Source organism: Panthera pardus, unplaced genomic scaffold (assembly GCF_024362965.1).
Source record: "Panthera pardus isolate Hobbes unplaced genomic scaffold, ASM2436296v1 HiC_scaffold_24, whole genome shotgun sequence".
Classification (NCBI taxonomy): domain Eukaryota; kingdom Metazoa; phylum Chordata; class Mammalia; order Carnivora; family Felidae; genus Panthera; species Panthera pardus.
This window is the reverse complement of record NW_026526810.1, coordinates 52544435-52615398: the sequence shown is the minus strand read 5'-3', so window position 1 is coordinate 52615398 and position 70964 is coordinate 52544435. Positions and strand designations below refer to the sequence as shown.

At 44.1% G+C, this 70964-nt stretch overlaps 4 protein-coding genes across 8 annotated transcripts in view; 1 reads left to right on the top strand and 3 right to left on the bottom strand.

Annotated features, from left to right (window-relative positions):
- Positions 1-1474, bottom strand: part of EPB42 (erythrocyte membrane protein band 4.2) — a 22830-nt gene extending 21356 nt beyond the window's left edge. Inside the window, exon 1 of one of the 3 annotated variants that reach the window (XM_053889139.1) lies at positions 1281-1474. In XM_053889139.1, the coding sequence (XP_053745114.1) occupies positions 1281-1290 (10 nt within the window). In that variant the 5' untranslated portion in view covers positions 1291-1474. Of the gene's footprint in view, positions 1-839; positions 1085-1280 lie in introns of those variants that run through there. The other 2 variants (XM_019442374.2, XM_053889138.1) reach the window with 2 other exon arrangements.
- Positions 1-7320, top strand: part of CCNDBP1 (cyclin D1 binding protein 1) — a 39486-nt gene extending 32166 nt beyond the window's left edge. Inside the window, exon 12 of the mRNA XM_019442382.2 lies at positions 7290-7320. Within this exon, the coding sequence (XP_019297927.2) occupies positions 7290-7305 (16 nt within the window). The 3' untranslated portion in view covers positions 7306-7320. The remainder of the gene's footprint in view (positions 1-7289) is intronic.
- Positions 7321-10758: 3438 nt separating this feature from the next.
- TGM5 (transglutaminase 5) lies at positions 10759-39981 on the bottom strand. Of its 3 annotated transcripts, XM_019442370.2 has the most exons (13): positions 39747-39981; positions 34001-34180; positions 33651-33896; positions 30222-30340; positions 27632-27760; positions 26838-27015; positions 17892-18030; positions 17147-17250; positions 16802-17041; positions 13834-14199; positions 13122-13282; positions 11464-11597; positions 10759-11271 (listed from the first exon to the last, which is right to left on the bottom strand). In XM_019442370.2, the coding sequence occupies exons 1-13, from the start codon at positions 39754-39756 to the stop codon at positions 11118-11120; spliced, it is 2160 nt and encodes a 719-aa protein (XP_019297915.2). In that variant the 5' UTR covers positions 39757-39981; the 3' UTR covers positions 10759-11117. The 3 variants fall into 3 exon arrangements, with proteins under 3 accessions (XP_019297915.2, XP_019297916.2, XP_019297917.2); XM_019442371.2 differs by lacking the exon at positions 33651-33896 and having other exon boundaries at positions 39747-39980; XM_019442372.2 differs by lacking the exon at positions 39747-39981 and having other exon boundaries at positions 33784-33896; positions 34001-34113.
- A 6231-nt stretch (positions 39982-46212) lies between these two features.
- On the bottom strand, positions 46213-68789 carry TGM7 (transglutaminase 7). Its single transcript, XM_053888720.1, has 13 exons — positions 68648-68789; positions 62647-62829; positions 61740-61985; positions 60994-61112; positions 59235-59363; positions 58969-59146; positions 56284-56422; positions 51849-51952; positions 51245-51487; positions 49430-49756; positions 48855-49015; positions 46699-46832; positions 46213-46468 (listed from the first exon to the last, which is right to left on the bottom strand). Exons 1-13 carry the CDS (start codon positions 68787-68789, stop codon positions 46213-46215), a joined length of 2361 nt encoding a protein of 786 aa, XP_053744695.1.
- Between the last annotated feature and the right edge of the window lie 2175 nt (positions 68790-70964).

The following is a 70964-nucleotide window of genomic DNA, read 5'->3' as shown; positions in this document are numbered from 1 at the left end:
GGAGTCATAAATGAACTGGGATTCAAATCCTTGGCTCAATTTACCTACTAACTGTGCCACCTAAAGCAAGTGATTTAACCACTCCGAGCCTCATTTTCCTCTTCCTTAGACTAAGGAATCATCCCTCTTTCAGGGTTGGGGGAATTAAATGAAGTAATACATATATAATACACTTAGCACAGTGTAAGACACATAGGAAGTCTCATTAAATGGGACTATTACTATTATTAAAAGAGCAATGCCTGCTCTCATTGTTGACCTCCTTTTCTGGTCCCAATCCAAAACCAATGAATAAAACCCAGAATTTTGTTCCTACTCCTTTCTTCTTCAAACACAAATAATTTTTAGAGCTGGTTTGGAAATCACTGAGCTGATTCTCTTGTTTACAAATGAGAAGAGTGAGGCCCAGACAGTAGAACCAACTCACCTGAGATCATACTTGGCTCTTTCACCTAAAGGCTCACCAAACCCATGGCACCATGCAGCCCAGAAAAACTCTCCAAGGAGGGGGCCTGAGAGTATTATAACAGTCTATCAGGCAGTTCTCATCTGACAATGAGCCATGTAAATATACTAATAGACATGCAGAGGCCCCTGAGCTTTCTGCATCCTGTAGTTCTACCTGTTCCCTTGCTTTATGTTGGCCTCTGCCCCTTGTATTTGGATTCCCTGACTCCTACCTCCCCTTCTCTGTCACTTAGCTTTTTTTTTCATGCTTTTATATTTATTTTGAGAGAGAGAGATAGAGAGCAAGCAGGAGAGGGGCAGAGAAAGAGGGAGCAGAATCCTAAGCAGGCTCTGCACCTTAGCGCAGAGCCCAATGCAGAGCTCAAACTTACGAACAGTGAGATCATGATCTGAGCCGAAACCAAGAGTCAGAACCTTAACCGACTGAGCCATCTTAGGCACCTCTCTCCCACTTAGCTTTGAGGCTGTGACACCCTCATGCTTTCCCAGGGTTATCTTCCATATGTATCACAACCTACAGAGGATAATCATGTTGTGATGCCATAAATCCAGGTTAAGGGTAAGAACATTAACCCATGTTAGCCACCATCATTGTCATCACAACTATGACCAACGATTTACCACCAATGAGCTACCATGTTGCCACCCATAGCCATACCACTGCCACCACCACCACAGCACCCACAACTACCACCCACTGTAGCCCCCCCCCATCACCTCTACCACCATCCTACTTATTGTAATAAAAACACATTATGATGGAGGAGCTACTGAGAGTCAAGTAAGCCCCATGGATAGATGGCTTGGCTCACCCTGTTCCATGGCTGCAGGCTGATCTTATCCACTCGACCACAGGAAATGCCTGTCTTGAACTGTTGCTCAGTGCTTCCTCTCTGAATCTGTCCCGAGAGAAAATGATGGAGGTATTTTCATTGGTTTAAGAATCTATAAATAGTATAGTTTTCTTCCACTCCTCCTGTGAGGCCCCCACATATTTCTTTTCTCTTGCTCCCTCCCCACTAGTATCTCTTGGACCAGCTGCTGGGAGTTACCCTTTTTCATTTTATCTCTTGTGCCAGACTGGAGCAGTGGGTGGAATGGAGGAAGATCAGCCAGCTAGAGAAGCCAAGAGGAAACTTCTAAGCCTGTCATTTCAGTGGTTTCAAGAGACCCTCAGAGATATTACCTGGACAACAAGAGAAGATTATGGAAGAGATGACTCTAAACAGAAGGCTCACATTCAACTCCAAATTTCAGGCCCTAAACATATCATGGGCTTCAAGTTGCTAGATGTTTGTGGCTATTTTGGTAATAGAGAGAACCTGTATGTCTGGAGATCATCTGTGTGAAGGAGATAAGGAGGTAGAATTTGTTGGTGAAAAACAAATATCCTAAAAGTAGAAGTCAGAGCCCCAGCTCTTCCAAGCCTACCAGATCTGGGACTCTAGCAGAGAAGATGGAAAACTATCTTGGGACTCAAGACCTATATCTTTTTCTATTTCTACTTGTTTGGTCACTGAGGAGACAAGACACAGGAGAGGACCTCCTCTTTGGCCCTCTTTGGTCTTCTAAAGCCCAGCTTTTGCTGGGGCTTCTCCAAGACTGTTAGCACGCTCAGGGGCAAGAATACTGGCCTGCATGCATATGGGATATCTATAGAAGGATATAAAAGAAACTACAAAGAGCATTGGTTGCCCGTGGGGAGGAGAGCTGGACAATGGAATAGGAAGGTGATTTTTCTCCTGTTTACAATTTTATACTTTTAAAACTTTGAACCATTGCCCATTTGAGGAATCTTATTATGTTAAAAAAAATGAAGCTTCTGCCTTCTTATTCCTCCAAAAAAAATGATTCTTCACAAGAAATGAAGAGGTAAATTTTTTATTATTTGAAGATGAAGTGGTTTTTACCTGGAAACCATGAATCTACTAAAAAATTATTATAAAAGATAATTTAGTATGCTAATCTTAAGTTTAATGCAGTCCCCATAAAAATTTTAACAAGTTTTTTCTCTGAAACTGGAAAAGCTGATTCTAAGGTTCAAAAGGAAGTTTCTAAAAGATATAAAATATAATCTAAAAAGATCTAAAGATATAAAGATGTTTTATATTACAACATCTAAGATGTGTTTTAATATCTAGTAGGCCTGGTCATGCTACATTTCTAACTCCTTATATAGTAGAACCAGGATTCCTAGATACTACAACATAGTATGACATCACTTCACTTGAGAAAGCACATCATCCAAAATGTATGCATTAAGTATGAGCTAAATGTGGCACTTTGAATCATTGGGAAGATAAGGATTCACTAGTAACTTGTTTGGGTACAGAAAGCTTGCAAAATAAAGTTGGTTTCCTACCTTGCACCATATACCAAAATGAATTCCAGATGAATCAAAACTCTAAATGTGAAAAATTAATTCCTAAAAGTACTGAAAGGAAAGATAAGACACTTACTTTTAAGTCAGCCTGGGGAATGCCTTTTAAAATATAACACAAACCCCAGAAGCCATAAAGAAAAAATAGATAAATTTCATTCCTTATAATTTTGTTAGTTGGAAAAACTCATAAAGTTAGGAGAGCCTGGGTGGCTCATTTGTTTGAACATCTGCTCAGATCATGATCTCACGGTTTGTGAGTTCGAGCCCTGCGTCAGGCTCCACACTGATAGTGCAGAGTCTGCTTGGAATTCTGTTTCCCTCTCTCTCTGTTCCTCCTCCCTTCACTCTCTTTCTATCAAAATAAATAAACTTAAAAAATTAATATAAACGAAGTTAGAATATATGAACAATGACCTGGGAGAACTGGGAGAATGTTAGAACAATGAACTGGGAGAAATGTTTGAAACTTGTACCACAAAGTGTTACTTTCCTTAATGTAAAAGGTATCTGCAAATCAATAAGTCAAGAACAACAAACCAATAGAAAAATGGGTGAAGGATATGATGGACCATTCACAAAAAAGGAAATTCAAATGTCTCTCTTAAATACATAAAAATATGTCCACCCTTATTTAATATAAATGCAAAATAAAACTACCCTGGGATATCATTTCTTTCACCTATCAGATTGGCAAAGATAAAATAGTTTGACAACTTTCTGAGTTAGTGATGGTGTGGGAAAGTGTTATTCTCTTATAATCCTAGTAAGAATGTAAATTGATTCAGCTTTATAGAGGGAAATTAAGTAATATCTACCGAAACCTTAAGTGTCTATATTTTTGAGTCAGCTATTTCACTTCTACATATTCTAATGCAAATAACCAAACATGTAAAATGAAATTTATAGAAATATATTGATTGTACTGGTAGTTACAATAGCAAGATATCAGAAACTATATAAACATCCATAAATAAGGTACTAGATAGATAAATTATATTCAATAGACAACCATGCAAATGTGAAAAAGAATGAACTGGCTCTACATGAATTAATATGGAACCATCTCCAAGTTATACCATTAAATGCAAAAAGCAAGGTGTGAATAGTATACTAGCTTTGCATAAATGGTGTGGGGGGAGAATATATATGAATTTGTTTGTGTTTATGTAGAATATTTCTGGAAAGCTATTGCTTTGGTGTAGGGCAATTCAGTGCCTGGGTGTAAGGCTTTCTGTATACCCTTTAGTGTAAGAAATAAGCCCACTGACCCAGTCAAAGGAGGGAGAGGAGACTCGGAGCACAGTGAAGGGAGGCTTTAATCAACATTCTTGCAAGAGGGGTGTCTGATGGACAGGCACACTAGGGGTGGTTACAGCAGGCAATTTATCTCCTACCATGCAAGTCCCTCCCCTGATTCCTCATTGGCTGAGTACAACAGAGGTTACAGCCTTACCAGGAAGTCGCCTATGCCCATGTAAGGCAAAAAGTAGTTTAATGGGAGCAAAGGTACGTTTCTTGAGGTGATGCAGAGACCTCAGTTATTTGGCGCATGCTCATTGCAAAGCCCGTGAAAAATAAGCTCCTGAAATGGAGAGAGTAAGGAGAACCAGGAAGTCAGGTATCTAAGGGTTTGGGACTCCAGTGTGTGTGTGTGTGTGTGTGTGTGTGTGTGTGCGCGCGCGCCAGCCGAAGAGTGATACATATTTCCAATAGGTTGTAAACCTATTGTTAACTAGACAGCACAGCTTTTATTTGGTATTTCTGAATATGAATCATCTCACTTCTCATATTTAGTATCTTTATACCACAACAATGTATTGTAATTATTTGAAAAATAACAAAAACTTGCAAGAGAAAGAAAAGGCTGTTTTCTTTCCAAAAGACAGACTGAAAGACTGTTTTCACCACAGTGAGTCCTCTGGCTCTGGGAGGGCAATGGGGGAGTCATGGGCTGGTATCCCTTTTTGGATTTGTTTCACTTTTGGTACTAATAGAGATAATCTCTCCTGATACAATTCCCAGGGAACTCCACAAACACCCACTTTCTGGCAGTATTTCAGTTGGGGCATTTTGGGGGAGCCTGTGACATATTGCTATGTTTTGGTTGAGCTGGGGAAAGGAGAATGGGAGATGCGAGGAAGATGGAGGCATGAGTGACCAGAAAGTTCAGTCCTGCTTCCCACTACATCCACACCTTTCAACTTCCCAGCCTCTGGCAGAAAAACAAAGTGGCCAGTGTATACCCAAGAAGGATTCATTTATTCATTCATGATACAAACGTTTATTGAACACTATTGTTCATCAGGAACTGTAACAGAAACTGGTAATAAATACAGTAATAAATTAGATAGATGTGTTCTTACCAACAAGGAGCTTATATTCCAGCAGAAGGAAACAGTATTAAGTGCTTATACTGTTAATTATTTGCTTGCCATTGTGATAACTGCTATAATGGAAAAGTTTCAAGTTCTATGACCTAGGTGTGGAGGTCCAAGGAGGTTTCCCTGACAAAGCAAATTTAAGCCGGGAAACAGGAAAGATAGCTAGGCAATGGGGCAAGGGGTGGGACGGTATAGGAGGAAAGAGAACAGCATATGCAAAAGCCCTAAGAGAAGGAACAATCAAAGGAAGGTCAAGGGACTGGATGGAGCAAAGCCTGTGATGAGAAGTAAGGCAAGGGCTGAATTTTGCAGAGTTGAGTTAAGGATTTTGAATTTTATCCTCAGAGTTCTGGGAAGTTAACAAATGGGACTTTAAGCAATGGAGTAACAATCACATTAGCATTTCTTAAAATACCACTCTGGGGCTCCTAGGTGGCTCAGTCAGTTAAGCTTCCTGACTTCAGCTCAAGTCATTATCTCACAGTTCACAATTTCAAGCCCCTGCTTAAGATTCTGTCTCCCTCTCTTTCTGCCCCTCCCCTGCTTGCACTGTCTCTCTCTCTCTCTCAAAAATAAATAAAAGTATTTTTAAAATGGATTTAAAAAATAAAATACCACGCTGGCTGGGGGCCAAAGTGGAAAAGAGAGGACCAGTAAGAGTCTGCCATAATGATTTAAGTGAGAGATGATGGTGGCCTGGTCAGGGGAGTGATGGTGAACATAGAGGTGGACTGATTTGACAGAAATGCAGGACATGAAATTGGTAAGACACACTAATGGTTGGGTTACGGGGGGCAAGGAAGAAAAGATATTCAACAGGACTCCTACTTTCAAATAAATTAATGATGCTGGTACATTGCTTTACAAAGCATTTTTACATACATTATCTCATATGATCTGAAACTTCAATTGTGTAAACTAAGGAAGAGATCATTATTCCTGTTTTATTGGTGAGGAAACAGGTCCAGGGAGTAAACATATTTATTTTAATTAGTGAATTAATGAGTAAATCGATTAACATACTGCCTCCTTCCAGAAAGAATTTAAGATGACTAACAGTGAAACATGATGTTTCAGAAAAGCATATATTGTGGTGCCTGACTGGCTCAGTTGGTAGAACATGTGACTCTTGATCTTAGAGTCGTGAGTTCAAGCCCCACATTGGCATGAAACTTACTTAAAAAAAAAAAAAAAGAACTTAGGGGCACTTGCCTGTCTCAACTGGTGGAGCATCTGACTCTCAATCTCAGGGTCATGAGTTTAAGCCCCCATGTTGGCCATGTAGCCTACTTAAAAAAAAGAACATATATTGGGGTACCTGGGTGGCTCAGTCAGTTATACATCTCTGACTTTTAAAACACTTTTTTAAAAAGTCTTTATTTATTTACTTTGAGAGACAGAAAGAGTACAAGCTGGGAAGGGGCAGAGAGAGAGGAAGAATCCCAAGCAGGTTCTGTGCTGACAGCATGTAGGCTGCTTAGGATTCTTTCTCTCCATCTCTCTCTGCCCCTCCCCTGCTCTCTCCCTCTCTCTTTCTCTCGAATAAATAAATAAACCTTAAAAGAAGAGCATATATTAAAATGATGCAAAAGATGAATAGAGATGGACATAAAATAGCAAAAATGAGACTAAAAATGCACATTACAATCTATCTGTAAACATGGTGTCCACACACTAGAAGTTTATCTCTGAGCCTCCCAGGATCTGATTTCCCAAGATTTCACAGTTTGTGGTAAAGACTGGACTCAAACATAGGTCAGGTCCAGCTCAGGTCCCATACATACATTCGACTTCATTATTAGCCTATAATCCAAACTACCACTAGGAAGTTCTCTCTATTCAGGCTTCTTTTAATACCTCTCAAGGATTTCTGCTTCTAGATAGAGCAAACTAGTTTGATACTATAGCCCCTGTTGATAATAACCAGAAAAACTGAATAAAATATTTCACATATCTGCCTGAAGGCATCAAGGCATCAAGGATTTGAGGGATCAAGATCTCATGGAGAAGAGAAGCACAGAGAGGTAAGCCTGACAGAGTGTCACTTTTCCCTTTAGGACATTTGCTGAGTGACAATTGGTGGATGACAGCCTGAGAATCTGAGCAGATCTTCTGGCAATCTCGCAGGGATAGAGGATATAAATTGGAGTTCCAGGGCCACCAGGATGAAGGGCTTCAATAAATACCCCAGGTTTTCAATCAGGACCCCTGAAGGGCTCTACTCCAGGAGTAAAGGTAATAGGAAATAGACCAACACTTACAAAGACTGAAACCCAGTTCTGCTTGTTTGTTTTTAGGCACTCATTTAATGGAGATTTTTATTCCTGCTGACATTGTTATGGATGCTATTATTGTTTATCTAATAAAGTTGTAAATGTTGAAACAGTATAGGATGGTTAAAATTTTTTTTTATTGTGGTAGAAAACGCATACCATAAAATTTATCATCTTAATCATTTTTAAGTATACAATTCAGTATTGTTAAGTATGTTTACATTGTTGTGAAAGAGATCTCCAAAACCTTTTCATCTTGCAGAATTGAAACTTGAACTCCCTCATACTCCCTCCCCTCAGGCTCTGGTAAGTATCATTCTACTTTCTATATCATTAATTTGACTAATTTAGATACTTCATGTAAGTGGAATCATACAGTATTTATCCCTTTATGACTGGCTTATTTCACTTAACATAATGTCCTCAAGGTTCATCCATGTTGTAGCATGTGACAGGATTCCATTCCCTTTTAGGGCTGAATATTCCATTGTATGTATATACCAAATTTTGATTATCCATTCATCCTATGATGGACATTTGGGTTGCTTCTTCCTCCTGGCTATTGTGAATAGTGCTGTGGATATGGGTGTGCAAGTACCTCTTTGAGACCCTGCATTCAATTCTTTTGAAAATATACCCAAAATGGGATTGCTGGATCATATGGTAGTTCTATTTTAAACTTTTTGAGTAACTGCCATACTGTTTTCCAAAGTGGTTGCATCATTTTACAATCCTACCAAAAACTTCTCAATTCCCACCAATACTTGTTATTTTCTGTTTGTTTTTTTTTTTTAAATAGCCATCCTAATGGATGTAATGTAATATCTCAATGTAGAGGGTTTTTTTGAAAAATAAAAAGTTGACACACATTAGTTTCGGGTGTGCAACATAGGGATTAGACAAGTCTTCACATTATGCTATGCTCACCACAAGTGTAGTTACCCATCTGTCACTATATGACGCTATTACAGTACCATTGACTATATTCCCTATGCTGTGCCTTTTATTCCCATGACTTATTCATTCCATAACTGGAAGCCTGTACCTCCCACTCCCCTTCACCCATTTTACCCACTTCTCCACTCCCTTCCCTCTGGCAACCATTAGTCTGTTTTCTGTGGGTCTGTCTCTTTTGTCTGTTTGTTCTTAGATTCCACATATAAGTGAAATCACATAGAATTTATCTTTCTCTATATTACTTATTTCACTAAACAAACAAACATAGGGGTTCATATGTTTTTGAACTAGTGTTTTCATTTTCTTTGATTAAATAACCAGTAGTAGACTGGGTTGTGTGGTATTTCTACTTATAATATCTCAGTGTAGTTTTGATTTGCATTTTTCTCATGATTAGTGATATTGAGCATCTTTTTATGTGCTTTTTTTGGCCATTTGTATAGTGTCTGTGGAAAGACATCTATTCAAATCCTTTGCCTTGTTTGCCTTGTTACTGCTCTATCCTTGCGCCTAGAATATTCAACACATAGGTACTCAATAAATGTTAAATGAATAGTTGAAAGACAACCTTGACATTCAAGGAAGGCCTTAGCTCAAAGGAATGCTCTGATGGGAGTTGTAAGCCTCTATGACAGGCCAGGATGGAGAACTATTTGTCCTTTAAGTGCTTCTGAAATCACATGAAGTCTGCTCAGCTCCGCAAAATAGAATCAACTTTAAGCACTGACATTTCAGGCAAAGACCATGATCCAAGACTTAAAGGAAACAGATGCCTGCAGGTGATCGCTGTCCAAACTCCTTAGACTGCCTGCCTGAAGCTCTTCATCCCTTGGCTCTAGACTCATTTTTTCCTGCTACTTGCCACCTCTCACCCTTATCTCTAGCTATCAGAATGACTTGCAGTTCCTGACTGCTTTACTCCATTCCAACCCCTTTGACTCCTTGTCTGTTAGATTTTAGCTTAAATGCCACCCCCCTCCAGGAAGCCTTCATTAATTCACAATCCCAAGATTGGACAAGTTGCCTCTGCTTATGCACCCATAACACCTTGCACTCACTCCAATGGTGGTTATCACCACTCTGTGTTAGAACCTCCTGTCCATTTTTCATTTTCCACATGCTTAGACTTGAGCTCCTTGAGGGCAGACCCTGGTCCTTCTTGTGTCCCTAGTGCCTAGCTCAGGACCTGGCCCCTATAGAAACTCTGAATATTTGTCGAGTGGAAGAGTTAATGAATGTACTGTTAAAATCAAGATTCCTGAAAGAGTCTGAGGGTGTGGTAGTTGAAAAGTACTTCAGAGGTCACTGTCTCTGTAAGATGTTCCCATCCACAATGTTTTCCTGAAACCATTTTTCATAATTGTTAGGCAACAACTACAGAATGAAATAATTATATGTTACTTCCAGGTCCCTGCTGTTAGGGTTCTCCTGGTTCTCTGCCTACTCTTTAATAGGGCCATCAACCTACTATGCAATTCTCACCACACCCTCTTCTCTCCCTCTGGTCAGTTACACTTACCATTTTGTTTATATATAATAGAAGTATTTATTTAATGTGTGTGCATTTAATATATGCCCAAAACAGCTGTCTTAGTCATGTAGCAGTGCCTGGAGGGCAGGTGCATCATGCCTTTCTCCATCCCAAATTTGGCACGGTGCCATGAGAAAGCAGGTGCATCTGAGAGGAGATAATTATTGGAGTGGCTTTGTGTTCACAAGGAGGATACATACGAGCTATAGCCATTATAAGGGTCTGAGAGTACTTCATTTCCTACCAAAAATCTACTTCACTGCATCATCAGCTGGCGTTTTCTCTGGAACCACAGTCATTCCAGGTCCATCCAGCACCACAATGCACTGGCAGATTTTGAGCCAAGAGGCTGGAACTTTTAGGATTGAGGGACATCTTGGATGTGACATGGAAAGGGATTCAAAGGAAGGCCAAATGAGAGATCTCATTTTCCCCCAAGATACAAAGAGGTAGTATGTAGAAACATTTACAGGGGTTGGTTTTCCTAACTAGATCATGATGGACACACTATCTGTAAGTACCTTACTTACCTGTTGACATGTTTGTTTTCTGTAGCCCCACCAGAACCAATAGAATGTAAGCTCCATGGGGGCAGAACCTTTGCTTTGTTTACTGTCTTCTCTCCTATACTCAGAACAGCAGCTGGCACATACTAGGCACTCAGAAATTCACCCTTGAATGGGCTCAGGTGTTAAAACAATAGGACACTCCCAGCATCCGGAGAATAGGTAGGGGTTGCTGGAGGGAAAGTGATGACTACATGGGTGCAAAGGACTGAAATTTATTGGGACTAGGACATTAGCCACTGCAGTGACAAAATGACAGTGAGCTGTTCAGTCAGTCTTCTGAGGGGGCAGTAAGTCATGGTCAAGTCCAACCACTGCCCTCAGACATTTGGGTGTTATCTCACAACTCTGGATTGGACACCATAGACTCTCTGGTCTCTGATAAGACTCCTTGGGAGCTGTGCAAATGGTCCAGGGGACTATCCATTGCTGACATCTCCTCTGTTGCTTACTTCGGAACCCCTACAAAGCTCCTGTTGTGGAGTGGCACAGCTTGCATTTGAACTTGCTCCTTCTCCTGAAGCTTAAAATCTGTGCATTCACTCATTGTTCCAAAATTTATAACCTCAAGTCTACATAGACATTCTTGTAACCCTTGATGTCCTTAAACTTGTTGCTCCTCAGATTAGCTTGGATCTGCCTTTGGCCAGTCTTGAAGGGGACAGTCTCCAGGGTGATGCTGGCCCTGTGTTGAGGTTTGAGGACTCCAATGCTGTAGCATAGAAAACAGAATGTTAGAAAATCATACCCAATATGATAACTCCAAAGCTCTTTCCACTCAGCAACCAGGGCTTTTCTTTCATCGTGTTTTCAGAGACTGGCCTTGGCACCTGTCACCAGAAAGAAGGATAGTGATAACCCCAAGACAAGATGGAAGTGAAGGCTGAATACCCCCAGAACTCACAGAACTCTCTGCTGTTTCTTGAAGAGACCACTTCCTTCCACAGTCAGCACACAATCTGCAACATGCTCTGAGAGGGGGTTTGAAAACAGCACCTGTATGGAGAGTGGCTGATTCACAATGGCAGCTCCTAAAACCTAAACAGAGAAATCCAGGGAAGAGGAAGGGAACAGAAAATTAATCTCATTCCCCAATTCACTAAACCCTTGATTGGGCCCACTTCAACAGGAAGATGACTTGTATCTTCAGTGTCTGTTAATGCTTTCTATTATAGTTGCTGGAAATTTTTCCTTGTAGAGTTCTACTATATGTAAGACTAGGACTTTAAAATCTTTCTTACTGTTTCCTTTCTTTTCCATAATCCCCAATTTATTATGACTGAAATATCATCATACTGGGGAGTTTCTGTGCTGATGGCATTTTATAGGTCACTTTTTCTGTTATGAATTCAAGAATGTTAGCTGTGCAATTGTGTAAGCAATTGCTCCTTAGTTGTATTTCCTGAAGAGCTGGACTTCTGTGACCCAGGTTTTTCCAACTATGGGTTAAAACCAACTCGATGGATTGTTGTTAATGTTTTTAAAGAATGAAATAGAAGAAAATATTAGTGTATATCACACAAGATATTGTTATGTAAAACTTCGTTTCATTTATACATGCATAGATGTTTGTACAAAATATTTTACATCCCTCAACCCAGCATATGGAAAAGTCTGATAAATTGGAGTCTCTAGTGATGTTTCCTCTGCTCCAAGGATTTCATCCAAGTGTAAACTAATCAATCTCAAGGATTCTCATGCATAATTTGAGTGGATAGAATCTTCTTTGGCACTTTTTTATTGCACTTCCACTCCATCCCTTTTCTTCTTCTTAACATAACTGGCTCATTTCTTTTCACACCAGTGTGTGAGTGAAAAGCAATGGGACATTCAAGGCTGTAGACAGATGGAAGCAAACCTGGAAACCCTCCCTAAAACAGACTCCCGTGGCTGGGCTTGCCAGACACACCCCACCATGGGGCCCCACAGGCTCATTTGGCAGGGTCTAGGAGGCTGCTTGGCCTTGGGGAGATAGCACTGGAAGAGATCCATGAAGTCTTCCCACTCAGAGGACCACAGAATGTCACAGCAGGCAGTGTCCTCAGAGGCCAGCTAGTCTAATCCTCTCATTTGACAGTTCAAGAAGCAGAGACCCAGGGCCTTGTCTAAGAATGCACAGCCAGGAAATGGCAAATCACACTTAAGCTGATCTCAGTCAGTGCTTTCCTCCCCACTCAGGTTTCTCCCATCTGAGCTCATAGTTCCTTATGTTGACCCTGGGGAAAGCCATCAGTAGAAGGTGGCACAAGGGAGGCATCTCTCCTTGTCCTTTCCATGAAACCTGCTCAAGGTCCATCCATAAGGCTTTTAATGGTGCAAAAGGATGGACATACTGTCCAATGTTTTCAGATGAAAACATGTTGTGATGCCTCATGTTCTGAGGCATTGGACATCCTGTCCAATGTTTTCAGATGAAAACATGTTCTGAGCCTCATGGTCTGATAGGGAGGTATTTGGGGACACCAGAAGAGTCAGAGGCAAGAGTCAGAGCCTGCTCTCCTGAACAGACTCTCAGAGGGCTCCCACCCCAGCCAGATCTCCAGGGGCCCCCAGGCCACTTACATTAATCATGATGCCTGGATAAGCTAAGGTGATGATCTTGTCCACCAGAATCTTTTCCGGACTGTTCTTCTCTTCGCCCAGGGCACTGATGCGGATCAGCTTGTCTGTTGACAGGTACTGGCTATACTGGGAATAGGGAATTCTGCAGGAATGGGTCTTTGCTAGGGAGAAAACAAAAAGATAAGATGAGTGTAGCTGGGAAAATCAGCTAGGCCTTGGATGGATCTGGGGACCTTTCTTTGGGAAAGTGGCTTAATACAAACATGTATTAAGCCCCAGTGAAGCAGGCACTAGGTTTTCAGGTGAGAGGCTGAGGTTAAGAAAGGCAAAATGGTTTCCCCAAGGTCATTCTACTGGTAAATGGATAAGCTGAGGTTCTAACCAAAGTCTGGAGGCCTCCAAAGCTCAGGCTTCCCCTATTAAACCAGGCTCCTTTCCTTGAGGTAGTAAAGGGAAGGGATTGGGTGGAAGAGAAAGGAGAGAAGAAAAAGAAGAAGAGGAGAAGGGAGGGAGGAAAAGAGGGAGAGAGGGGGAGAGAGAGGAAAGGAGGGAAGGAGGGGAGAAGGAATCTGTGCCAAAGGGGACATTAGGAAGACTGGTGTCACAGGGGTGTGTCCCCAGAATCCTTGTTGGCTGGCTTGTCCCCACTGGCATTTCCATAACCCACTCTGTATACACAGACCATCCCTGTGCCCATACCCAGAGCCCATACCTTCTTCAGGAGAAAGTGTGATGAAGGCTGTGTCCTGCCAGAAAGGGGGCAGGGGGCTGCCATCATGCAGCAGGGACTGGGCACTCAGGTTCACTTTGAGGTCCTTGAACTGGAGTGACATGTTGAGGGCCAGCAGGACAAACCTTATGTCCTGGCCCATGTTGGGCGGGTCGAGCAGCTGGAATTTCAAGGAGACCTGGACTATATCACTGGGCCGAAGGGAAGGCATATGCAGGCTCCGAGGGCTGTCCCCGTTCAGTGGCACAGGTGGGGAATGTTGTGAGTCTGCTTTGTGGGGGCCTTCAGACCTTCTAGCCTTCAGCTTCTGAAGAGCTCTCATAAACACCAGCCTCTCCTGGGGGGAACCTGGAAGGACAGAGATGGCACCGGCTGTGGACCAGTCTGACCCAGGGTTGCAAGCCTTGGCTGAACACCGCAGGTGTGTTAAAACCCTCATTTCCAACAATGAACACTGCCTACCTTGCATCAAGAGCTTTCTAAGTGTCAGCTTTGCTGAGCATTTCACACCATTCATCCTCACCTCAACCATGAGAGGGATGTATTGTTATTATTTATTATTATTATTTTTTAGCAGTGCCCATGTGAAAGTGGTGTCCCCAGTAGAGATAAGATGGCCCTTTAGACCTTCTCTTCAGTTCCATGAAAGGCCTAGAACTGTATTTTCTTAAATCACTAGCACTGTTTTATTTATTTGCTTGTTTACTTACTTACATTTTGACCCCTTTTACCCATTTCTCCCATCCCACCCCCCTTCATCTGGTAACCACCAATCTGTATTCTGTACCTATGAACTTGGTTTCTTTTCCGTGTTTTTTTTTTTTTAGACTCCACACATAAGAGAGAAAATCATACAGTATTTGTCTTTGTCTGACTCATTTCAGTTAGCATAATGCCCTCAAGGTCCATCCGTATTGTGGCAAATGGCAAGATATCTTTTTTTCTTTTTGTGATTGAATAATATTCCATTGTATACATATACTACATTTTGTTTAGCCATTCATCCATCAGTGGACACTTGGGCTGTTTCCATAGCTTGACTATTGTAAATAATGCTACAGTGAACATGAGGGTGCATATATTTTTTCAAGTTGGTGTTTTCATTTTCTTCAGACAAATACCCAATAGTGTGATTGCTGGGTCATATGGTAGTTCTATTTTTAATTTTTTGAGAAACCTCCATACTGTTTCCCACAGTGGCTGTACCAGTTTGCATTCCCACATTCTAAGCCTCGTTCCAGGCAGAAAAGGATCTCAAAGCATCTGCTTTAGCAAGAGTGGGCCCAGGGAGATGTGAATCAGATTTAGCTCACCTGTGGTTGGCTCTACAGGCTGAGTGGGAGAAGACCAAATACTGCCTGACTAATCAGCACCCTCAGGCCCAAAGGAATATAGCTCCAAACCCCCAAGCTCACATTGGAACCCCATGGACCTCTAGTGAATGCTGTCACTGCCCACCTACATCCCCTTGGAGCTTGCTAGTTCAATGCCCATGTGCCCTACTTTCAAATTCTAGCACTTTACACTCTTTGTCTGAGGCTCTGTTTGCCACCAGAGCTGCTTTAGCCCGTGCATGGAACAGGCCAAAAGTGCTAGGGACTTTACACAGCAAGGAGCAGGCTTCAACCCTTGACTAGCCCCTTGCCTCTTGGATGGGATAAATCTGTGGTGCTGTTCTACACTTTACTCTGAATCCCTGATAGGGTTGCCAGATTTAGCAAATAAAAATACAGGGCCATTTAAATCGAGTTTCAGATTAACAACAAAGAATTTGGGACATGGTTAGACTAAAGCATTATTTGTCCTGTATTTTCCCTGGCAACCCCACTCGCAGAGCTCCCCAGCAGCAACTGAGCTCCAGCTGCTTGTGCTGCTAACCAGCTTGACGAGGTGCCCTGTGTTGGCTTCCTCCCTTCCCCTATCTCCCTTGCTCACTCTCCTTCCTTCCAGGAGTTCCTGGATGGCCTCACAGATAAACCACTTGTCCTTGAATCCTTGCCTCAGGATCTGTTCTGGCACCCAGAACAAGATAGCCCCAGAGTGGATGGAGGGGAAGGGGGTGATGAACAGCATGCTGAGCTGTGTTCATTGCTTGCCTCTCATTGTGTAACCCCTTCCTATGCTCAGACTCTGGAACTTCTCTGTGGGTCCCAAAGGCCCACATAGACAAACCATAGATACCTACTGGCCAGCCCTCCTAGCACCTGCTCAGCTAACTGCCGCTCCCCCACTTTCCTGATTCACTCTTGCTTAGCTTTTCTTCCTCACTTAGCTTCTGGCCTTCATGGACTGTGTATTTTTGATTGGCCTCCCAGGGGGTTGGACCTAGTGCTTGGTCTTCTCAAATTTTGGGAATTAGTTCACACCTGACTACCTTAACTGTCTATTTGTCCCTGCTGACTAGAGTAAGAAGCCCCTGCCAGGTCTCCCACCTCTCAGAACCGTCCTCTGCAGCAGGTGGGGGTGGGAGTAAACATGTGGGCTTGGTGTTGGTTGGTGGTCTGGACTGTCCTCCAAACACTCACTAAAAGTTAATTAATCAATATGTTACATGAAATTAATTAAATTAACTAATATGGTAGGGTTTATAGATCCCCTGCCATCTTCAGAAGGAGGGTAACTTTCCAAGAAGGCAGCCATGAGGGATTCGCATCCCACACTGGTGGGATGCCTGTTACTGGCCCTACAGGTCCATGTGACCATCTTGTGGAGGCTGCTCACTGGCCTGTGGGATGTGGGGTGGCGGTGAGCACAAGGAAGTGAGGCAATGGGAACATCTCAACTGAGATCTTAAAACTGAAGGGCTGAGGAGACAAGGGGACCTGGGTTATATCCCTCAGATGCCTTCTGGTTCCCCAGAGGGCCACCCCAGCTGGCTGGGAGGTTCCCTGGGGTGGGGGGGAAGGAGCCCACAGGACTTGGACTCTGGCAGGGATTGACTCAGTCATACCTTCTATGTATTTGTAGTTCTCTGTGACGTCATCTCGCTCATCACTTTGAATGCTCTTGGTGCTGATAAAATTGCCAACAGTATTTGTGTCCCGGTGAATTTTCTGCTCCTTCCCTCCGTAGACAAGCCAGGACATGCAGTCAGCATTGACCATGGAAAAGGCAAAGGCTGTGTCATAGTTCAGATCCACCTCTCCCTCTTTGATGGCTCTGACAGAGGCAGGGCCACAGCAGTAGAGGCCTGAAGGAGAACAGAAGAGCCACGATGGGTCATTGCTGCAGGGTCAGGCAGGGGTAAGAGCGGTTTCTGGGGAGTGGGTTCCACCTTTCTTCTGGACAGCCTCACCATTGCTCGTCTCCTGAGGGGTGGCATCCAGCACCTGCCAGCCTCCATATCCGGGAGGGAGGTCCTTTCGGGCCATCCAACACTCATTCCACACATGAAAATTCCTGAAGGAGAAGCCAGAGGAGTCAGTGTCAAATGAAGGCAAGAGAGAGCTTGTAGTGCTTGTGTTCTTTCCAGAGCAAGGCAGGGGCTGATGGGTACATGGACCGCTAAATAGAAAGATTTAATGCACCCTAAGCCTTCAAACTCTATGGGTGAGTAGTGGCAGCTTTTCCTCCCGTGAGCCTTGACTTGCCCAGAAAAGAGCTTTCTTCTGTGAATAGAGAGTATTAACTCTATATTAACTGGAATTAACTGAAGTTAAATATCCCTCACTCTCTCTCTCCCAAAGGTCCTCATGGCCTTTCTTGTGTGTGCTGCTGAGTCACAGGGGCAGACATGGGTGTGTCTGGAGGTGGGGCTTCAGGCCCTCCTGTAGTCAGAGCTATAGGCTGAGTATTAAATGAAGGAGATGGCAAAGAGGGAAATCTCACCCAGGGCAGAAAGCTGTTGTGATGTGAGGATTCTAAACTCAGAATCGTTTTTGTGTTCAGCTATGTCTCAGCCTTCGAGGTGGGGATACAGGGCCCTGGGACTGGTAAAAGTGAGGCGGGTCTGGGAGAATAGCAGGCTTGTGGGCACAGTCCTGCCCCACTATCTGCTGGTGGAGTTTGCCTTGGAAAGAGACAGAGAGGTGGTCTCTCACCAGACACTGTCCTTCTTCTTATTCTCCAAGATCCTGCCTGTGCTGTCATAATACTCATCTATGATCAGGTTTCCATCTGTGTCGTGGCCAGAGTCAAAGTTGGTGATCACACGGGTGGGGATCCCCAGGCACCTCATTACTGCAGAAAGAGCAAAAAAAAAAAAAAAAACCAACCAAACAAACAAACAAAAACAAAACTCCTGTGGGCTGTGGATTCAGGAATTCTATGGATTCCTGGATGTAGGGCCCTGGGCCCAGGGAAACCATTCTTTGGCACCTGCAGGACTAGTCAGGGGAGCTGTCTGGAGCACTGGGTTGATGATATTGCCAACCTCTCTCCCCACCTTCCTGAACTCCTCTCCGGGGCTCATGGAAGAGACACTGTGCAGACGCTGGGCTTCTGGTTGCTCAGAGAAGCACTGCCAGGGCCGACAGAAACTCCAGCAAGTTGTGAGTCCCTGACTTTGCAAGCAGGACTGGGTAGGCACGACTCCTTTGGCAAGACTACTCAGTGGCCTAACTTGGTCTTGCTCATCTCTTGGCTGTGAATCTCCATCTTCAAACCAAATGCTAGAATTTCAGCTCAGACCATCAGATACTTAGACAAAGTGTCTGTGGCTTGGATTCCTCCTTTTCTATGGGTGTATTGTCTTGGAAGCTTATAAAGGAAAGTGTCACAAAGGAAGGCAGAAAAGGAAGGAAACTGTGTAACAAAAGCTTAGAAAAGTGAGGGTTTGTACCCAGTAGAGAAATTCTAGAAAGGAGGTACTACATTGTTTTTATTCCTGAGAGGGCATCTTTCCCTCTGCCAGCCAACTTCTGTGCTTTGTCCCTTGCCATATTTCCCCCATTCTGCACTCTTTAAGTATAGCAATATCCCCCAGCCCATCCTACTGCCGATGTCCTGGGGACCCTGTCCCTTCAAGTCCAGCATTGGCAGCCCACCCCATTTAATAATAATGATAATGATGGTGATGATGATGATGATAATAATAATAAAATTCAATAATATCAGCCAGGCATATTGCTATATTATCCTCAGGACAACTCTACACAGAAGCTACCATTATTATCCTCATTTTAAAGATTAAGAATCAGGGGCACCTGGGTGGCTCAGTTGGTTGGGCGGCCGGCTTTGGCTCAGGTCATGATCTCGCAGTCTGTGAGTTTGAGCCCCATGTCAGGGCCTGAGCTGACAGTTCAGAGCCTGGAACCTACTTCGGATTCTGTGTAACCCCCCCTCTGCCCCTCCCCCATTTGTGCTCTGTCTTGCTGTCTCTCAAAAATAAATGTTAAAAAAATTAAAAAAAAAAAGAATCAGAGGCTAAGAGGGTCACCTGGGTGGCTCAGTTGGTTAAGGATCTGGCTCTCGGTTTCTGCTCAAGTCATGATCTCACAAACCGTGAGATCAAGCCCCTCCTTGGGGGCAGTTTCTCTGCCTGCTCAATCTTAAGATTGAGCCTGCTGAAGATTCTCTCTCTCCCTCTCTCTATGCCCCTCCCCACCTCACAGGTGTGCATGCTCTCTCTCTCTCTCTCAAAACAAATAAATAAACTTTAAAAAAATCAGAGGCTAAGAAAAGTTGGCAACCTTGACTAACGTCAAATGGCTAGGAAGTGGCAGACCTATCACTCAAATCCCGATTTCACTGCTGGGCTCGTACTCAATTCTGAGCCCACCTCCCAGTATTGTGCACACAGTTCAGCATTCTAGTATTTTTCCCTTATTAGACATTTCATGCATTTTCCTATGTTAACAATTATTTGCACAAAGCCTCTCCAGGTCAGGGTGTAGAGACATCTCTGGATATAGCTCGGAAAGAGGGGGAGAGGATCCCAAAAGGGAACCTGGAGCTCTCCTTGGCACAGCTCTGTGCAAGGCCAAGGAATGAGGGCAGGGAGTGAGCAGAGCTGACAAGTGAGTTGTAGGTGGAGGTAACACAGGACCGCCTCAGAGGAGAGGGTGAGGTTGGAAAAGCTGCCACTAAAGGAACATGGGACAGGAATAAGGCAAGAGCACTCAGGTGACTCAGGAGCATTGCGTGAGCACATTGTGCTAAGATTACAGTCAGGAGGGTGGGTGACACTTCTGATAATAAGAGAAGGTGCCAAGGAGGGATGGGCAGGGAAAGCAGGAAACAAGCCTCCATTCTTCACACCAAGTGATGAATTCACAAATAGCCACATGAACTGTCAGTGGTGGTATCAGCTTGTGCTCAACAAGGCTGGATGAACCTTTTCCACCTGAAGACGTGGCATTGTGCCCATGGCACTCTGAAGTTCTTTACGTGACTTAGCACATGACTTGTGATGGTTTGTTTATGAGTCTGCCTTCCTGAGAGGGATTGTGTGATATTCGTCGTTACCATTATATGACCATTAACAACACAGAACCAGGCCTGTTTTGCAGAAACTTGATGGTGCATCATTGCTAGATGGCTGAATGAGTGTCTCACAAATCTTCTGCCTGTTCTCATGATTTCTGACTTTGCACAGCACTTTCATAATGACTGCGCCCTATGCTTTAGGTATCAAGCTTGACTGTCAGTAGAGCATAAGCTTTGAGTGGTGATGGATTTGCATTGATCTGTTCTCACACTTTTGTCATCATGGAGGACAACAGCCTGTCACCATAAAGCCATGGTGAGGCTAGAATGGTTGCTCACATGGGGAGTGAGTGAGGCCTTGCTTCCATACCACACTAAGAGAGCTAACAGCACTCAGATTTGCATGAAGCCATACACTATATTTTTCCCAGGGTCTTGCTCCCTCTGTCCTCCATGCTCTGTCCTCCCACCAATAGCTCATCTTGTCTTGTGGATTCACCTCTTACTTCTGTGCCCACAACTCCTGAACTTGAATCTTGAGCCTCTGTGGAGACCTCGCTGCTTCTAGACACATGCCCAACTGAGCTTGTCTTTCAGTCTTCTCCATCTTCTTTGCCGGTTGATGACATCATTATTATCATCATCATCATAGTGCCAGCCATGGTGCCAAGCATTGCATGGGCATGATCTCATTTATTCATCTCCCAAACCCTGTGGTTATCCCGACTTTAAAGAGGAGAAACCTTAAGTGTAGTGAGGTTGAGGTCACATGGCAGAAAGAGGAGAGCCAGGGCAGGATTTAAGCCCCTCATTCTCTGATCTCAAAACATCCCCATGCTTCTAGCTACAAGCCACACCACTGCAACTTCACTAGGCATCACAGCACCAACTCATTCTCAATGCACCTTCCTCTGTCAAGTTTTCACTGACTACTTCATGCCACACTAACTTCCCTTCTCATGCTCTCACTTAATCCAGTCACCTGTGCTGCATATTTTATCACTGGATGGAGCTCTCTGTGATCTCCTGTATTTGTTTTATCTTGTCAGCCGGATTACAAATCCCCCTAGACTAGGATTAATATCAGATGCTTTTCTTGATATTTCTTTGTTTCCAACACAGTGCTGGGTACAAAGTAGATGCTCATTAAATCTGTGTTGACATGTATTGTCTTTAACCTGTGAATAAGGTTTCTGCAGACTACCAGTCCTAATGACTCACAGTTTGACATGAGACTCAGGTGACTCACTAATAATTTTGGGGGAACTGAGTACTACATAAAAGGGAGGTGTGTGTGTTTGTGTGTGTGTATACACATGCACGCAACCCTCACACAGTCATGCTTAGGTAAAGGTGGACCAGATATCAGAATCTGGAAAGGCCTGCAGAGTTCCCAAGGTATATGACACCACACCACACTCCCAGCATGAATTACTATGTCTTTTCACTCAGCCATTCAGCACTCATCCAGTGCTCATGTCAAGCCCCTGTGATTAACCAGGCAATGGGTTAGATGCATACACAAAAATGAAAGACATTCCTGTCCTCAAGGAGTGCAGCTTCACTTTTGACTGGTGATGGACATCATCCTGATGGTGTATTAAACATGGAGTCTGTTTCAAGACTAGCTGTGAAATCTTCTCACCAGTTCGTTTTCCTCCCCTGTCTCCCACCAGCTCCCCATGTGGAAATGTGGCTCCAATTTTAAAAGAGAAATCAGTGGAAAGTTAGAGTTAAATCTGTTGAAATTCGCTTGATCAGCTTTGCTGCCACACTTCTATGGCTTAAACTGAAGAATACAGTCAAACTTCAGCTAATAGAGTTGAAGTGTTTCCATTTAAATATGATGATTTTTAGCATCTTTTAATTTCTCCCCGGAAGCATCAAGCTTCCAAATGGTAAAAGTATCTTTTCCTCCCATGCTTCTAATTGTTCCTTAAACCAAGATGGTTATATTGTATTGGTTTTTCAGATACGCCTTCACAAGTTCATATTAGAACTGTTCTTGTTTGTCTGCAATGACAATGAATCCTAAAACTGCTTTAAAAAAATAATGTCCACTAAAAAAATTACCAGGCATGCAAAGAAGCAGAAAAATATGACTCATAACCAGGACAAATGTCAATCAATATACTAGATCTAGAAATAACAGAGAGATTGAATTAGCTGACAAGGACCTTAAAATAGCTATGTTAAATATTATAAATATGCTCAAGAGGAGGTAAAGGAAAACATGACCATAAGAAGAGAAATGGAAGATAGAAAGAAGATCCAGTGGAACTTCTAAAGATGAAAAATATAACATATAAATATTGGACAAAATATTGCACTATAACAATATACTTTTTTTTTTTTTTTTGGTAAGAACACATTCAGAGACAATGTTACATATTAAATACATCAAAATGTTTCCCTATCATGGAGGAAGGTGAATAGGAATGGGTTGCAAGACAAAAGTGAGGAAAAACTAATTGATTAGTTAATTAATTTTTTAAAAAGGGGCCTGAACCAGACCTATTATGATAAATATCATGAAATGAGAAATATGATTAATTAACCCTAAACACTCCAAGGAACGAAAGAAGGAAATAAAGTAAAAAAGTGAGACAGATGATGGGGAACTGAATTTTGGGGGATGACTAGAAACACCTTGTGAGCAAGATCCAGTCAGACCTCTGGAGCCCAAGAAGCTGAGATTAAAACAGTATCAGGCTAATTATAATAACTAATATTTATGTAAAATTAACCATGTGCCAGGCATTTTTCTAGGTACTGGCCAAATATTAACCCACAACCTGGTAAGAGAACATTCCACACAAGCCTTGATGTCTCATTAATCAATGGGGAACAATAGTAGATTTGTGTTTGAGCGAAAGGTTGAGGCAACAAAATGCACCAGGACTGGGGCTGAGATTCCTTCTTTGAGAGCTAAGCGCTCAGTGAAAACAGTGAGGACAAGAGTTGTATTCAAATGAAGATAATGAGGTACTTTATAGAGGCCACTACACAACTGAGTGAGAAGAAATCTTAGGTGACATGTAGCCCAGGGGTGTTCAAAAAGTTTTAAGCAGAGGACCCTACATACAAGGTAAAGCGTTAAGTGGGGATCCAATATACAAAATGTACTCATGGGGTAGTTTTGGGTGAAGAGAGGAGGGCCTAGCTCTAAGCAACACAACCTCCTCATCTCCCACACCATTTCCCACCATCCTTCCCCCCATGTCTCCTGGGCCACCTCTCTACTTTATAGAGCAGGGATTATGCCCCATAGACCTGTTCACAGTCAATGTTCATGTCTTCCAAGTCACTGCTGACCCTATCCCTACCCATGCAGCTGTGGGCAGGAACAGACCAGGCATATTCCCAGGATGACTGCCTTCAAAAAAAAAAAAAAGGCAAAAAACCAACTTAATTGAGATATAATTCACATACCATAACCCTTGTAAAGTGTACAATTCAGGAGTTCTGGTCCAAGATGGCAATGTAGGAAGACCCTGAACTCATCTCCTCCACAGACACACCAAATCTACACCTATTTATAGAGCAATTCCTCTTGAAGAAGAACTGAGGGCTGACTGAAAGCTTCTGCACAACAAAAAATAGACCGCACAGAGAGTGGCAAGAGAGAGGGGGACTTGGTGACCAAGGGAATCCCCACTCTGACTCTGTAAACTGCAGTGGGAAGGGATAGTACTGAGGGACTGTGAAAAGATTAGTCTGCCCTGGAGCACAGAAAAAAAAGCCACAGTATAAAAGAGCAACTGGAATATAAAAGAACCAGCCCTAGAACCTTGACAAATGGCAGGGGAGCTGCTGGAACTCTCTCCAGGTCCCTTGTAGCAGAGAGTGGATGGCCAGAACAGGAAAAGCCTGATGACTGAGAGCTGTGGGTGGCCAGCCCTAAGTACAGAAAAGGTAGACCAGAGATTTGTCTGAAATTCCCCAAATAACGGCCAATTAATTGAATGTCAAAGAAAAATCCTGTTCAAAATTTGATGCATGCACGTTTTCCTTTTGGTGATTTTTCATTAGGAACTTGACATCAATATGTTGGCATTTAAAAAGGCAATTCTGCGAGGCAGAGCTGCGGGGGTGGGGGGGGGAATGCATTTCTGAGTCAGACAAGAGTCACTTGTTCACTGTAAGCCTCAGTTTTCTCATCTGTAAAATAATGGTAATGATATCTACTTTGCAGGCAGTTGTGAGGATAGAAAGAGTAAAAGTGCCCGGCATATGCCTGAAGTGCAGAGGATGCTGGGTAAGTAGCAGTTGCTAGCAATATGTATGTATTAGTATCTCCTAGTGGTTACAGCATACCAGACCTGGATGTGAGACTGGCTCTACTGCTCCATTTCCCCATCTGCAAAGTGGAGATGATGATGATGATAGAACCTACCCCATATAGTCATTTGAGGGTATCAAATGAGGTGATCCTAGCTGATGTTTACTGAACATTCACTGTAGCCAGGCACTATTAATTCTTAGCACATTCCACATACCTCAGTCCTTCAATAACCCTATTCAGTAGGTACTGTTACTTTCTCCCATCGTAAGTCTGAGGCACTAGTCTGACTTGCCCAAGGCTACTCAGCCATTTGATGGTAGTGTTGGTATTTGAAAGCAGTCTACTTCCAGAGTCCATATGCCTCACTATTATTCTAGGTTGTCAAGATTTTAACACAGCGCTTGGCACAAAAGAAGTCCCCAATGCACAGTGCCTGGCACAAAAGAAGTCTGCAATGCACATCAGCTATAGTGATTGTGAAATAAAAACAATATTACTAATAAATGTGCTTTGGTAGCTCTGTTGGGCTAAGGAATTTGATAAATCCTTAACTTTTAGCGGAGGATAGAGGTTGGGTCTTACCTATTTTTGTATCTAAGAATACTTAAAGCACAGTGCCTAGCTTAGAATAAGGACTCAATAAGTGGCTGGATAAATAAATGAGTTTTCAAACAGATATACTTATTAATATACATCATGGTGGCCCTTTGGGGGAAAGCTGCTGTTGCCTGAGCTATAGTTGGATCAAGCCACATTTGACCCACTTTGCTCAGCCCTTTGCTTCCCAGGTCACAAAGGGGCCATGATTCTCATAAACATTTTAATTGGTCTGCTCTCATTACACAATCTTCATTCACTGGCTCCACCCCTCTCATTGCCCAGTTCCAGACAACCACACCCAAAACCCTGGTCCTCTCCCTCTCTACATGCACACTTGGCCCATTAGTCTTTAGGCTTTTCCGCACAAAGGAAGGTTCCCTCTCCAACATGCACAAGACTGATCTGTTCTCTGCCTACCAGTCCTGTGCCTGCTCCCTGGATGACTCAGACATCCCAGGTCACCCATATCTCTGTGGCTCTGGGTATCAAAGCTGTTGAATTCCTAGTTTCTTGTCCCTGGGCAATCAGAGCCTCCAACTCAAGATGGGGCCCTGCACTTGAAAAGGAGGAAGAGCTCCTCACCAACCTATTTGAAGTCATCCTCTGTGGGTATTGACAGAAACCTCCTTGTGCCCTTGGACAGAGCTCTGGTGCTCTCTCCTCGGCAGCTCAACAGCCAGGCTGTCTCTAGGCTTCCTCCAAGAGCCCAGAGATGGGCTCAGCACATACAAGCACATAGACTGCACCAGGCTTTGTCATACAGGGAATTTCTACATGAAAGGCCTGAGTCTGCAATAAACATGAAGCTGTGCCAGATCTGGTCTCCCTGGAATGGACTAGAGACTCCTGTGAGTGAAAGCTGCTACTGGCCTCTTTCCCTAACTAAGAAGAATAAGAACTTCCTGACTGTGACCCAAGTCAGGTATACAGATATGCATGCCTGGAGGCTGAGAGCAGCCTAGGTATGGGGGTCAGGGTGAGGGTGAGAGCCAATAGCAAGCTGGACCCTGGGTAAAGCAGAAGGCCTCCTCCTGCTGTCTCTATATGTGACTCATTTCTAGGTGTCACTTGCCTCAAGATTCACAGCCACCCCTTTCTTCTGCTTGCTCCTCCTGCTATCTGCAAATCAACTTCCATTTGCCTTCTTTTTCCCATACATATTTTTTTAGCTTTCCTTCTAGTGTAGCATCCACTTCCTATCAGAAAAAAGCTGATCTCCTGTTTTCTTCCATCCCCTACCTCTCTGACCTGAGTCAGGCCTCCAGGCCTACTGAGCATGAGACAACTCCAAATTCAAGGTCATTTTATGTCGACTGCCATCTTTCCTTGGCCCCATGGCCCATACCACCACTCCGATATACATTTCCCTCCCATGTCAAGACCACGCTCTGTGCTCAGAAAGGGCACTAATCAGTTTGTAAGTTTTCTAAATACTTGGCCTTTCATCTCATTCCTATCTTGGACCAAACAATTTCCAGCCAGGCTCCTAGGTTGTCCAAACTCAGAGGAAGAGAAAGGACAGGAAAGTGTTTAATTTCTGCCTCAGAACCATCCTCTGAAATAACTCCAGATACATGAAGCCGGGGTCAGTGAGAAGACATTTTTACAGAGGGGCTTCCTTCCAAACATTCCTCTAGTGGGAACTGTGCAAGACTGGGACAAGAATGGTTCAGAGGTCTAAGACATGAGCCAGTACATTACTTGTTCTCTCCATGTGGCCCTTTCCACTCCCTACCTGTGCACATGATGGCAGCAAAGACCCAGCACTGCCCGTAGCGCACTGGCTGGCAGCCTGTGGCATGCCACTGTTTCAGGATGGCCACACTGCCGGTCCACTCTGCAGGGTTGATGCCATCTAAATAACTCTCACTCCAGTTTCCATTAAGCACCCCATTGTCATCGTTGCTGTTGATCTGAAGAGAAACCATATATAGAACCATTAGAAGCATTCTTTTGCTCAGCAAGATGCGATGTGTGGGCTGCTTTGCAAGGTCTGTGGGCCTGAGACACAAAGGACTCTTCGAACTGGTTTTACCTGGGAATTTCCAGACCTGCTAGGGAAGTGGTGAGGGTAGGAAACTGGCCATTCTGACTTGTCTCTACTGTTAATTAGTTGATCATTCTATTTCTACTACCCCCTGCAAAGCTAGAGGTTGGCTCCAAGAGCTCTTAAAAATAACTCAGAGCAAAGGAAATTTCGAAAAAACAAAAACAAACAAAAAAAAAAAAACCAAAAAAACAAGATCAGTTCCTAAACCGAAGTTATACTCAGCCTTTCCTGAAACATTAATTTGGAATTAATGAAGGTAATGACCCACACCCAGCTATTTCGGAATTCAGCTGAGAAAACCTGTTACCCATATTTTTTCATTAGCCTCATCCAAACTGGCTTTGCCAGAGGGTCCCTGCTCTCGACTCTTCACCCCACCCCCATTGCAGGAGACAACTGTCAGGGGGCATCCCCCAACACACACAGCTTCCTCCCTCCCTAGACATACCCCGGGTGGGCAGAGCCAGACCCAATCTCACCATGGCACACACCACTCTGCTGATGTAGACGGGGCTTCCCCGCAGGGCACAGTCTGTAGCTGGATCAATCTGGAAGTTCAGACTCTTGTCTAGTAGCTCCAGGCAGATGTCTATGATATTCTCTTCAAACTATAAGGGAGATGCAGAGAAGCAAGGCTCCCATGATTGGCACATGTAGATATGACAAGAAATTCATGACCCATCCCACCCAACTCTCCAATGGAGTGGTTTGCGGAATACGATCCCATTTGTAAGGTAACTGTGTCCAGTAGCACGGACATAAACTGCCTCCTAAGCAGGTGCAGGATCTCTGAGCTCTGGTGTCACAACTCACCCAGTTTGTATGTCCTACAAATCAAATCGCTGGGGTTCTTTCCAATGAGTCTGACTGGCTAAAAAGTCAGTTTCTCCCTCTTCTCCTCTCACTCCTGGAGCCTATGGGATGTTCTTGCTAAAACCACGTTGCCTCATCTTCTACCTGCACTTGCTACCCCAACTCACCATTGGCAGCTACTGTTGAGGTACTGGCACGAACTAGCCATGGTACCTGTGACTCAGTCATGCTCTGGAATGACTAATAGTGTGTGAGTTATGGAAGCTTCCCACCCAAAGCAGGCTGACTTGTCCTTCGGGCTTGGTGTGAATGACATTTTATCTGAGGCCTTCCCTGAGCCTGAGCCTGGTTTAACGTCAGTTATAATGATGGAGCCAAGCTCTGTCTTGCTTGCCTGAGCATATACTCTGTCTGTCTCCAGCTGTCCTTGTAACTGTATGCCCCAGACCTGGCATAGTGCCCAGCACATAGTAAGGACTCCATGCATCTTGGTTGAATGAGAGTAAATGAATGCATTTATCCCCATGTAATATTCCCACTGGACAATAAACAGGATTTAGGAACTTTCTCTGACCTATCTTCCCCAGGGGAGAGTTTAATCAGTTCACTTTTCTGCTCTAAAATGTTCAGAGGCCTCTAGACCTTCAGAATCAAAACTCTAACCTCCCCTAACAGCCACATAAGACCCTCCCTGATATGGCCCCTTGTACCTCTCCAGCCTCATGTCTCAATTCCTCCTGCTTCATCATTTTGCTCCAGCATTACCAGATTCCTTGTAACCCTTGCAGCAGACCAAACTGTTTCTCACCTTTGTGTTTTTGCTCATGCTTCCCCACCTTTCCTCACTTGGCTAACTCAGTTCAAGCATCTCCTTTTCTAGGAAGCTTCCCCGATGACTCCATTCCCAACCAAGTGCTCCTCCTCCGGGCTCTCAGAACATCCTGTGCCCATCTCAGTCTTTGCATATCCCACTGCATGGTAAGTAACCTGCTTATGTGACCGAGTCCCCACTATACTATGAGCTCAGGGACAGCATTCAATTCATTTTCATATCCCTAACATCTTGTACTCTGCCTGATATTCAGCAGGCATTCAATGTAAGTTCACTGAATAAGAGACAGGAAGAAAGGGAAGGAGCCAGGGCTCAAAAAAAAGCAATTTCTCACTTTTGTTGCTCACAGATGATGGTAGGTTCCTGTCTACAGGGCCTCTCTGGATCCTCATTTGCCCGTGCTGAGTGAGGGGTTGGGGAGGTCAGTTGGCACCAGTTGAGGCTGCCACGTCTCGTCTTGAAAATAGCCACCTCAGGAGGCCTAGGCTGTGCCTGAGGCCACATGTGTTGGAGTTCTATTTGGGCAAGTCCAGGAGAGGGACTCATATCAAACAGACACAAGGCTCCACAAAGGCTCCTAAGATTTCCAAGCCAACAGCCATCCAGCAGCCAAGACTAGTCTTCTTCCTCCAACAGTGTTGTGGTGCCGGATCCCAGTCTTAAGAACCCTCTTCCCTGGCCTGGCCCTGGACTTCCTGGAGCACCTGTTGTAGGCTGAGCTTTATGTGGGAGGCAGGCCTTGCAATAAGGCAGGAGTTGCAACACATTCCGATTAATATGATGCCATTTTTACAAATACAATCACGTTTTAGAATATGCAGAAGAAACAAAACATGGAGGAACATACACCACTCTGGTGATGGTGCTTAGCATGCCCTTTGTGTTCTAAGTACCCATTTTTAATTTTTTTAATGTTTATTTATTTTTGAGACAGAGAGAGATGCAATAGTAACCGGGAAGGAAGTACATCACTGCTCATTAACATTGCTTTTGGCAGAGATGTTCAGGGACAAGTTTCCTCAGTGTGACGGAACTGATTCTAGGGTCTGTGGTCTAGATAATGAAGATGAAGTGAGAGAGGCAAATGGGGCCCAACTGGAAACAGTTTAACAAACAACAACCAGGCACTGCCATGGCCATCCTCATTATTGTCCCTTTGTCCTCATCATCATGGTCAATAGAACTCCCTGGTGGGTGCCTTTAGCTGTCCTTCCCCCTTAGATCCTGATGTTCAAATCAGACATGATCAGCAAAGAATATCCTCCGACTCATTTAGCTCCCTGGAGTGTCATCTCACACTTTGATGTTACCATTTGTCCATTCTGGGTGAGCCCTGCATGAGAAGAACCCTCCCACCTTGCTCCTGCTCCCCACTTCCCACAAGCCCAGGGCCTGGATGGGCTATGAATAGGGCTGAGACTCACCTGTCCATAGTTCCAGGGACACGGGCGGATCCAATTCTTGTTCCCTTGGTAAATGAAGCCGTAATCATTCACGACATACTCCTGCCTCTGGGGCTCACTGTCCAAGTAGACAGAATCCCCTAGGAATCAAAGTGGCAGGACACAAAGCAAAAAAGTTATCATTCCCTTCCTACCTCATTCCCATCCCCAGAAGGCAAAGTCCTATGGAAACTGAGCTCTGGGGATGGCACTGGGTGTCACCAAAATGCAGAAGAGGAGGTTTCTTGGAGAGACCCACCTTCTACAATCCCTCAGCACCAGTAGCAGGTTCAATACGAACATGAGGTTGAATAGTGAAAATTTACCTTCAGTGGAATTTCTTGGTTTTCAAAGCACATTTACATCCTTATCTAATTAAGGGTAGAGGGAACAGGCTCAGAGTGATAAGTAACTTGTCCAAATCACATGTAAACACAGAGTGAAGTTTGAACAGAGTCCATATGTCACCATATTCCATGATTTTTCTGCTACATTCAACTAAACCTGACTGGAAAAGAGCAAACCAGAATTTAGGGGTTGGCATTAACCTTCTCATGCCTTTTATAGAAATTTAACCTAAGGACAGCATTTAGGAAGTACACACAGATTTGGATGCTAAGCTGTTTATTTGAGTACTGTCTGTAACACTGAAAAGCTGGAAACAACCTAAGTGCCTGGTTCTGGGAGCTTGTTAAATAGCCATGTCCACCACAGAATTCTGTACATACACGATTAATGTAAGATTACAAAATTGTACATATAGGCATCGAAATCTACACGTGATATGTTAAGTTTTAAATGGGTTACATAATAATGTTACAGCATGAATTGACATTTGTTTAAAACATATTTATACCAAGGATTTTGAAGACTATTCTAAAAGATGTTGATAGTAATTTTTTTTTTCTTTTTGCCTGTTGGTATTCTCTAGATTTTTTGGAATGAGCACATATTGCTTTCACGATATAAAAAAAAATTTTTTTAAGTTGAGAATGAACAAATAAATGCCATGGGAGTAAGTGTCCTCTTTGCAGTGTCCTAGAACAATCTGGAAGGCCCACCTAACTTGTAGGTAAAAGTACTCTCCTCAATTCCTCAGAGGCAGCCTCAGACTCAGCCTGCATGGACTCTGGTAGAGTCAGACTCCTAGAGAAGATCCATTTTAATGAGGTCTTGCACCAGTGTGACCAGATCTGCAGGTTCATGATTGAGACCACACATATTCTCCTCACAGCAGGGGCTAGCAGTGGCCAGCACTGCAGGGTGGGGGTCCCTAGCCAATATCTTGGACATGGTGATGGGGTAGCCACTGAACCTGTCTTCAGGGCCTACCAACCCCTAGCCCCATATTGAGTCTTCTGGGACCTAGATGGGGCACAGCTTTAAAAAAAAAAAAAAAAAAAAAAAAAAAAAAAAAAAAAAAAGGCCCTACAGTGATTACTTTCCTCCTCACAGTTCAGGAGAGGCCTAAGTACAAGTCTGAAACCCACAGTCTTGGAGGCCAGGACACGTGTGTGTGTGTGTGTGTGTATACAAGAGAGAGAGATAGAGACAGATAGACAACTGTCCTCCTTGACCCAGTGGTGGAGCGTTTTCATATGGCTAATGGGTAAGAGCTCTGGGCCACTCAATGACAGGGCAGTAGGAGGTGGTTAGAGATGCTAGATCCCAGCCAGGTTCTGGTATGACTCACCTAGCCCCCTTAGAATAAGGTTGGAGGAGCAGGTAGAATGAGAGGGAGGAAGGAGAGAGGATATCCTCCAACTAGAATAGGACTGTTGAGTCTGGCCTCTGCTCCAAAGCCTACCAGACACATTCTCAACTCTCAACTCTTCCTGCCCTTCTTCCCATTCTCTCCTCCTGACTTGTCCTTCATTCTGCCCATACCATGTCTGTATGTCTGTATAACTACTCTGCCCTCAGGTGGATTTAGATTACAGAGATCGTAGGACAGGTGGTACTGGGATATTCCATATATCTTTGTCTAGGACAAACACTGGAAACAGCCAAGATACCCATATATAGGAGACTAGTTAAAAACATTTGGTAGTCCAAACAATGGAGTAATTGTAGCCATTAAAAAGAACATATTGATAGGAAAATATATTCAAAGTTGAATTGTTGAATAAAAAAAGCAAGTTAAATCATGCTATCTACTATATAATCCCACTTGTGGTACAACTGTATAATCACACACATACGTATATATGCATAAATACATATTTGATTAAGCATGGAACAGTTTTGTAAGACTACACGAGAAAATGCTAACAGAATTTTCCTCTGGAAGATGGAACTTGGAGTTTGGGATAAGGTTTTACTTTTCACTTTATACTTTCCTTCCTCCCTCCCTTCCTCTTTCTTTCATTTTTTCTTTCTCTCCTTCGTTCCTTCCTTCATTCCTTCGTTCCTTCCTTTCCTTCATTCTTTTTCTTTCTTTCTTCTTTCTTTCCTTTACTTCATTCCACAAATATTCAATGCAATACACTTCTTATTCTTAGAATGAAAAGACACAAGTTAATTTAAAAATGTGTGGTAAAGGTAGATGTTAATAGTGGTCAAAGTTAATTATATTAGTCTTCTTTTCAAAAGTTTATTTTATTGGGGTGCCTGGGTGGCTCAGTTGGTTAAGCGTCCAACTTTGGTTCAGGTCATGATCTCATGGTTCATGAGTTCAAGCCCCATGTCGGGCTTTGCACTGACAGCTTTCTGCCCTTCCCCTGCTTGTACTCTATCTCTCTCTCAAAAATAAATAAACATTTTTTTTTTTTACTTGAGAGAGAGAGAGAGAGAGAGAGAATGAGCAGGGGAGGAGCAGAAAGAGGAGAGAGAGAGAATCCCAAATGGGCTCTGCACTGATAACACGGGGCTCAAACTCACAAACCGTAAGATAATGACCTAAGCCGAAACCAAGAGTCAGACACTTAACCAACTGAGCCACCCAGGTGTCCCAATAGCTTTCTTTCTTTCTTTTTTTGATGTTACTTATTTTTGAGAAAGACAGAGACAGAGCACGAATGGGGAAAGGGCAGAGAGAGAGACACAGAATCTGAAGCAGATTCCAGGCTCCGAGCTGTCAGTACAGAGCCCAAAACAGGGCTTGAACCCATGAACCATGAGATCATGACCTGAGCCGAAGTCAGACACTTAACTGACTGAGCCACTCAGGTGCCCCTCAATAGTTTCTTTTTAAGTAAAGATGACTTTGCTCATGTTTTAAAAATTCTAAATAAGTAAATAGCAAGTTCTTCCTGCCTTGTTTCTCGTGCTTGGGAGTAGATGCTGAGTGCATACAACTGGGAGGTTTCTGGTAGTCAGGGAACAGGGGTCTAGAAATCCTTGAGCCTGGCTCTCTGTGGCACTGACAAAGGGGCAGAGACAAGGGACCCACACACAGACACCCCACCTTACCTGGGCACCAGGGATTGAAGAGCAGGATGAACTCCCCAAGCTGGTAGGCTGTGACAGACTTCTGGAAACAGTCAATATGAACTTTCAAGAGATACCGACCCACGGCTGCCGTGGGAGGGGCACACAGGCTCACCTCCAGGGAGCTGGCCCCATTGGTCTCCAGAGAGGCAATCCATGGGCTGGGACCATGATGACCTGCCAGGCTGAACAGGGCTCGAGTCCCATTGGACAAGTCTGGTAGGGGTCCTGAGAGGGAAGCAGAACTCAGGCTCTCTGCAGTAAACTCTCAACCCTCCAGAATCTTCCTACACACACACACACACACACACACAGCCCTCAGGGGTCCTCACCAGTCTCAGCCACAAAGATGATATTGTCCAGGCCTGGCTGGAAGCCCCGCTTCCTGAAGTACAGAGTGATGTTGAAGGCCTGGCCCCGGCGAACCAGGAGTCGGTCAGAGCTGATCTCCTCTGTGTGGTGCCGCACATTGTTCCAGGAGCTCTGGAGGTCTGTAAGGGCCACCTCCAGCCCTGCAACAGGGCAGCCAGGGGCATATGAAAGAGCAGGGCTGTAGAGTCTGGTCCAATCTTGCCCACCACTATTTAGTTGTACAAACTTGAGAAAGAAACTTAGCCTCTCTGAGCCTCAGTTTCCAAGTTAGTAAAACAGAATCCATAATACCAGTGTTACAGCATTGGTATGAGGATTAAATGAGGCTTCATGCCTGCAACTGCCTCTTTGTTACTTCCTTATTCCTTCCCTTTCTTGCTTTTATAACCCTCTATCCCCTTCCCCTTTTATGCCCTCCAGAGGTACATGGATTTCTGCCTCTGTCCAACCTCTTTCATAGTCCTGGCCAAGTTTGATTGCTCCCTTCAGCCTAGCATGTCCCCAGATTCACCCCAGCATCCAGTTTTTAGACTCAAGTTAACAATGTCACTTGCCCCTGTGCCAGCCTCCAGGTCTGGTAGTTAACTATTATGCTTTCAGCAATTTGCTGGCTCCCTGACCACCACTAATGTCACATGCCTAATGCCCTGGGAGCTGGGATGCTGAGGATAGTCAAAGAAAGTCCCACTCCCAGCCTTCTGGAGCCTCTGATAAAACACAGATTGATCTCACTACTCTCCAAGTGTGTCTCCCCAAGAAGGGCTCCATTTCTGACTTCTCCATGTTTGGCCATGGTCCTACAGTGGTCTCCAGGCACCTGGGCTCACAACCTTTAAGTCACACTTGGCTCACCCATCTCTTTCTTCGTCTTTTTCCATTCGTATGTGGACACATCCCTTCATTCCATGAAAACATCTCTGGTGTCCACTTGACCCTTTCCACATTTGCATAATTCTGACCTCCTCACTTTACCCTAGTGACCATAACCACTTCCATTAGGTGTCCTGCTTCCTACACCATCCTCTCCTAACACATCACCAGATTATCTTTCCTCAAGACAATTTAATCATGCCATCCTTTTGCTTTAAAAGTTCTGAGATACCCTACAGCCTACCATACAAAAGGCACACTCCTTGACCTGACACTTATGACCCTCCACACCTGGCCTTCACTTACTTGCGTTCTTGCTTCTCAACACTCCAAGCATAGGCCCTCTCCTCCAACCAATCTGTTCCCAAGCAAATGGTAGCCCTACCTGTCCATGTATTTTGATCCTGCTGTAACCCCAACTTAGAGTGCCCTCTCATTCCGTCTGTCCTAACAAAATCTAACCAAATTCTACCTGTCCTCCAAGGCCTGTTGAAGACCCACCTCTTTCATGAAGCCTGCCTGAGCTGACCCACCCTTCTTTCCATCTCCCACTGGCCTAGAGTACTTAACTGCATCACTTATAGTGAAACTTAATTGCTTCATTGAGTTAATATCATGCTCAATTGTTCATTTTTTATCAACAAACTTTTACTGGGAGCCAGTAATTTCAGGATCAGCAAGAAATATTCAGATATTTTTGTAGTTACTTTTTCATTTGTTTGCCTTCTACCACAATATGTAAGCCCATGAGGATACAGGCCTAGCTGTTTTGTCTCAGCTGTATTCTAGATTATAAGAAATACAAAACAAAACATTTGACAAAATCCAACATCTTCTCATAATAAAAAACACCCAACAAGTAAATTACCTCTAAGAAAGGAAGTAAACTAGCTGAAACTGATAAAGAGTATCTATGAAAAATCCACAATAATGAAATACTAGATACTTTTCTCCCTAGGATTAGGAACAAGACTAGGGTATCTTCTCTCTTCAGCATTGTACTAGAGATTCTAGCCAGTACACATTGGAAATAAGTAAAATTGTCTTTATTAATGTATGACATGATCTTGAATATAGCAAATCCTAACAAATCTGCACACAAAATTAGAACTAGCAGATAAATTCATCAAGGTTGTAGAATACAATATGTATATACAAAAATTAATTATATTTCTATACACTTGCAATGAATGAAGTTTTAACCCTGCCTTACACCATATACAATAATAAACTCTAAATTAATCTAAAACTTAAATGTAAGAGCTAAAACCATAAAACATTTAGAAGAAAACATAGGGGTAAATTTTCATTATCTTGGACTTGGAAATGGTTTCTTAGATAAGACAATAGAAGCACAAACAACAAAATAAAAAACCCTATAAGTTGGACTTCATCAAAATTAAAAATTTTTTGCTTCAAGGATATCATCAATAAAGTGAAAAGACAACTACAAAATGAGAGAAAGTATTTATAAATCATATATCTGATAAGGGATTTGTATCAAGAATATATAAAGAATGTGTACAACCCAATGATTAAAAAAATAACACAAATAAAAAATGGGCAATTGATATGAATAGACATTTCTCCAAAAAAATATGCAAAGGCCAATAAGCAAATGAAAAAATGTTAAACATCATTAATCATTAGGGAAATGCAAATGAAATACCACTTCACATGCACTAGAATGGCTCTAATAAGAAAGACGGAAAATAACCAGTGTTGGGGAGGATGTGGAGAAATTGGAACGCTTATACATTGCTGATAGGATTGTAAAATGGTATGGCCACTTTGGAAAACAGTATGGCAGTTCCTCAAAATGTCAAAAATAGAGTTACCATATGATCCAGCAATTCCACTCCTAGGTATGGACCTGAGAATTTGAAAACATTTGTTCACACAAAACCTGTACATGAATGTTGATAGCAGCACTATTCATAATGGCCAAAAGATGGAAACAACCATCTGGTTATTGACCACCATCTGGATATTGGATGAACGAATGTGGTATATCTGTAAAGTGGAATGTTATTCAGCCACATAAAGGAATGCTGAATACAGTATAATATAGATGAAACTTGAAAATATTATGCTTAGTGTAAGGAGCCAGATACAAAAGGTTACATATTATATGATTCACTTTAAGTTTATTTACTTATTTTGAGAGAGAGAGGAAGAGAGGGAGAGACAGAATCCCAAACAGGTTCTGTGCTGTCAGCACAGAGCCTGATGCAGGGCTCAAACTTAAGGACTGTGAGATCATGACCTGATCAAGAGTCAGATGCTTAACCTATGGAGCCACCCAGTTGCCCTATATAATCCAATTTATATGAAATATTCAGAATGGGTAAACCCATAGAGACAGATGGTAGATTAGGGTTTACCAGGGGCTGGAAGTAGGAGAAAATGGGGTATGACTGCTACAGGGTATGGGGTTCTTTTTTTTTTTTAATCATTTAAACATTTATTTATTTTTTGAGCAACAGAAACAGAGCACAAGCAGGGGAGGGGCAGAGAGAGCGGGAGTCACAGATTCTGAAGCAGCCTCCAGGCTCTGAGCTGTCAGCCCAATGCAGGGCTCGAACCCATGAACCGCGAGATCATGACCTGAGCAGAAGTCAGATGCTCAACCGACTGAGCCACCCAGGTACCCTGGGTATGGGGTTTCTTATGAAAGAAATATAAGCATAATGATCAGCACATTGTAGGTACCAAAAGATGTTTGCTAGTTTGAATAGAGTTCTCTATCTTTTCCATAATCACTCTGCACTTATTTCAAATTCAACCAACACCTCACTGAAGGCTTGTCTGCTATGTGCTGGGCACCATCCTAGACACTCTATCTCATTGAGTCCTCACCACAATGTTGGAGGGATGAAATGTCATGTCATTCACACTTGGAGATGGGAAACAAGGTTCAGGCATATTAAATGTCTTTTCTAAGGCTGAACCTAGGGTTACTGGCCTAAGTCCCGTGTTCTTTCCATTACTCAACAGTTGCTGCCATTGCTGGTCTTCAGAAAGGAACCAGCCTACTAATAGCTGGGAGAGCACCTGGCTTTCCCCTGGTAGTAGAAAAAGAAGCTCATCCCTTTTGGAGACCAGCTGACTACACAGATCATTTACTGGCTCCAATTCAGGTTGGGCTGATGACTTAGACTCCTCACTAGGTATGGCAACATCTGCCTGACAGCCAGCACTGGGGCCAAATCTCATCCTCTGGATACATCATGGGTCAAGTTAACTTCTGCATATAATGCTGGGATTATTCTTCACCCCACACACCAGACTTTCAAATAGGAAGTACATTTACTATTGGGCATATTTGTTCTCCTTGATGTGAGGGGATGAAGGGGAGTAAAATGATCAGAGAAATAGAAAGGAAATTATAGGTAGAATCTTCAAAGTAATTGATCTCAGTATCAATCCTAGAGAGACACTCCCACATGAGTACAGAGGCATACATAAGAATGTGCCCTGCAGCATTGCTTATATAACTGGAAAATGGGAAACAACCTAAATGCCCATCAAAATGGGATGGATAAATAAATTACTTACACCCGTACTATGGAGTACTTTGCAAAGTGGAAATTTTTGAGGTGGATTTAAAGGTACTAATTGGCATGGGTAGAGCTCCAACCACATACTGTTGAGTGAAAAAAAAAATCAAGTTGTAGAAAAATATGTACAATGTGATTATACCATGATATTTATGATACTTATACCAAAAAAGCTAGTCATATATATATATAATTTTACATATGTACTGATCTTATACACACACACACACACACACACACACACACACATGCACACACAAATATAAATATGTAGACAAAAGACCATGATTTCTCTTAGATATGACCACAGTGGCCTCTCTGGAGATGAGGCTGGGGTTGGTGGTGGTGGTCAAGGGACTGTAACTTTATCTGTAATTATTGTCTTATTTTACTTCAACTGCATATTCATATATTTCTTGTGTAGATAAAAATCATTTTTCAATTTTTAAATATTTATTTATTTTTGAGAGAGAGTGAGCAGGGCAGGGCAGAAAGAGAGAGAGAGAGAGAGAGAGAGAGAGGAAGAGAGAGAATCCCAAGCAGGCTCCATGCTGTCAGCACAGGGCCCTACTCTCAGGGCTGTATCTCACAAATCGTGAGATCATGACTTGAGCCAAAATCAGGAGTCAGATGGTTAAGCAACTGAGCCACCCAAGCACCCCCAAAATTATAAAAATTTAAACAAAAAGAGTAAGTGAAGGTGAAGCTGTTAAATATGTAGAAATTTGAGCTCATTTTTAGAAATGGTTTCAACTAACGAACTAATCGTCAAAGCAGCTTTCTAGAGAGGAAATATAGACAGAACATATTAGCTGAAATGAGGAACAGACTTTCTGAAGTGGGGAAAAAGAGAAGGTTTGAAGATGCAGAGAATTTCAGAGCCAGAAGAAAACTTCAAGTTCATCCTGTCCACCCCGCCCCCTCACGTTTCAGGCAAGGGGGCTGGGAACTAGAGAAGTGACTTGCTAAATGTTAAGGCATCAGCAAGTGGCAGAGGACAGGCTCCCTGACCCACTAATCCCTGGCCCTGCCCCGTCCCACTGGGCTATGGAAGCAGGCGTGCTGGTACACAGCTGTTTGGCTATGTTTACCAGCCGGCCTCCAGCTCGTTTCGTGGGTCTCTGACTATCAACAAATTCTGAAATTTTTGGGTTCTTTCAGCCTGAGTTCTTTATTTACTCCTTTCTTCCTCTGAATCCATTCTCCCCTTGACTTCCTACAGTCTCTCTGTCTTCCTTCTTCCTTAGCTCCTGCAGCCCCAGGGAGCCTCCCCTACCTTGCTCCATGGCCGCTGTCTCTGGTTCCTGGGCCACTCTTCACAGAACAGCTGGGTGGCTTGGAGCTTCAGGAAACTGGTCCTGGTACGTTTGTTCCCCCTTCCATCTTTAAGACTCCAAGAGACACCGAAGGCAGGGTGGCTGCTGCACTGCCACCTGCTTACTGGGCAGATCACAACTGGTTTTCTCACTTGCCCTCAGGTTTTTCTTGGCAGTGTTGCTCAGCTGGGAAGAAGTGTGGAAGCCAATGAACTCTCAGGGCCTTATGCCATGTGAGCATTTGATAGCTCTTGGGCAATGAAGCATTCCATGGCAGGTGTTGTACTATAGTGGGGGAGCCAGGTGGGAGAGGTGAGCTGATGGCCTCTCTGGGGATGCAAGGGGCTGTGCCCCTACAGGAAAGAATACCAGGGTCCCAAGACTATAGCTCACAGCTGGGAGAGCCTCTCAAGCCTAGAACTCTGGCTTGCTTTTATCCTGAAGGGCCACTTTCTAGATGTCAAATGCAAAGAGAACCCACTCTGGATCACCCTTGGTATGATTTTTTTGGTATTAGTTTTTGGGGCAGAGCTATTGTGTTGGGTGAGACTGGCCAGGTGAAGGCGAATCTCAAATAAAAGGAGTAGAGGAAATAAACTTGGGAAGATGCATGGAGGAGTTCTGGAAATAAGTAAGAAGGTAGGAATGCCAGTGGATGTCCTTGGTTCTATTAAGAACAAACAGTACAAGTCCTGGGAGTGAGCATGCAGGGAGAAAAGCACAGATGGGAGGAGACAGATAGAAGGAGGGGAAAGGGCCCTTAGCAGGGAGTGGGCAGGACACCCTAAAAGCCCTGCCCCCGCCCCCACCCTGCCTTTCCCTCCTGTGGGAACTTCCACTGCATTCCCTGCTTTCTGGGTCCCTTAACCTCCCTCTTCAGGAACCTCACTCACCACCATCTGCCCTCCTTCCTGTATTTTCTACTTTCCTTGTTCCCAGTCTGCTCTTACAGTATTAGTATCCATTCACATATACAATTCACTATTTCACACACACACACACACACCTTCATTCCAGAATGGCATCACTCCCCTCTCCCCTTCCTCCAGCATTTCTGGTCCATCATCCAGTCACTCTGGGAGAAACCTGGGTGCCATCTCGTATTTCTCTGTCTTCCTGACCTCCCTTAGCCCATCAGCCACTGAGTGCTGCCAGTCCAACTCTTGATTATCTCCTAAAATTAGCCTATTCTCCTTGGACCCTTGGCCCTGCCTTCACTGAAGCACCCTGTGCCTGGACAACAACTCCTAACCAGTCTCCCACCCGTCCTTTTTCCAAATGAGCCATCACAGTGATGTTTCTGAAGTGCCAATTCAGCCAGGTTGCTCCTGGCTTACAATCCAGCAGTAGGTCGAGTCCAAACTTCTCAACATTGCCCACAAATCTCTTCAGGATCTTTCCTTCCTGCCTGGAGTCCATTCAGGCCAAATATCTGCCGTTCTCAGATGCAGATCTGCTTTCCTGCACCTGTTACTGCACCTGCCAGTCTCTCTCTTTCTGAAATGTCCTTCTCTCAGTTCTCACCTTTCTCAGATCCAGGCTCAAGTGCTGCCCCTCCAGGAGGTCTTCCTAACACCCCCTCTCCACCACGCCAGGCATACCAGGCATTTAGGGGCACCCCCTTTTCATTCCCTATTAGCCTACTCATACTCCACGTTATAAATACTTAGCCTATTTCCCCACCAATCCCCCAGGAAGGCATGGCCTATATCTTATTAATCTATCCCCAGTGCTTACTAATGATAATGGCTAATAGTGAAACTACCGGAAGAACTAGTGACATCTTTTCAGTTCCAGTGCATCATCCCACTTAATCTTCATGCCATTCCCCTGAGTTAGGTACTATGATTGTTCCTATATTACAGGTGAGGAAATCGAGCCTTAAAGATATTAAATAGTTTTCCTAAGATCACTAAGAACTAGTGGAACTAGATTTCGCACACAAAAGTCAGACTCCAAAGTCGTGCATAAATGCTTAATGCAGTATCTGAAGCATGGCCAGTTTTCCAGTTCATATTTGTTGACTGTGCAATTGAATGAATTAAAAGATGATCCATACACGAACAAATGGATAAGTGCCTGAACCCACTGCCACATTAGTGGAAATGGGTTACCTTGGGGAGAAGGAGGAGGCATAGGCAGGAGAGCTTAATTGTGAGGAGAAACAGGAAGGTGAGTGCAGTGAGGGCGGGTGGGTCTGGAGAGGTGAAGGAGCCAAAGAGGAAGGTGCCCAGTGGCCATCCGACAACAGCAGCCTATTTCATGGCACTGGGCTAAGGAGCTGGCTTATAGGTTTAGCTTTTCATTTGATTCCTACAAATCATTAGTCAGAAGGTGTGTGTTGTGTGTGTGCTGGGGGAGGGAGGCAACTCTGGTCAGAGCGGCTTGTCTAGGGTAAGGGAGGCAGAGGAGAGCCAGGGAAGCTCAGCAGAGTTGATGGGCACCTTCCTGTTTGGAGGGAAGCAGGGCTGTGACCTGCAGGGGAAGGGCACAGAGCAGATCCTGGGACACTCAAATAGGGAGGTGTGGGCTCACCTGCCATCCCCCTGAACCAGCTCTACCAGGATGGGGGTGGGGTACCTCCAGACCTTTCTAAGACTCAGAGAGACTAGGATGCTAACGTTTGGCCCTGCCATGAATTCCCAGTATGCCCTCAGCCACATTCCAGTTTCCTTGTCTGTAAAATCAGGGTCCATGGGCTCCATGGGAGATTCCCTCCAGACAGTAGCAAAGGGAAGCATGAATTGGCAGATCCAGGTGGGTTCCTCTGCCTCCTCCATTTTCTTTTCTTTTTAATGTTTATTTATTTATTTTTGAGAGAGAAAGAGAGAGAGCAAGAGTGAGAGACGCTAAGGGAAAGACACGAGAGAGAATCTGAAGCAGGCTCTGCACTGTCAGTGCAGAGTCCGATTCGGGGCTCGAACTCACAAACCGTGATATCATGACCTGAGCTGAAACCAAGAGTCGGACGCTTAACTGCCTGAGCCACCCAGGCACCCCTGCCTCCTTCCTTTTCTATGATCAGAAATGGAGACAGTCACTCAGAAGAGGTGACTAAACCAATCAGGGACCTCTGCACATGAATGTACTTCACAACTTACAAAGCCCTTTAGAACACACTTTCTCATTTGATCCTCACAGTAACCCTCTGGGGGCTGGCACTGCTACTATTGTCTTGCACCTGAGGGACCTAGAAGTTGGCCCCGGAGCTCTGTGCTTTATATCACACAGTGACACTGAGCAGCATATGGGGAATTGCTGGGGACATGAACATGGCGGGGAATTGTTGGGGAAGACCAGCAGTCAGGAGACCTGGGAGCTGGTCTGCTTTGTGCCCCCTGCTGCACAGCCAGGACATTTCTTTCAGAGTTTGTCTGTGGGCACCACTGCCTGGGAGGCCAGCGCACCGGGTTTTATGAGACAAGGGGAGGGCGAGGACAGTGAAGGAGGGTTGGCCAGGACCTAATCTGAAGGCGCTCTGCAACAGGGGGCATGAGCCCCAGCATCCTGGGTCCTGAGGGCCTTTGGAGCTGGAAGGGACTTTGAGATTGTCTAGCTTGTCCAGCTGAGGTAGAGAAACGAAGCCAGACAGGCTTGCCTACATGAAAGAAAAAGAAAACACTACAGAGTACACTTTTTACAGCCAATTTTTGTGTAAGGAGAGTGGAAAATTTGAAAGGTCAACTGGGAAGGTAGAAATGGCTAATGCCCTTATGGAAGGCCCTTGAAGGCCCAGTAGGAAGCCTGTCCACTCTTTCCCTCCAGCGACACAAGTGACACTGCCAGGCCCCCAGGCTGACCTGACAGGAGGGGCACTGACTAAACAAAGGAGGCCCAGGCACTTGCAGGTGGAGCAAGGTTTCAGATTTCCACAGGAGCCAGCTCAGTTTCTCCGGCAGGTGGGCAAGGAGCCACCTGGAACACAGCAGTGACAAAGCAGTGACAGAGCCCCACAGAAATGCCCAACGGCACTCAGTGGGGACGAGAGCAGCCAGCACACAGGGTGGAGGGTGGGTGTGCAGGCTCCTGCCCTTCCTTCACAAAGCAGCCTGTGAAAGCAAAATAAATTTTAAAAAACAGAGAAAGGAGAAAGATGAGAGGGAAGGGGAGGGGGGAGAGGGGAGAGGAGGAGGAGGAGGAGGAGGAGGAGGAGGAGGAGGAGGAGGAGGAGGAGGAGGAGGAGGAGAGGGTGGTGAGATAAGCCAAGTGAACCTGCAGAGCCACTGAGCAGGTGAGCAGTGGCAAGGATAAAGGGCCCACGTCTGAAAACCTGCAAGAGCATGCTCTCCTTTTCTGTGTTTCTGGAATTTCCAAAATTTCCATGATGCAAATATGCCAATTTATAATGATAACTATATTTTAATTTTTTTAATTGAGATATAATTGGCATATACTATTGTGTAAGCTTAAGGTGTACAACCTGTTGATCTGATACATTTATATGTTGTAATGTTACTACCGTAGTGTTACTGATACCTCCATCATGACACAGTTATTTCTTTTTTGCAGTGAGAACATTTAAGACCTGCTCTCTTGGTAAATTTGAAGTATAAAATACACTATTGTTAACTATAATCACAATGATGTGCATTAGATCTCCAGAATTTATTTATCTATCAAGTGGAAGTTTCTTCTCTTTGACTAACATCTCCCCAATTCCCTCACCCCCAGCCCCCACTTACCACCAATCTACTCTCTGTTTCTAGGAGTTCAGCTTTTTTAGACTCCACAGATAAGTGATATCATAAAGTACTTGTTGTCCCTGACTTATCTCTCACTTAGCATAACGCCCTCAAAGTCCATCCATGGTATAGCAAAGGGCAGGATTTCCTTTCTTTTTCATGGTTGAATAATATTTCTCTCTCTCTCTCTCTCTCTCTCTCTCTCTCTCTCTCTCTCTCTCTCTCTCAATCTCTGTGTGTGTGTGTGTGTGTGTGTGTGTGTGTGTGTGTGAACATCTTTGTCCACTCATCCACTGACAGACACTGGGGTTGTTTCCTTATCTTGGCTATTGTCAATAATGCAGCAACAAACACGGGAATGAAGGTTTCTTCTCAGGATAGTGATTTTATTTCCTTTGGATAAATACCCAGATGTGGGATTGCTGGGACATATGGTAGCTCTATATTTAACTTTTTGAGGAACCTCCATACTGTTTTCCACAGTGCCTGCACCAGTTTGCGTTCCCACCAACATGCACAAGGATTCCCTCTTCTCTATATCCTCACCAACACTTATTATCTCTTACCTTTTAATGATAGTCAGGTAATGATAACTTTATTTTTTGAAGTTTATTTATTTAATTGGAGGGAGGAGGGGCAGAGAGAGATGTAGAGAGAGAATCCCAAGTAGGTGCCACGCTGTCAGCCCGACATGGGGCTTGAAGTCACAAACTATGAGATCATGACCTGAACTGAAATCAAGAGTCAGACGCTTTATCAACTGAGCCAGCCAGGCGCCCCTAATGATAACTTAAAAAATCACAGGGGCGCCTGGGTGGCTCAGTCGGTTAAGCGGCCGACTTCGGCTCAGGTCATGATCTCGCGGTCCGTGAGTTTGAGCCCCGCGTCAGGCTCTGTGCTGACAGCTCAGAGCCTGGAGCCTGTTTCAGATTCTGTGTCTCCTTCTTTCTGACCCTCCCCCGTTCATGCTCTGTCTCTCTCTGTCTCAAAAATAAATAAACGTTAAGAAAAATTTAAAAAAAATCAGTTAAAAAAAAAATCACAATGAATAGTGGGAGGAAGGCCAGAAAGATATGTGGCAAACTGTTAGCAGAGATTTCTTCTGGGATGAGGAACTATAGGTGATTTTTCTTTTGTTTCTTTTCACCTTTCTGGTCTTTCCAAATTATCTAGAATGAGCACAAATGATTTTGAGTGGGACTGGCCCAGCCATCCCTGTGCTCTCAGAGGACAGCAGAGAAGTCCTGCTAGGTATCTCTGGCTGGTCCCCTGGTGGCACAGTCACTGTCTTCCCAGGCAGCCCTCCCCAGACTTCCCTCCAGCCTCCATCTGCAGGCTAAGACCATTTAAATGGAGAGACCTGGGGTCCTTAATTCCAGAGAGGCTGATTTAAGGGAATCATATTGGCCTTATTTTGTGACTGGGGACTTAAGGCAGGAGAGAGATAAGACAGGAAGAGCAGAGAGGGCCCAGCCAATGCAGCTGGCAGCCAGGCCAGGGGACCAGCCAGCAGCAATAAGTAGGTTCTTAGCACAGAAGAGAGAACACTGTTGATAAATTAAGAGGTCTTTATTGTCTCTTCCCAAGATGCACAGAGGTTCTAATAGTGCTTCATTCACCCCAAGCAGGCCAGGAACCGGACAGAGAAGGGGCAAAGATAACATTGCACCTTCAGGAGCAGAAAAGGCCAAGGTGGGGCTGCCAGAGGGCTGGAAAGGTATCAGGAGTGGGGGTAAGGAAGGGGCTAGGGGATGAAGAGGGGAGCAGTAGGAAGGGTGCTGGGCTCAGGGAGAGACGGGAGGGGGTGGTTGGGAGAGTACGGGGCGGGGCGGGGCGGAGCTGAAGAAACCCTGGCTGCAGCAACAAAGATGTCCTTATAGCCCTTGATCTCCTTGATCTCATTGCTGCTGATGAGGACTTGCAGCTGGCGTGGTCCAGTTTTGATGGGGTAGAGGTCCAGTTGAATGTGGATGGTGTGTCCAGCCACCAGAGTCCCAATGCTGAAAGTCAAAAAGAGCCTGTTAGAGCCTTAAGTAACTGCTGGGATGGGTGATATAGTTACCCCTCTTGGAGTAAGCACCTCCCACCCCCCAACACCACCAAGGTCAACCTTCCCCAAGGAGGGTGGGAAAATGGGGGCGAGTAGGCACCATTCAGGAGACAAAGGACCGACCTATGACCCCACAAGTTACCCCTTGTCAGAGACCAGCATGAGACAGACGGTACTTACTTTTTGGATATCTGCCCATCAATGAGGCCACTTCCCTCCAGCACCATCATGCAGTTACTCAGAGCAGTCATTAGGGTATTGGTGAGGGTGATGTGGACTCTCAGTGCCTTGCCCACCTCGGCCCTTTTAGACACCTGTGAGGAGAGAAGACAGGGATATTGTGGGCAACTGGCCTCATTTCCACACTCGAGTTCAATACCCTCATTCCACTGTCCTTCTCTTCACCACCAGGGACTGCTTCCTTACTGCTAAACCACTGCAATTGGGAGAGAAGAATGTAAGCCGAAGAGTATTCAAGGTTAACAAATATCCTGACCTGTCTTAGAAAGTCACAATGCTTCAGGAAGCCACTGCCAATTGGGAATTGGCACCAAGTTGAAATCTATTTCCCTCCCCACCATCTAGTTCAGGATGGCAATTAGATTTCAACTAAAGTGCCAGCTCCAATCTGTTCATCATGGCTAATAGAAATGGCGTGTTGAAAAGGATCCTGAGGACAGATCCAGAGTCAGAGAGTTACGACTGACTAGTGCGTCTGACACAGGCATGGGATAAGAAGTGGTGCTATATGCACCATCCATATGCTATCAGTGATATCTTTCTTTTTTTTCCATTTACTTATTTATTTTGAGAGAGAGAGGGACCACAAGCAGGGGAGGGGCAGAGAGAGAGAGGGAGAAAGAGAATCTCAAGCAGGCTCAGCACCATCAGTGCAGACCCTGATACAGGGCTCAAACTAATGAACCGCTAGATCACAACCTGAGCCCAAACCAAGAGTCAGATGCTTAACTGACGGAACCACCCAGGTACCCCTAGCACTATCCTTCTGAGGCCAATGTCACATGATATGGCAGAGCCAGGACCTGAGCCAGGTGTCCCAGACCCCAGCCAGGATCTTTCCCCCACGTTGTTCTGACAGTAGAAACACTCTTGAGTTTCCCCAGGTGTGTTCTGTGCATCCCACGTGAGGTCTGTGTCATAGGGCAGCATGGCCTTGGCCTGTGAGTGGGAGGCAGGGTCTCTATCCTACTCACTTCTCGAGCCCAGTGCCTAGTGCAGTGCCAACCAGGTGGTGGATATTTGATGAACGTATGTTGAACTAAAATGGGTCCTGACCACCCAGATCATACTCGAGGCATGTTCTGCCTCAAACAGAGAATTAAGAAAAAGTAAGAACCCATCCTGACTTCTCTAAAATTCAAATGAAAGAAACAAATCCCTTGTCCTCTAATGAGGGCATCAAAGTAGAACAGGCAAAAATGTCTTTGGGATCCTTCATACTCACACAAATCATCCCCAGTTCCCTTAACTGTGGGGACCAATTGATAGTCTACTCTGGTTCTGATGTGTTTGCATTGGATCTTGTTTGTAACCAGGGCTCTGGGTAATGGGGGCAGGGTCCTCGCCTCAGCACCAGGCTGTGATTCTGCCCACTGTTTGCCGCACCGTGGCCTGACAACACTCCCAGGTGAAAACTGTCAGGTGGTCACATGGTTTATGATGTGGAGCTACTCATTCTGGTTGGGGTGGAGTGTGCCACTAACAAATCCAGCAGGTGCAAAGCCAGGTTGGGATCAGGCAGTGGGCAAGTTCTTTAGAACAGGAGGGGAGATGGAGAAAGGAGGCTTTGAGGGAAGGAAAACCCTGGTAACGGGAGATGGGGAATATTTCTGCCCTCCATTTATCCTTCTTCCACCTGTAATGACCTTGCCAGCCACACAATCTTAGAACTCAAATCTGAGGCTCCTTTCATGTGTCCTCCCTCTTCCCTGTCAACCCTGTGTTATCTGCAGTCACCTTTGGAATTTCACTTGTGGTTTTTCTCAAATCCAGCTCCTCTACTCAATCTCCCAGCCATGCCTCTCCTGCCTCTCTGCCACTGCAAAGCTATCTCCCTACTTAAAATGCTTTCATCTCCATCTCATTTCTCTGGACAGTGTCTGCCTATGCATCCTCCACGAAATGTCACTTCCTCTGGGAAGACTTCCACTCTGCCCTGCACTTTGCACAGAGGACAAGACAACACCATACTGTGCTTTAATCATCTATTTGGTGTCTGAAGCAGCGACTGTATCTCATTCACTGCTGTAGCCCCAGCCCCTGGGTCGGGTGAGTCAAAGGGCTTCCGGGCTCCATCTCTGTCCAAGACACCTTACCTCAATAGATAAATTGGGAGGTTCCAGAGAGATATCTTTTAGGACCAGCATGGACCTCCCCATATCCTCCACCTTGGCAATGCCAGACACACGGATCAGCTTCTCATCTGTCAGCTTGTTTCTATAATTGTCGTAGGGTAGCAAGAGCGGCCACTGTATCTCTAAGCACAGACAAAAGACATCTTGAGTCTGGAAACAAAGAGACACACACACACACACACACACACACACACACACACACACACACACGGAAATTTGTATGTGTGAGAGACTATGTGTGTGAGTCTGTATGTGTGTGAAAGTATGTGTGCATAACAAAGAGAAAGATACAGTGTACTTAACCTATACCTACTGCCCCCAGAAGTCATTGCTATGTCTCACCTAGTGGGATAGTGTCAGACGTACAGCACATGGCATATGTGACCCCCTGCCAACAACAACTTCACTACCTGGCACGTAGTAGGTAGTTGGGGTGCAGGGATCTCTGTGTAATCTGGCTGAACCATCCCAGCTTTGTTCATGACCCCACAGCTCCCATCCCTATAGGTGATTTTCCAGGCCTTGTTCATACTCACCCTCCCCAAAGTCCAGGTTCAAGTGCACTGTTTGCCTCCAGAGGGGCTCCCGGGTGCCACCCTGGTGCAGCAGGGCCTGTGCACAGAAGTGCACCACCAGTCTGATGGGACCCCGGGGGTGGACTCTGTCTGGCACCCTCAGGGCATGCAGCTTCAGCAACAGGTCCTGGCCCCACTCAGGCGTCCTGGCCAGGTGAAGCTGCAGCTGGGCTGGCTGATCCTGAGACCCCCTGGACCCCAGCAGATCCAGGAAGGGTGAGGAGGCCCTTCCTGGGCCCAGCATTTTCCGGGAAGCCTTCATGAACACAGATCGCTCCTCAGGGGATCCTGGCAGAAAGGAGAGCCAGGAAAGACCTCAGTGAGGAGGGGTTGAGAGGACCAGTGGCCTTCTTTGGGAAACAAGCCACCCAGAAACTTCCAGCTCCCTTCCCAAAGGGAAGCTACATAAGGAGACAATACAGCTACATAAGGAGACAATAGCTACACATAAGGAGCCACATAAGGAGACAATACAGCATCGTGGCTGAGAACAGGGGATTGGTATATTGCTTGGTGCTGCATTCAAATCTTGCTCAGCTAGGTGTCCCTTAATCCCTTGGTGCTCAATTCTTTCATTTATAACCCAGATATATCTCCTTGCCTCATAGAGTTGCCAAAAATTTGAGTTAAATGAGTTGCTGAATATAAGTACCCAGTACTGTTCTTTGTCATCAGTATTGTCACCATCATCACTGCCATCATCATCATCAAAGCCAAAGGCTTTCCCCCCTCCCCCACCGCATCAACATCCTCACTTCTAAAATACATGCTCAAGAGACTCTTAAAAACTGAGAACAAACTGAGGGTTGATGGGGGGGTGGGAGGGAGGGGAGGGTGGGTGATGGGTATTGAGGAGGGCACCTTTTGGGATGAACACTGGGTGTTGTATGGAAACTAATTTGACAATAAATTTCATATATTGAAGAAAAAAATAAAATAAAATAAAAGGTAAAAAAAAATAAAATAAATAAAATACATGCTCAAATCTTTTAAGTGGGTCTTCATCTCTTGCTCTTGGGGTCTACTCAACATTCAGGTTGAACTCCAACTCATCCCAAATTGTGGACTTCTCTAGTAAAGTTACTGTGCACCAGAGGCATTGCTCCAAGTGCTTTCTCTGTATACTCAGCTGCCCTCACAATAGCCCTCTGAGGTATCATTAACCCATTTTACAGGTGAGGAGGTGGAGGCACAGGGATGTTAAGAACACATCCAGGCTTATACCACTAGAACATAGCAGTACCAACATAGCAGCATTGTTGGTACTCAGGCAGCCTGATGCCACCCTGGCCTTCTCCACAGGGACATCTACTCCCTTCCACAGGCCAGGTGTCCTTCCTTTCCCTCCTTAAGTGTCCACCTCCCTCCTTGCTGCCACCCCCACTGCCATGATGTAAGGAGACCATGATATGACCCTAGGACAGAGTTGCCATAATAATAAAGAACATTCCATTTGAATTTCAGGTAAATTTGAATTTCAGATATATAATAATTTTTGTTTAAGTATATTACATGCTATATTTGGGACACACTTATACTAATGAAATATTTGCTTATCTGAACTGATCTGGAATTCAGATTTAACTGGGCACTCTCTGTTTTTATTTGCTCAGTCCAGCAGCCCTAGGCCCACATGGCCTGGAAAGCCCCTGGGAGTTTGCGATGAGGAGCAGGTGATCAGGTGGTGTTGGTTTTAACAGGCATGAGCCGTTCTCACTGGGAAGAACACAACAGACGTCATGTCCACCCACCCTGACACCCCAGGGCCCCAAGCACCTTCTGGATACTTGTAGGAGCTGGTAATGTTCTGTCGCTTAGCTGACCCTACCATCTTGGTGCTGATTTCCTTCCCAATGGAATGGGTATTATGGTCCAGGATTTCCTGGGCCTGACCATCTCTGAAGAGCCAAATGACTTCATCAGCATTCACCTCGGCGTACACAAATGGGGTGTCATAGGGCAGGTGAACCTCCCCTTCCCTGATGGCCTTCACAGAAGCAGGGCCGCAGCAGAATACCCCTGTGGAAGGAACAGAAGTTGAGGACAGCTGACAGCTGCTAGCATGTGCACTGGGCCGGCTGGTGGTGGCGAGGGCAGGTAAGGGGATGGGATAGAGAAAACCCTCACACACCGAGTGCTCTCAGGTTCCCACAAATTCATCCGATCCTCACAGCCACCTGTGGCATTTATCAGCTTCCCCACTTTGCAGGTGAGAAAACAAGGTCCTGCAAGTCATCTGGGTCACCCAGCTGAAGGCAATGAAGTAAGAAAAAATACTACCCCTTTCTGGCCTCCTGCTCTTGTGATCAGTCCCCCTGCTCAGCCCACCCCCCACCCCCCCCCACGGAGCCCAGATCCTTCCACAGTGGCCCTCACTCACCGCTGCTGGTTTGCTGGGGAGTGGGGTCCAGAACTTGCCACCCATTGTATCCTGGTGGGAGATCTTTCCGGATCATCCAGCACTCATTCCAGACATGGAAATTCCTGCAGAGAAGAGTAAGGAAATGAAGATTCACATTTTCCTGGCTTTGTCAGGTATCAGACACTATATTGAGTGCTTTATATTGTTGTTTTTAAAATTTAAAATGTAATTGACATACTATATTGTATTATTTTCAGGTGTACAACATAGTGATTTAACATTTGTATAAATTATGAAGTGATCACCCATGAAAAATCTAGGTACTATATGGCACTGTACAAAGTTGTTATGTACTAATTATATCCCCCCCTTTTTTTACTCTTTATTTGGAAGTAATTTCAAGCTTACAGTAAAGTTGCAAGAATATTACAAAAAATACCCAGGGGTGCCTGGGTGGCTCAATCAGTTAAGCGTCAGACTTCAGTGCAGGTCATGATCTCACAGTTCATAAGTTCAAGCCCCGCACTGAGCTCTGTGCTGACAGCTCAGAGCCTGGAGTCTGCTTTGGATTCCGGGTCTCCCTCTCTCTCTGCCCCCCCTCCCCCGCTCATATCTCTGTCTCTCTTTCAAAAATAAATAAACATTTTTAAAAATTACAAAAAATACCCATATACCCAAGTTATCTATCGTTAACATTTCGCTTCATTTGCTTTATCATTGGCTTTCTTTCAGTATGGGTTTGAAAATTATCAATACATTTTTTCTTTTGTTTTTTTACTTCAGTGTGTATTTTCTAAGAATGGAGATCTTCCCTTACAGTTATCAACCCCACGCATTTCTTATTGATATAATATTTTATCTAATTTACTGTCTATATTTCAATTTTATCAATCGACCAAATATTGTCCTATTTATTTATTTTTTTAATTTACATCCAAGTTAGTATATAGTGCAACAATTATTTCAAGAATAATGCACCTCACCCATTTAGCCCATTCCACCTCCCACAACCCTTCCAGCAACCCTCTGTTTGTTCTACATATTTAATAGTCTCTTATGTTTTGTCCCCCTCCCTGTTTTTATATTATTTTTGCTTCCCTTTCCTTATGTTCATGTGTTTTGTATCTTAAAGTCCTCATATGAGTGAAGTCATATGATATTTGTCTTTCTCTGACTAATTTCACTTAGCATAATACCCTCCAGTTCCATCCGCGTAGTTGCAAATGGCAAGATTTCATTCTTTTTGATTGCTGAGTAATACTCCATTGTATATATATACCACATCTGCTTTATCCATTCATCCATCAATGGACATTTGGGCTCTTTCCATACTTTAGCTATTGTTGATAGTGCTGCTATAAACATTGGGGTGCATGAGCCCCTTCAAAACAGCATACCTGTATCCTTTGGATAAATACCTAGTAGTGCAATTGCTAGGTCATAGAGTAGTTCTATTTTTAATTTTTTGAGGAATCTCCATACTGTTTTCCAGAATGGCTGCACCAGTTTGCATTCCCACCAGGAGTGCAAAAGAGATCCTCTCTCTCTGCATCCTTGCCAACATCTGTTGTTGCCTGAGTTGTTAACGTTAGCCATTCTGACAGGTGTGAGGCGGTATCTCATTGTGCTTTTGATTTGTATTTCCCTGATGATGAGTGATGTTGAGCATTTTTTCATGTGTTGGTTGGCCATCTGGATGTCGAACTTCTTTGGAGAAGTGTCTATTCATGTCTTTTGCCCATTTCTTCACTGGATTATTTGTTTTTTGGGTGTTGAGTTTGATAAGTTCTCTATAGATTTTGGATACTAACCCTTTATCTGATATGTCATTTGCAAATATCTTCTCCCATTCCGTCAGTTGCCTTTTAGTTTTGCTGATTGTTTCCTTTGCTGTGCAGAAGCTTTTTATTTTGATGAGGTCCCAACAGTTCATTTTTGCTTTTGTTTCCCTTGCCTCTGGAGACATGTTGAGTAAAAATTTGCTGCAACCAAGGTCAAAGAGTTTCTTGCCTGCTTTCTCCTTGAGGATTTTGATGGTTTCCTGTCTTATATTTAGGTCTTTCATCCATTTTGAGTTTATTTTTGTGTATGGTGTAAGAAAGTGGTCCAGGTTCATTTTTCTGCATGTCACTGTCCAGTTTTCCCAGCACCACTTGCTGAAGAGACTGTTTTTATTCCATTGGATATTCTTTCCTGCTTTGTCAAAGATTAGTTGGCCATACATTTGTGGGTCCATATGTGGGTTCCCTATTGTGTTTCATTGATCTGAGTGTCTGTTTTTGTGTCAGTACCATACTGTCTTGATGATTATGGCTTTGTAATGCAGCTTGAAGTCCGGGATTGTGATGCCTCTAGCTTTGGTTTTCTTTTTCAAGATTGCTTTGGCTATTTGGGGTCTTTTCTGGTTCCATACAAATTTTAGGATTGTTTGTTTTAGCTCTGTAAAGAATGCTCGTATTTTGATAGGGATTGCATTGAGTATGTAGATTGCTTTGGGTAGTATTGACATTTTAAAAATATTTGTTCTTCCTATCCAGGAGCATGGAATCTTTTTCCATTTTTTTTTTTTTTGTGTGTCTTCAATTTCTTTCATAAGCTTTCTATAGTTTTCAGTGTATAGATTTTTCACCTCTTTGGTTAGGTTTATTCCTAAGTATTTTATGGGTTTGGGTGCAATTTTAAATGGGATCAATTCCTTGATTTCTCCTTCTGTTGCTTCATTGTTGGTGTATGGGAATGCAACCAATTTCTGTGCATTGATTTTATATCCTGTGACTTTGCTGAATTCATGGATCAGTTCTAGCAGGTTTTTGGTGGAATTTTTTTGATTTTCCATATAGAGTATCATGTCATCTGCAAAGAGTGAAAGTTTGACCTCTTCCTGACTGATTTGGATGCCTTTTATTCCTTTGTGTTGTCTGATTGCTGAGGCTAGGACTTCCAATATTATGTTGAATAATAGTGGTGAGAGTGGACATCCCTGTCTTGTTCCTGACCTTAGGGGGAAAGCTCTCAGTTTTTCCCCATTGAGGATGGTATTAGCATTGGGTCTTTCATATATGGATTTTATGATCTTGAGGTATGATCCTTCTATCCCTACTTTCTTGAGGGTTTTTATCAAGAAAGGATGCTGTATTTTGTCAAATGCTTTCTCTGCATCTACTGAGAGGATCATGTGGTTCTTGTCCTTTCTTTTATTGATGTGATGAATCACATTGATTGTTTTGTGGATATTGAACCAACCCTGCATCCCAGGTATAAATCCCACTTGGTCGTGGTGAATAATTTTTTTCATGTATTGCTGGATCCAGTTGGCTAGTATCTTGTTGAGGATTTTTGTGTCCATGTTCATTAGGGAAATTGGTCTATAGTTCTCCTTTTTAGTTAGGTCTTTGTCTGGTTTTGGAAACAAGGTAATGCTGGCTTCATAGAAAGAGTTTGGAAGTTTTCCTTCCATTTCTATTTTTTGGAACAGCTTCAAGAGAATAGGCATTAACTCTTTAAATGTTTGGTAGAATTCGAATAGTGTCCTTTATTACATTCTTTACCACCCAGTCTAGGATCACACATTGCATTTAGCTGTCCTGTCTCCTTTGTCTACCTTGATCTGGAGCAGTTTCTCAGCCTTTGTTTTATTACATTGAAATTTTGAATTCAGTATTTATTTGCCAGAGCTATATTCATTTTGAGCTTATCTGAGGCTTTCTCATAATTAGATTCAGGTTATGCATTCACACACCGAACGCTACATAAGTGATATAGCCTTCTCAGATACACCACTGCTGATTGAATCAGGGGTTCTTCAGCCCTTTAGGAGCTCAGAGCGGGAGGGGCTCCAAGGATTGCCACTAGCTCTCACACAACCCAAAGATCTGACCTGGAAACTGGCTGGAAAAGGAAAAACATGACACCAGATTTACAGTACAGCAGAGGAGAAGGGAGCCAGGGGAAGAGATCGGAGATCCAGAAATAAAGGCACACACACACACACACACACACAGAGAGAGAGAGAGAGAGAGAGAGAGAGAGAGAGAGAGAGAGAGAGAGGGAGTGAGGTGGATAGAGGAGGAAACAGGAGAGACTGAGGAAGTGGACAAAAGCAGCAAGTGTAGGCTTTGCCCGGAGGAGAAACAGAGAATGGCACAAACAGATGGCTCAAAGAAGGAAGAGTCATGTAAGATGCATAAAGATTTTGAAGTTAGTGTTCACAGAACACAAAATCAATTTTTTTGGTTGTGGGCTTCAGAATGTTATCCCATAGTCTTATATTTCTGAAGGGAGTTTAGTGTGATGATGTAATTAGCCAGAACAGTCTCCTAGGTTAGGGAATTGCTCTCTGGGCACCAGCAACAAGATAAAGGATGATATTGCCTCAAAACTAGAGAGAACCAGGTCAGAGCTTCCTTACCCTTCCTGACATGGAGAGAGATGTGTTTGAGATGGTGTCCCTTACCATATTTTGTCTCGCTTCTGAGTAGGCAGCATCTCTGCATTTTGGTCATAGTAGGTGTCGACGGTCAAGTTCCTGTCCATGTTGTGTGCAGAACGAAAATTGGAAACCACACGGGTTGGAACACCTAAACATCTCATTACTAAAGAGAAAGAAAACATGGAGAATCACTGAGTTCATTTCAAGCAGAATCGTTAGCTCCCCATGCATGCTTTCTAACTTTTAAGCTGGAGGAGAGAAAGAAGGCCAAGATTCTTGCAGATCCATACTTGTAAGTCCTTTATTCTCAAAGCACTGCACCCAGGCCCAGAACCCTGCTGCCTACCTGCCCCATTGATGGTCTCCATCCCACTGGGAAAAAGAAATCGTTTGAAGGTTACTTAAAACAACAATAAGCAACTCAATTTATTATTTAGCGCTTTTTCCATTCAGCAGCTTTCCAGATTAAAAACAGAGAACCTAAAACATTTGCTAATTTGAAAGAAAATAAAAAACTTCAGGCCTTGTGGCCTGTTTTAGAAGAGAAGCTGTGTGGCTTAACTTCTCTGGGCCTTAATCTCCTTGTGTGTAACAAAATAAGGAATTGAAACAGATGATTTTCAATTCTGAAATACTGAATCTGTAATTCTACTGAAATACAAGGATTTGGAGGAGGTAAGAAAGAAATCAGAGAAAGGATAGAAGGGCAAGATAGACATAGAAGTAATTGGAAGACATCAGAGACAGAGGGGAACTTGCTTGTACAATGAGGCAATAGCCATCTTTGATAAGGCAACAGCATCCTCTTGTGGCATCTCAGGATAGTACTACAAAGGCTTTTTAATGCTGAGTAAAGATCTTTTTCTTTTCTTTTTTTTAATGTTTTATTTATCTTTGAGAGAGCTCAAGCTGGGGAGGGGCAGAGAGAGAGGGAGACAGGATCTGAAGCGGGCTCTGTGCTGATAGCAGCAAACCCAATGCAAGGCTTGAACTCATGAACCTTGAGATCATGCCCTGAGAGCCCAAGTTGGACGCTCAACCTACTGAGCCACCCAGGTGCCCCCAAAACTGAGTTAAGATCTTAAGATTTCACTTAAGTAGTTAAGATCTACTCACACAAAGCAGATATTACATCACCTACACCATCACCACACCCAAGCGTAAGCGCGCGCGCGCGCGCGCGCGCGCGCGCGCGCGCGCACACACACACACACACACACACACACACACACACACACACACACACCTTCCCAAGGCCAAGTAAAATCAAGCCAAGAGCCAGATGTGACCTTTGGAACATAGGTCTCCACCTCAGCCAGCAAGGCGAGGAGTTCAGACAAGTTTATCCTATCCCTCTCCAGCTCAGGACCAGCAGTGGGTGCCTCCTGAGGCTGCTGGGAGGATTATAGTGCTTTGAAAAGTACGAGGACTATTGAGATTGACCAATCTTTTTGTTACAATTGATTCAAGAGTCCCAAAGGGAGCCAGCCATGTGCTCACAGTCACTTCTCTACTCCCAGCACATCTCCTGAGCTTTTCATAACCTCTCTGCAGGGGTGACAGCTAGACCAGGACTGCAAGTGGCCAGAGGCTGTGTGGTGGGAGCAGCTGTCCCCTTCCTCAATGGCCCCAGAACTTTAGGGCCTGGGAGTGGGGAGAGGCTTCAAGACGGAGTAAGGATGCAGACCTAGACCTTCTCCCTCTCATCCCAGGGCCTAAGGGCCCAAGCTCTCCTCTACAACACCTGCCTAACCAGGGACTTCCTAGCCCAAGACAAATGTGGCCATATTAAATGCTGGTGCTGTGCTGAGCATTTTCCAGGGAAAATGAATGAGCAAAGTGAGGTCACTCTGTTTGAATACTCAGATTTAAACATCTCGTCTATCTGTAGCACCTGTACATATCTGCCAAGCTATGCTGCCCCTCTCAGAAAAATCTAGAACTTTGTCTTTAGCCCCTGTCTCTGTCTTCTCTGTTCTTTGCTCCCTCACACTCCAATTCAGAGTCAGCCCATTCACTCAGCAAACACTGAGCATCACAACACAACAGGTAGCATGTGTAATGTACTCCTGCCTTGCATGGGGCAAGACAGGCAGACACCTCAGTATTCTGTCTTTCCCTCATCCTCACAGATAATCCGATCAACACCTTTGCACTAAATCATAAATAAATGGTAATACAAAAAACACTGATGCTCCATGTGGGTAGTTAGCAAAGTAGCAAATCTCCTATTGTAACTCCTCAAGAAACTCTCCAAGAAGTATTTGGGAGCCGCCAGCTCTGCCTACAGGTGGGATCAGACTTTCCCAGACCATTTGCTTGTACTTCAAGCTTCCCCCAGCTGTCCCTGACTCCAGGCTCACCAGGAGCTGAGAAACCTGAGCAGTGGCAGAGAGAAGCTGCCTTTGCTTCCACTTTGGGGCCACACTCTTCTTTATCCAAGTGACTATTTTAATAGTCTAACTGCCATCAAGGAGACTGCAGAGTGATTGTGACGGGTCAACCTCCCTCCTAGGAAAATATGCAGGAGTCCCCAAGAGTATGGAGTGTGCTGGGTGAGAGTCCCCGTGTGCACCATCTCTTAGCTGTGGGGCTATGGTCAGGCCACAGTTAACTTATGTGAAAATGGAGATAACCAGAGCCCGACTTCAAAGGGTCATCACAAAAATTAAATGAATGCTTCTGCATCCCCATCTCTCCCTCACTCACCTGTGCACATCACAGCTGCAAAGACCCAGCACTGTCCATACTTCACAGGCTGCCTGCCCCTGGCTAACCACTGCCGCAGGATGGCTACGCTGCCATTCCACTCCAGCGGGCTGACCCCCCTGGAGTAGTCCTCTCCCCAGTTTCCCTGCAGCACACCGTTGTCATCGTTGCTGTTGATCTGCAAAGGACAGACAGGCGGGTCCCCACAGTGCCCTAGGGAAGCTCAGATTGTCCTCAGACAGGGCCGGGAGAGCTTCTGTTCTTACCATGGCACTCACCACCCTGCAGACGTACACAGGGTCATTCCGCTGGGAGTAGTCTTTGGATGGGTTCTCTAAGAAGTACAGGCTCTTGTTCAAGATCTCAAAGCAGATATCTATGATGTCCTCTTCAAACTTCCAAGTGATTTCAAGGGAGAGAAAAGAGAAGAGCGTCCTAAAACTTCAAGTCAATAACACAGGCTTTGAGGGATGGTGTGTATGTGCTGGAGATGAGGATGGGGTTAAATATAAGACAAGGTCCTGCCTTCAAAGAGCTTATAAGTCAAATTGGGAGTGTATGAGATTCAGAATTCTGGAAAATGAACCTGAGTGGCTCTAATGGAAAATGCAGACAGAATTTGGAGGTGAGGGATCCCTGTTGACAAGAGATCAGAGAAGGTCATTAGCACCAGTAGGCTTGGAAGGGCCAGGTAGACAGGAAGAGAGCATGGTGGGGATGTTCACCTGAGGTCTTTGAGTATGGTGCTGCCCAGGACAGGGGCTTAGAGGTTCTCTTTTCTGGAGGACATGAGGGAGTAGGAAAGACCAGATGGATAAAAACAGGGCAGCTGTGAAAGGTGAGGGAGAAGAGTATGGGAGCCTTGAAATCAAGTAGAGGAGTTCAGCTGTAGCTGGGAACCCAGGAGAAGCCAGTGTAGGTTCATGACATAAGTTTATAACATATACTTGATACATATGCCTATGTGAAGTATGGAGAATGCTGGGTCTTTGCAGCTGTGATGTGCACAGGTGAGTGAGGGAGAGGTGGGGATGCAGACATATGTCTCCGTTTCAAAAAATCACACAAATTGTCACAGTTGGAGCACACAGTCTCCCCACTCCCTCCCCACCACCCTCCTGGTGAGTGTGGATGGGGCTGAGATGTCAGTGGGAGGGAGGCAGAAAGTATACTAGTCATATTTACTGGTTGAAAGTGGAAAAGTTGCCCAGAGCCAAAGGTCCTGCCATTTGTACACTGACAGGATATTTGATGTTATTAAAGAATTGTCGTCTATTTTTTCAGTTATGATAATATTCACTTTTTCAGGAAGAGTTTTTATCTTTTAGAGCTATAATCAAAGTATTACTCTATTAAATGATATGGTATCTATAAATTCCTTTCAAAACTTCCAGTGATGAGTTTGGAGGGATGGGGACAGTACAGACCAGGGACAGGCAAACTTTTTCTGTAAAGGACCAGATAGTAAGTATTTTAGCTTTTGCAGGCTGTGGGGTCTCTGTCTCAGCTACACAACTCTACCACTGTAGCATTAACACAGCCACAGGTGATACTTAAGTGAATGAGCATGGCTGTGTTCCCGTAAAATGTCATTTATGGACACCACAGCTTGAACTTCATATAATTTGCATATCACAAAAAAATTTTGAGTTCTTTTTCAACAACTTAAAAACACAAAAACCATTTTAACTCATGAACCACGCAAGAACAGTCAGTGGACTCTAGTTTGCAAACCCCTGGTATAGATGGAATAAGATTCACCATAAATTGCTCATTACTGGAGCTGAGAGACAGGTTCATTTTAGTATCCTGTCTACTTGGATAATGTTTTAAGTTTTTTATATAAAATATTAAAAACTTGAAAGATATCTCCCCTTCCTTCCTTTCCCCTCTTACTGGTTGGGAAATTGGCCCCGCACCACACACTGTGACAGTTTGTTAGTGGCCTTTTGTGAGCTAATAGAGTTGATTAAGAACCAGCATAAGGAGACCTGCCCCAGGCCCCATTTCTGGTGACAGTATTACCTGCCCATAGTTCCAGGGCCAGGAGGTGATGAATCTTTCATGACCCTTGTAAACAAAGCCATAGTCCATCATGATATACTCCTGCAATAGTATTTCACTTGGCAGGTAGACATCATCCTCTGAGTGGTTAAGAGTAGGAGAGGGGGCAAAAGACAAACAGAGAAATAAAAAAAAAATAATAATAAATAAAATAAAATAAAACAAAATAAAATAAAATAAAATACAGTAATGACAGTGTCTTGCTGGATAATAGGGGAAGGAATGGGTTGGTGGCAATAGAAATGGAAACTGGACCCCTTAAAAGTCTATAATGCTCTTCTAGAGGCCAGTGATATAATCTGTACTTTAAAACATAATGATTATCATTTCCTGATTGTAAAAGTGGAAAGCCTATTGTCGAGACTTGGAAAATATGGATGACGGAATGCAGATAATGAAAATCACTCATTCCCACACCTCACAGACACCCACCACTACAGTTTGGTATATTCCTGCCACTCTTTCTGTCCACGTACATGTAATACAATTAAGATCACACTGTGTTCCGTTTCCTAATCTCTTTCACTGCACATCACACCACAAGCATTTTCATCATGCCATTAAAATTCTTTTTTTAAAGATGGCTTTCAGTGAGCACGTGGTATGGCATAGATAAGCAGCTTTTATCTTCTGGGCTTTCTCAGAAGAACCTCCCTGAGCCTTCCTAGTGGATCAGGTTGTCATTACAGCCTGTGAAGCAGTTGTACCTGCATTCCAAGGGTTAAAAAGCAGGATGAAAGTTCCCAATGGGTGAGTCACACTGTGACCCTGGCCCTGAGAGATCTCTATCTTCAGAGTGTAGGGACCAACGACTGCATTGGATGGTGTAAAAAGGGAGACAAAGAGTGAGTTGGTGTCAATGGTGAAGTTAGAAGCACTCCAGACATTCCCTTGTCGAGCCTGGGTAAGGGAGAAGGTGGCTCGGGTTCCCAGCAATTCCGTGGGCGCTGGTCCTGTGTGAGAGACAAATGACCCCTCAGTGAGGTTTAAAATCTATGTGACATGATTCCAGGGGGCTAGGAGGACCCTCACCTTCTTCCACCACTGGCTAATCCTTTTGGTTTAAGGCTTTTATTGCCACTGGATGTCTTTGGGCAAGCCATTGAAGATCTGTGGGCCTCAGGTATTTTTATCTGTAAAATGGGATCATCATAGTACCTGAAAGCTAAAACTCCTGTCATGGGGATTAAATTATATAGTATATATGAAGTTTCAGCACAGTGCCTATTGTGCATTTAAAAATTGGCTGTTATCAGGGTGCCTGGGTGGCCCAGTTGGATAAACATCTGACTCTTGATCTCAGCTCAGGTCATGATCTCACAGAGCCCCACATCAGGCTCTGCACAGAGCCTACTTGGGATTCTGTCTCTCCTTCTCTCTGCCCCTCTCCAGCTTGTGTTCTCTCTCTATCAAAGTAAATAAACTTAAAAAAAAATGGCTGTTATCATCACAGTTTCAATTTGCTGAGTTGGCCAAATCTTTCTTTAATGTCACTTATCAGGTGAGCACTTAGAGGGTCCTGGGGATCCCAGGAAGAGGGAGGGGAGGGAGCACTCAAGAAGGGGAGGTGGGAGCCCTACAGGTGAATTTTGCCTTAGGGCAGGGTGAACTCACCCGTCTCAGCCACAAAGGTGAGGTAGTCTGTCCCAAAGCGGAAGGGTCGGCTGAAATGTAGTTGGAGCAGAAAGGACTGGCCCCGGCGTACAACAAGCCGCTTCAGGCCCATCTCCTGCGTGTGATGCTCCTGGTTGTTTCTTGGGCTCTGCAAGTCCACAGACCTGAACTTCAAGGCTGCCACTGGAGGGGTATCAGGAGAGGAGACAGGTCACTGCCCAGCTGTGGCTCCCCACGTTCAACATCCCCCAACACTTCTCAATCATTTCTGCGGCACCTGGCTCTGACTTCGGTAGGATTACTGTCTACACCTGAGCCCTTCTGCCACCCCTGCCTGCTAGTTTTCACAACTTAGCCTTGGCAGTTTAGCAGGCCCCAACCCTGGAGTGGGAAGATTGTGATCCTGGTGACTCTGCACCTGGACCCAGAGCTATAGGGCTCAAAACTGAGGGCCCCAGGGGGCACCTGGGTGGCTCATTAAGTTAAGCGTCCGACTTCAGCTCAGATCAGACTCTCAACATTTGTGAGTTCAAGCCCTGCCTCAGGCTCTGTGCTGACTAGCTCAGAGCCTAGAGCCTGCTTCAGATTCTGTGTCTCCCTCCCTCTCTGCCCCTCCCTCACTGGCACTCTGTCTCTCACCCTCTCAAAAATAACTAAACATTAAAAAACAAAACAAAATTAGGGATCCAGGAAGAGAAATGTTTCCAGATAATTGACACTTAATCTATGAAGTGCCACCACATACTATTAACCACTTTTGTTGACAGTCTTTCCAAAAGTTACTCTATTATCATGCTGATAGAAGAAAGAACATATTAGAATTTTGTATGAATTAAGTCAGTGAGCTGACTAGAGGCTGTGACCTCAGCTACAGGCAAGTCCCTGCTTAAGATGCTGGGTAGGTAGCTTCTTTCTCACCTCTCAGCCATGCTCTGGGTGTACGAGGGCACTGACTCTTCCCAGGAAGCTACTGTGTGTGTACCTAGCGTACAGTTTAAAGACGCTCATAGCACAACTGGCCAGAGTGTGGGCTGTCACTACCTTAGCTCTGAGACCTTGAGCGAGTCACTTAATACCCAGAGACATCAGTGTCCTCAGCTGCAAAATAGAGACAGTGGTATTCCTACCCCATAGGGTCCGTGTGAGCATTGAGTGAAGATTCACAGGTAAAGGACTTCTGGTAGTGGCAGGTATGGAGTAAGCACTCAGTAATCATTAATTGCTCTTAGTGCTAGTAATGACAGAGCCTCAGATTGTATTTGCTTTGTTATTTTTAAAATTTTTTTTAATGTTTATTTATTTTTGAGAGAGACAGAGACAGAATGCGAGTGGGTTGGGACAGAGAGAGAGGGAGACGAATCTGAAACAGGCTCCAGTCTCTGAGTCGTCAGCACAGAGCCCAACGCAGGGCTCGAACTCACGAGCTGCGAGATCATGACCTGAGCTGAAGTCGGACGCTCAACCGACTGAGCCACCCAGGTGCCCCACTTTGTTATTTTTTTTAAAAAATTTTGATGTTTATTTATTTTTATTTTTGAGAGAGAGAGAATGAGAGAGAGAGAGACAGCATGCGAGTGGGGGAGGGGCAGAGAGAGAGGGAGATGCACAATCCAAAGCAGGCTTCTGAGCTGTCAGTATAAAGTCCGACGCGGGGCTTGAACCCACGAACTGGGAGATCATGACCTTAGCCAAAGTTGGACACTTAACCAACTGAGCCACCCAGGCGCCCCTGAGTCATTTTTGCTGGTGATATTTACTGCGCTTACTGTAAACAAAAATCCATTTGATCTTTTTCCCTAGTAGCACATCAGTTTATCTCAGTGGTTCTCCAGTGGAGAAATTCTGTCCCCTGAAGGACATGTAACAATGTCTGGATACATTTTTGGTTGTCACAACTTGGGGTAGAGGCCGGGGATGCTGCCAAACCGCATCCTAGAGGAAACACATTTTAGCACCTACCAGTTTTTGTGCCATTCACATTCTGAACTTCCACACTGATTCTTTATGTTTTTGCTAAATTAGTTCACTTTGATAGTTTTGGCCCATCTTTCCTACCTGGCTGGAATTCTTAAATCCTTGTTCTTTCACCCAAATGCTTTACGTTGCCATCTGGGTACTGCCTAAACTGTTTTCCAGGTCTTCATCCGAGACATTGCTAATAAGATGGTTCTAAGCATTAGGGCTTAAGTCAGACACCAATGGAGTATCATGTTGGAGTTTTCTTCCAGGTTAATGCTAAGTTATTAGGAAATACTCTTTAAGTATAGTTGTTCAACTAGCTGTGACTACATCTGATACTTCATCTGAGGAAATGGGATTAAGTGTTTAAAATTTTCCTTCACAGCCTAAAATCAAATCCAACTTTCATATTTGTATCTTTCCCACAACCTTGTTAAACATTTGACTAAAAACAGAATGTGCGTGATGGTCCCTTGATCCCCCTTCTTGTAACCATCTTTCATTGAGGCAGATTCAAAGATGAATCACTGGATCAAATAGTACAAAGTTTTTAAACCTCTTATTGTAACTTAGGCACTTAAATAATTATATTATTGCAACCAGAGAAGTCAGGACGAGATCTAACATGGATGCCTTTGAGTTACTTAGCAGCATTTTTTAAACATCAGGTCCAGGGGCGCCTGGGTGGCTCAGTCGGTTAAGCAGCCGACTTGGCTCAGGTCACGATCTCGAGGTCCATGAGTTCGAGCCCTGCGTCGGGCTCTGGGCTGATGGCTCAGAGCCTGGAGCCTGCTTCCAATTCTGTGTCTCCCGCTCTCTCTGACCCTCCCCCGTTCATGCTCTGTCTCTCTCTGTCTCAAAAATAAATAAACGTTAAAAAAAAAAAAAAGAAATTAAAAAAAAAATCAGGTCCAATCCATTAGTAGTTTGCAAAATCAATTCAGAGAAATGTGACCAATTTTTTTTTAAATAGAAAATATCACAATGTAGCACACATAAGGAGAGGAAGAATAATTTTATGTGTAACTGGGTCATGATGTAAACTGTGGGTCAGAGTCAAAAAGTTTGAAAGCAACTGGCCTAGATACTGATTGTATCTTGTCTTTTCCTGAGGGACCTGACATTTTCATACCAGGAACTACAGAGCCTCCGAAGGAAGCTTCTCCACCCCATGTGTAACATCCAGTGGCCGTTCCACCCTGAAAGATCAAATACCCAAAAGAGGCAGTGAAGAGCACACAGAAGTGCTTACGTCACTTCCACAAGAGAGAACAGGACTGGGGGCAGCCTTTTCCGGGCTGCTGTCCACAGCTAGAAGCATACTTCTAAGGGCAGATCAATTCTCCCTTTACTCGGGCTGGGGTGGTTTGGGAAGGAAAGGGGAGGAGGAAGAAGGAAGATGCCTTCCTCTCCATGCCTAAGATTGCAGTGCACAGAGAAAACTTATTGTCCATTGGAGACTCAGGTTTTCTTTTTTATTCCACTTAACACCATTATGCATTTGGCTCACTGAAGGCCTTTTCATGTCAGGAAGACAGTGACTTCAGAGAACAAGAGGGAGGTCCTTCAAGGGAGCAGGAAAAAAATTCAAAAACCAAAAGGATCAGGAAGAGGTTTAACAAGGCAGGAAATCAAGCAGAAGCAATTAGTAAAAACATGTCAACTCCCACAAGGCCTTCTTGCCTTGGCCATTGGCCCACCAGAGTTAATGACTTGAGCAAGAGGAGAGGAAGCCTTGGCCACATGATTCCCGGTGCTTGACTAATACAAAGACAAGGAAGGATCAAAATATACCCCCATGTATTATCATCCTGAAAATGTGTGGGGGCAGATGGGGAGGACATTAAAACAGTCATCTGCCTATTATGAGTTCTGAAGCTCCTGCCATCTGAGACCAAAACCTGAGGCAGCCCTACTCTCACAGACAACTCCATCTCTCCACTTGGGTCTTAGCTCAGAGGTACCTGCTGCACAGGGGCTTTCTTCAGCCACTGAATGTGATGCCCCACCTCCAACCCTATCGCTCACCATCAAAACACCCTTTTTATTCTCTGCTGGGCACTTAATAGTATCTGGGATTATTTCCACAGAAGTAGAGACCTTGGCCATCTTCTCACTCCTGGATCCCCCACACCCAGGATGGAGCATGGTTCCTAATTGCTGCTGATAATGGTCGCTAATGTTCACTGAATACCTACCACCTTCCAAGTACCATCCGAAGCATTTTATGTGTCTGAAATCATTTATGTTCTCACAACCACACTGTGATAGAGGTGTTAATAGTGTTGCCCATATGCAGGAAGGTACAGGGTAGAGCTGCGATTTGAACCCAGGTAGGTTGGCTCCAGAGCCTTCCCTCTTAATCTTCAAGGTTTCCTGCCTTCCCTAGGGAATGCTCTGAGATGTTTGCTGGTACAATGTGGGCAGCATGGGTAAAGTACTAGGAGACTAGCCTCACAGGACAGCAGTGGGGCTGTGGCGGAAGAGAAGGAGAAAACCCTCTGTGGGCAGCAGGGCCAGGATGGGGAGGGGGGGCTTGACTCAAGGCCAAGATGCTGCTGTTTGATCCACTACTAATGGGTATACCTACCCACAGTGGGAGGATAAAATGGTATACCTTTCTGAGGGCAACTCATCAATATTTATTATAAAAGAAAAGAGGGGCGCCTAGGTGGCTCAGTCGGTTGAGCGTCTAACTTCAGCTCAGGTCATGACCTCACAGTTCGCAAGTTCGAGTCCCACATAGGGCTCTGTGCTGATGGCTCAGAGCCTGAAGCCTGCTTCTGATTCTGTGTGTGTGTCTCTCTCTGTCCCTTCCCCGCTCACACTCTGTCTCTCTCTCTCAAAAATAAATAAACATTTAAAAGAAAAGAAAGCCTTAAAACATAAATACATTTGAGGCACAAATTCCTCTTCTGGGAATTTTTCCTAAGAAAAAATCATAATTTATGTACAAAAATGTAAACATAAGGATGTTCAGTGCAACCTAAATATCCTATAGTAAGTGTTGGATACATAAACTTTATTCCTCTGATGTCAACATAACAAACAAAAAGAACAAAGAATATGGGGAAATAATTCATGAGGTATTAAAAAGTAACATAAAAATACTAAAACCCAGTATGTTACAGATTATCTGTAGGTGGTGATATTATGGGAAATTTTTCTTTCCTTTGAGTTTTTTGGTATTGTCACACTTTTGCTTTGAACATGTATTCCTTTTGTATCAAGGAAAAGTGTTACTTTGATTAGAGGCGGGTTTCTGAGCAGGAGTGGCACCATCAAAGCTGTAGTTGAGGATTAATCCAGCTATGGTATGTAGCACAGACAGAGGGAAAAAAGTCTAGGGAGGGAAGAGCAGTGAGACTCTGTCGCAATAACCCAGGTAAAAAAACTAAGAGGACCTAAACGAAAGTGTTGGCAAGAAGAAAAGAGGGACCGCCCTGTGTGTGCGAGGGACTGAAGCTCACGGTCATGTGGCAGGCTAATAAACACTTGAAACACCTTGACTTCCAGTGCTTCGCAAAGCTAGTTTGGGTTAAGACTGGGGCAGGTTAAAACAATCCACAGCCAGCAACATCCTAGGCAATCAGGCTACTGGCAAAGGACTGGAAAGCTCCAGACAGAGATGGCGAAGGGTAAATTATCCCAGGCACAGCCAGCAGTGAGAGCCAGCACCTGCCAGCAAATGTCAGGTGCACTTTGGCTCCTTCTCTTCTCCTGCTCTTGTCCCTGCACTTAGTCTAGCTTCTATGTCAGTGTCTTTTCTTTTCCCACTTCTCTTTATTGTCGGTTTGGGACTTTGATAAATACTTCATTCTTTTTCATTTCTTCCCTTTTAAAAAATGTAAAAGGATACATCTTTGTGAGAGCCCATGAAGATTCCTAAGCGATGAGATTACTGCAGAGTGTTTCTATGTTCCTTAGAATGTGCAAGAAGAAAAATATCTTATTATTTGAAGGTTCAAGTACAAATTTCTTCGTGAAGTGTTCATTGTCCTCCACAATGTGGTCCCAACTTATCTATCCAATTTTATCTCACGGTAGCCCATAAACTCTGCTTCATTCATGTTGTGGCCTCCAACCCTCTGGATGTAGGGATCTACATCCCCACTGTCTCGATTTTTCCAATAAAACTCAGCATCCACTTCTCCACAAAATCCTCCCCAAGCATTTTGGAACATGGAGATATCCTAGCACCGGTAGCAATAGTTTTATAGCTGGGTAATATTTACTAAGTGTCTGTAAGCCCCAGGCTTTATATACATTGTGTCCTTCTATCCCTATAACTACCCAACAAGATGTTATTAACTCCATATTATAGGTGAGCTGACAGAGGATCAGTGAGATTAAGTTAACTAGGTAGGTGTCACCTATAATAAGTGGCAAAATTGTCGTTCAAACATAGACAGTTTGACTGCAGAGCCTAGCTTTTAACCTCTGGCTTGTGGTGACGGTCTGGAGGTTTTCACTTTTTTTCCCCCCTCATAAGTGAATATCCTGCTCTATTCAAATGCATAAAGCTTCTAAGAGGAGCTGCTCTGGTGAAAGAGGTGGGGGAGGAGTCCCTCTGGCTTCTCTGTAGAGCCCTACCTGTCTAAAGAACATGATGAAAACCACATATTCATCCCAACCTCCTCATCCTAAAATGTCAGCAGGTGAGATCAGAACCGGTTTCAGGGTCCACCTGTGTCTCTCTCTCCTCTGCAATTTCTCAGACTCTGAACCCTTATTTCTCAGTTAATCATGTACCACTAAGTCCTTTCTTTGAAACATTATTTTCCTTTAATGATATCTACATGAGTAGCTGTGTTGTGTGATTGTTAACAGCTAGTACTCAGCAATTCAAATAGCTGCTGGCAAAAGAGAAGTGTTCCCAGAATGGCTACCCAGGTTAAATCATTAGGTCCTTTGCAGCAAATGTAACAAAGGATTAATATCCATAATATGTAAAAGTTGCTATAAATATTAAGAAGTCTTCAGAGAAATGCAAACTATAACAATAATGAGATCTTACCTTTGATCCATTCAAAAATATTTAAAAGAATAATAATAGTGTATTCTGTGAAGTTATATATGGAAGTGGACAGTCTCATACATTGATGGTGGGAATGTAAATTCATATAGACTTTTTGGAGGAAATTGATTGATACTAAAGAGTAGAAGAAAATGCCATCCCCAAATATGCCACTTTGGCATAGAGATTATTTTGAGCTGCAGGCACTTGAGAAGCAGATATAAGAAAAGCTCTCAGCACTTTCCCTATTTGCTTAAAAGCAGGACATAAATTTATAAATGTGTCCCTCCTGCCCTGTCTACCATAAAGGGCAGAAGTTCATCACCAGAGACAGCTCTAGACCCTCATCAGCCCAGAGATGGCACCAGAGAAATCTACGTAAGAAACTATTAACTGGCCTTTCTCTTCCACTAGTTTCCCCCCTATGTTTACCCTCCTACAATTTGCTGCCCTAGTGACTCAAAATCCATTTCCTTTGTCTTGTCACTTCTGTGTAACATGTGCACGTGTAAGTGCAATGCACATGTTAATATACTTTTGTTTGTTTTCTGTTTCTTTTATCAGTCTAATTATAGGTCCTCAGCCAATGAACCTAATTGGTAGAAGGAAAAAAAGTTAAGTTTTTCCTCCCCTACAAGATCAACCAAAAACTTAAAGTGGCTATTGTCTTGGATCTAACAGCTCTTCTAGAAATCTTTCATATAGGGTTGTCTGGGTGGCTCCATTGGTTGAGCACCTGCCCCTTGATTTCAGCTCAGGTCATGATCCCACATTTCGTGAGATCAAGCCCCGTGTTGGGCTTGGGCTGACAACACGGAGTCTTCTTGGGATTCTCTCTCTCTGCCCCTCCTCTATCTGCATGTGTGCTCTCTCTCTGTCTCTCTTTCAAAATAAATAAATAAACTTAAAAAAAATCTTTCATGTAAAACATACTGGCACACATACACCAAGTTACATCAGCAGGGATGTTCATTGCAGCATTATTCATAAGAACAAAACACTGGAAACAATCTAAATGTCCACGAATAAGGCATAGTAACAAATTAAACAAATCAATAAATTTATTAAATAAGTTGCATTTATATGCTGTGAATGGAAAATTATAATTTGTTTGAAATTTTTGATTGACCAATATGCACTGGCATGCAAAGATTTCCAAGATATACGAATAAGTTTTTAAGAAAGCAAGTCATTGGATAATATGTATCATATAATCTCACTAGAATAAAACAAAGAATTCTATATAATCTAGTATGATTTGGAAGCAGTTAGCCACATTGTTAACAGTTCTCTCCTGTGAGGAAGGAGCAGGATTGGGAGGACATATGGGGGACTTGGCCTT

Bases quoted from the DNA above. Each gene is read 5' to 3' on its own strand.
- TGM5 (XM_019442370.2), bottom strand. The intron at 33,897-34,000 runs GTGAGGACCCCT...CTTCCCTCTCAG, and splicing joins CATCTTTGTGGCTGAGACTG to GACCCCTACCAGACTTGTCC. The intron at 30,341-33,650 runs GTAAGGTGGGGT...TTTGATTCCTAG, and splicing joins CTTCAATCCCTGGTGCCCAG to GGGATTCTGTCTACTTGGAC.
- TGM7 (XM_053888720.1), bottom strand. From the start codon at position 68,789: ATGTTCCAAAATGCTTGGGGAGGATTTTGTGGAGAAGTGGATGCTGAG. The intron at 61,986-62,646 runs GTGAGTTCACCC...TCTCTCACACAG, and splicing joins CACCTTTGTGGCTGAGACGG to GACCAGCGCCCACGGAATTG. The intron at 46,833-48,854 runs GTAAGGTGTCTT...CTCTCCTCACAG, and splicing joins CTCCCAATTTATCTATTGAG to GTGTCTAAAAGGGCCGAGGT.